Raw genomic sequence first — 72,089 nt, 5'->3', positions numbered from 1 at the left:
TTTCATTGTGGATGCTCCCTCACCTCCCCTCTCCTTGTAACTGCTCCTTGATCCCCTTACGTCCTAGCTTCTTATGGCCTCCTCATGGCTATACTCTCACCCCCCCACTATGGTAGCTCTCTCAACACCTCAACTCCTTGTGCAACTACTCCCTCAGCTCCCCAACATTTGCTTGAACTTGCCCCCCCCTCTCCTTGCAAGCTGGGCCCCCTCACCTTCACCCCACCTCATCATCACCTTTGCTCCACCTCTCCCCCGACTATCGTTTGCTACACAATTGCTCCCCTTATTCACCCCCTCTTCTTAAGTTTCCCTCTCTTCCCCCGTCACCTTTACTCCAACCCCCCCTTTTCTCCCTTCCTTGTGAATGCTCCCTCACCCCTCATCCCTCATCCCTCATCCCTCACACTTTTCTCACCACCCTTTCCTTGTGGCTGCTCTTTCAATGCTCTCACCTTTGTTGCAATTCCCTTATCTTTTCACCTTTTCTCACAATTCCCTCCTCCCAGAGCTACTCTCTCAACTCCCATCTCACCTCTTCTTGCGATTGCTCCTATGTTGGCTCACACATTTGCCACCCCTCCACATTTGTCCTCCCATCAAATCCTCCTTATAGATTCTATCTTAGATCCCATCACCCTTCCTCAACACTCCTTCTTGTGGCTACTCTCTCTACCCCCTTCAACTTTGCTCCACCTCCCCTCCCCTCTCCTCATGGATTCTGATCCCCCTCACTCCCCTCGTATCATGGCTACTGGATCACCCTCACTTCCCTATCCTTATCGATGATTTCTCCCCCATTCTTCCCACTCCAAACCTCTCCCTCCCACATGAAGACAATATCTTGTCTGTTTGTATCAAAGGAAGGATGTGGAGTCAACATAAAATGGCATGTGAGTGTGGTGGATTTTTTCAAGAAATGCTATACAAGGCACAAAGACGTTGCAAGGAGGGAGTGTCACGTGGGACTACCATTTGATTGCCACATGGCACATCAAAAATAAGTTAATATCAAAGGAAGGATGTGGTGTGGACACATGGTAGCAGTGTAGTGGATTTCTTTAGGGAGTTTCGGGCATGGTGCCAAGAATGTTGAGAGTTCACGCTCAACATCATGTGATCATGTGTGGATAGCACCATCACATGATCATATGTGCATAGCACTAACCTTATAGAGTGCTATAAAGGAAAGGGTTAGATCCCCTAACCCTAACCCTAAAAGGGTTTGTATATATTCTATTTTTTCAACTAAATCTAGTGTACAGTTAGTCATTTGTGGTGTGCTCTCTAGTTGTGCCCCCTCTCCTCATCTCCACTCTTCTCCTCTCCCCTCTTCATATTTTGTCATGGTATCAGAGCTGGCTTGCCTTCCGCTGAGGCATTGAGATTCTTGAGAGTGTGAGAGAGATTGTGAGATTGAGAGTTCTCTTGAGTGGTTGTGAGATTCTTCCATTCACTTCCGTTGAGAGAAAATTTCTGTTCATTTTGGAAGAAATTCTGTCCACTTACATTCATTGAGTGTCCATTCCTTTGAAAGATTTCAGTTCTAAGAGAGATCGAGAGTGTTTCTTCTTGAGAGAAAAATAGGGAGAGAGAGCCCAAAGCTCTATCTACAACCATTTCAGCTTTGTTGTGAGAGAAACAGAGCTTTGTTTTGAGAGCTTTGTCTTGATTTATCAGCATCTCAATTGCATACAAGCAAACAAGATCAAAAGAACTTTGCATCTGTCTCTACTCCCAACTAAGCATATCTACAAGTCTATAAGGCAAATAACTCGACTGCAACAGTGGCTTCAACAGCCCATAATGTCATCTACAAGCACCTCTTCAATGATTACATGCAATTGACACTACGGTGATCAACTTCGACATGCTCCTAAGCCTCTTCTATGATAGCGCGGCTAACTCCATCAACATTCCACACACAGCTTCCCAAGCGCAACACTCACGGGCTCACCGACTCCAAGTGCACCTCTGCATCGACTATTGGTATCAAACGGTTGACAGTAGCTCCAGCTGCAATATCCATAACCGAACTCAACTACGGCACCATCACAAGAGCCTCCAATTGACAACAGTGACTCCATCTGCAATCTGAGAAGGGCTCTACAATGCAACGACTACCTCTGCAGCGCACCAGCAACCTTATCCAAATGAGCTCCATCGACCTTGCCAGCGGCTCCATCTCCACCGAGCAGCATCACCGGCTCAACGTGCCACCAACGAGGTGACCTCTCCAACGCCGAAGTGCTCGCTCCTTCTGCAGCTGCTCCGTCAGTGGCTCCTATGCAATGTAGCTCTTGGCTTCTCAAAAGACTCCATCAATGAGCCCTAACCTCGCTTCAATCGCCTCACAAAGCCTCCTTATGCACAGCCCAAGCTCCTTGCAGCCTGCTCACTGACGAGACTATCGGCCAGCGACGCCTCACCCAGCTTAGGTCCAAAGCTCACTAGCCTCTCCAATGCATGGGCTAAAGCCAAACCCGCATCTAACAATGCCAAGGCTCCACATCAACATAGATCTCCTTCGTCGACCCTCTGCTCTAGCTCGACGGATGGAATCAGCATCTTGAGAGAATCTTCATCATTTGGGGCTTGACACATGGCCTTCGTCTAATCCCCGAAGTTACGCAACCTTATCTCCTCAAGGTTGATCAGCATACCCTAGTCAATCTAACCCGATCAGATAACCTCGATTGGGTCACCATAACGCAATGTGCTCTATTTGTTGACACATGGCAGATAACCTTAGCCACAACTACCATATCATCAGTTGTAAAGTGATACGTGGCCCATGTGCCATGTCATCTTATCTACCACGTGGTAGATAACCGCCTCATAATTCTCGACACATGGCATGATTGCCACATCAGCTCCTTAGGCCACGTCATCTCATCTACCATGTCACCCTGCTAGCTCAGCTGCCACATTAGCACAGACATGTCATCACCGATTGCCACATCATCACGACTACCACATCACCATTGCCACACCATCAGTGCCATGTCATCACTACCACATCACCTTTGCCACCTCAGTAGTGCCACCTCAGTACTCCAGTCAGCATTGACCCCTGCCAGGCACACACAGTGCTCCACAGGCACTTCATGTGACCACTCCTGTCACCTTAGCACAAAGCTTCACTGGCACACCTCTTGCTAAGCATAGTGCCACATCATCACTACATGTGACTCACAGTGACACATCATCATTGAGCACATTTGCACTCCTTTTGTGCCTCCACCTAGATCAAGTCATATCTCTTGATCCAGGAAGAATTTGAGGACGCTCCAAAAAGGAAAGTCGCTCGTTTTTTCATGCTCTACGCGCTTGTCACATCATCTACACATTTCAGGACAAGTTACACTCACATTTGAGCCTCGCTAGCAAAACCACTTCCTTCACGCACATTTGCCTCTACATCGATGCATCTGACCCAGCACTTAAAAAGAACAAAAGAAAAGGAATTATTTGTTGTTCTTTCATCGATCGACGGTTCATTTAGATCTAGATTAGAGTAGACTAGATCGCCATAGAGGGGATGCTTTGAATTCCCCAAGTTGCCAATCTAAGCCATGCCCAAAATTCTCGACTAGTACCTATCGGAGTCAGTCCATAAGCTCACATCTGATTTCACATCATTACATTATTGGAAACCTTACGTTCATCAGTTCAGTGAGCAGACTTCAGAGTTCAGAGGCATTGCAGATTGATTCAGTGGGCAGATAGCACTTGATTTCACACACACATGCCACCATTGTAAAGCCTATTCGGCTATCTCACGGCATCGTGCACATAATTTCAGCCTTGTAAAGCCTCTTGGCTATTTTTGGCATCATTGCCACAAGCCTTGTAATTCAGATCAAATTTTATATATTGCAGTTCTATCTTCATTGACAGTTCAGAGATTTCACTTGGCATATTCAGTGTATTTGCAGTTGATTCATACAGAGATCTTCACGACACTTTTTTTTTAGTACATTTCTTACACCATGTCGACTAGCAACCTCAATCTGGAGGAATCTGCTAAGTTAGACAACTCCAATTATGGTACATGGAAATATCGAATGGAGACCATTCTTGTGCTTCAAGACAAATGGGAGTATGTCGATGGGTCTACACCTAGACCATTGGACAATTTAGCCACCAGTAGCTCTACTCCATCTATTGTCACAGCACCAGCAATGGAATCTACAACGGGGTCTACATCTACACAAACAGTTTCTGCACCAGTAGCAGATCCTGCCAGTGCTTGAGCTCAAGCAGAATGGGATAAGAAAGACAAGTATGCCTATCACCTGATCAAGCAGAATGTGCAAGATGTCATGCTAAGATAACTCAACACAGTCAAGACATCAAAAGAAGCATGGGATATGTTCGCAGCTCTCTACGAGTCCAAGAACACATCTAGGATTCTCACCCTGAGAAACCAGATCAACCAGAGTTTTCGCAACAATAGTGAAACCGGTCATGCTTATGTACTTTGCATTAAAGACTACAACAATCAACTTGCAGCAGTAGGAGAGACTATGAACCCTGCAGAAATGGTTCAAGTCATTCAGAATGGACTAGGAGAGGGATACAAGAATCTAGTCCAGAGTATTGCCATCCAACGGCAAATTCCAACATTGTGCATAGCACTAACCTTATAGAGTGCTATAAAGGAAAGGGTTAGATCCCCTAACCCTAACCCTAAAAGGGTTTGTATATATTCTATTTTTTCAACTAAATCTAGTGTATAGTTAGTCATTTGTGGTGTGCTCTCTAGGTGTGCCCTCTCTCCTCATCTCCACTCTTCTCCTCTCCCCTCTTCATATTTTGTCAAGGAGGTTGCAAGAGGGGAGTGCAACATGGCATTAACCCTTTGAGTGCCATGTGGCACTGCACAAATAAGTAATATTTCATAGATTACCTCCTTAAACTTTACTTAGATAGTCTTACATTTAGGCATTCTCCTGAAAACAATAGATCAAAGGAAGATTTAATCTCATAAATAGGTTCATAGGGACATTCTAGTCCCCCCAACTCTAGATAGGTTCATAGGTTCATTGGGACATTCTAGTCCCTCCAATTCTAGATAGGTTCATAGGTTCATTGGGACATTCTAGTCCCTCCAACTCTACCCTCCATTATGGTCCTCCACACCCTCCTCCCACTCTCCCTACTACCCTAGTTTAGTTTTGTTTGACCATTTCTCTCTTCTAAACCCATTGCATATCTTTTTGTTAATCCTTACCTTTCCTTTACATTTGCAAGGTCTTCATTCTCCCCCTACCAATAAATAATGTTTTTTTTTCAATCGAGGGCCCCTATTACATCTCACAAAGTATATTTAAAATAGTGAAGTCTAGGTTAGAAGAAAACGCATGCCATTTGCACCTTCCACTGTGGGACACACATGTTGAGAGTTCACACTCAACATTATGTGATCATGTGTGCATAGCACCATCACGTGATCATATGTGCATAACACTAACCTTATAGAGTGCTATAAAGGAAAGGGTTAGATCCCCTAACCCTAACCCTAAAAGGGTTTGTATATATTCTATTTTTTCAACTAAATCTAGTGTACAGTTAGTCATTTATGGTGTGCTCTCTAGCTGTGCCCTCTCTCCTCATCTCCACTCTTCTCCTCTCCCCTCTTCATATTTTGTCATGGTATTAGGGCTCCCTTGCCTTCCGCTGAGGCATTGCAATCCTTGAGAGTGTGAGAGAGTGATTGAGAGTTCTTGAGTATTCTCTTCCACTGCGAGAACTTCTGTTTTCTTTGAGAGAAATTTCTGTTCATATGAGAATGCCGTCCATGAGAGATTGAGAGATTTTTGTTAATCTCCTTTGCTCATTCTGGGACAATTCTGTCCATTGGAGTTCTTCTTGTGAGAAAGAAGGAGAGAGAGAGAGAGAGAGACTCTAAGAGAGCCTCCTAAAGCTTCTTCTCAGCTTTGGGCCTGGCAAGTTTTTTCACAACTTTAGGCTTGACGGTCTTCTCAGCCTCCTTAGGCTTGATGGCTATCTACATCCTCTTCTTCTGCAACCCGTCATAGTTGTAGATCATCGACCTACATGAGCAGCAGCCGCTTGCAGCCCTCAACTCAACGGCCAAACAGTGGCTCTCCTTGTTCAATGCCCTGAATGCAAAGCCAAAGCAACAGCCTTCAACAACTCGAACACTTCAATCTCCAAAGACAACCTTCATCGCTTCTATGCCATAGAGCCTCCTCACAACGTCGACTGGTAGCCTCTCCAACCAAGCGTCAGCCACCACTTCGTCCAAGCAGCTGTAGTAGCTCCCGCGCCATTGAACAAGGCTCCAGCTGTCTTCAACAACTGCTCACAGCTCCAGCCAGCCGCGACCGCATGAGTCGACCGCATGAGCCGATAGCAACACCCAAGGCTCCATAAGCCAGTCGATGGACCTCCAAGGTTCCACGCCTCTAAACTCCATCGTCAACCATCTATGGCGACTATGCCACCCGCAACCACCGACATCTCCTTCGCCATCATAAACGGTGCCAACACAGCTAGCACCAACGATGCCCTAGCGACAGGCTCCCTCTTCAACAGAGCTCCAACCATGCTCTCTAATGGAAACGATGATGGAATCTTCAAGCGACATGTGGCAACCTTATCTTATCTCACTACATTAGTGCTTGGCAGCTTGTGAGCTTCTCCAAGTGACACGTGGCAACCTGATCTTGTCTCGCTACGTTAGTGTTCCGTGAGCTTCTCCAAGTGACACATGGCAACCTTATCTTATCTCGCTATGTCAATGCCTGGCAGCCCGCTTGCCACATCATCTCCTTTGTGGTTGTGCCACATCATCCAGCTGATAGCCATGTCATCTGCCACGATGGTAGCCACGTCATCAATGCCACATAGGTAGGCCACATCACCATCGATTGGCACGTCATCACTTATAGCCACGTCAACATATCCACATCACCACTACCACGTCATCATTGCCACATCATCTACCACATCACCATTGATACATCATCTAGGCCACATCATCAATGCCACCTCATCAGTGCCACATCAACAATGCCACCTCAGTAGTCTAATCAGCACTGACCTCTGCAGGCACAGTCCCTTATCAAGCACACTGTGCACACACTGCATGTGCACACAGTTGCCACCTCAGCACAGAGCTTCATTGGCACACCTCTTGCTAAGCACAGTGCCACCTCATCACTGCATGTGACTCACAATGACACATCATCATTGAGCACCATTTGCACTCCTTTTGCCCCTCCACCTAGATCAAGTCATATCTCTTGATCCAGGAAGAATTTGAGGGCACTCCAAAAAGGAAAGTCGCTCGTTTTTTCATGCTCTATGCGCAGGTTACATCATGTGCACATTTTGGTGCAAGTTACAATCACATTTGAGCCTCGCCGACAAAACCACTTCCTTCACACACATTTGCCTCTACATCAACGCATTTGACCCAGTACTTAAAAAGAACAAAAGAAAAGGAATTATTTGCTATTCTTTCATCGATCGACGGTTGTTTTAGATCTAGATCAGAGTAGACTAGATCACCATAGAGGGGACGCTTTGAATTTCCCCAAGTTGCCAATCTAAGCCATGCCCAAAATTCTCGACTAGCACCTACTCGAAGTTAGTCCATATGCTCACATACGGTTTCACATCATTACATTACCTGAAACCTTACGTTCATCAGTTCAGTGAGCAGACTTCAGAGTTCAGAGGCATTGCAGATTGATTCAGTGGGTAGATAGCATTTGATTTCACACACACATGCCACCATTGTAAAGCCTATTTGGCTATCTTAGGCATCGTGCACATCATTTTCAGCCTTGTAAAGCCTCTTGGCTATTCCCAGCATCATTGCCACAAGCCTTGTAACACAGATCAGATTTTATATACTGCAGTTCTATCTTCACTGACGATACAGAGATTTCACTTGGCATCTTTAGTATATTTGCAGTTGATTCATACTTTTTGAGTACATTTGTTGCACCATGTGGACTAGCAACCTCAATCTGGAGGCATCTGCTAAGTTAGACAACTCCAATTATGATACATGGAAATATTGAATGGAGACCATTCTCGTGCTTTAGGACAAATGGGAGTATGTCGATGCGTCTACACCTAGACCATTGGCCGATCCAGCCACCAGTAGCTCTACTCCATTTGTTTCTATAGAAATAGTTTCTGTACCAGTAGCAGATCCTGCCATTGCCCGAGCTCAAGCAGAATGGGATAAGAAAGACAAGTATGGCTATCACCTGATCAAGCAAAATGTGCAAGATGTCATGCTAGGACAACTCAACATAGTCAAGACATCAAAAGAAGCATGGGATATGTTTGCAGCTCTCTACGAGTCCAAGAACACATCCAGGATTCTCACCCTGAGAAATCAGATCAACCAGAGTTTTCACAACAGCAGTGAAACCGATCATGCTTATGTACTCCGCATCAAAGACTACAATAATCAACTTGTAGCAGCATGAGATACTATGAATCCCACAAAAATGGTTCAAGTAATCCTGAATGGACTAGGAGAAGGATACGAGAATCTAGTCCAAAGTATTGCCATCCAATAGCAAATTCCAACACTAGAAGAACTTCAGTTAGTTCTATTTAGTGAAGAACTCAGGACTCAGGCCATTCAAGCACGTAAAGATCATTCTAATGATTAGAATTTCACAGCTTCAGATAGAAGCAGAGGCAAAGGTAGAAACAGAGGTAGATCATACCAGAAAAGTGGTCATCATCAACAAAATCAAAGTCAGAATCAGCATCAGCAGCAGCAACATCCTCAGCAACATCAAAATCAGCAAAGAGGAAATCATTCCAATCGAGGAAGATTTCAAGGACGCGGAAATGCATCCACCAATGTGTCAAACATTCAGTGCAACTACTGTCACAAGTTTGGACACTATGAAAGAGATTGCCGTAAGAAGCAGTACAACCAAGGCGGTCAATCCAGTAGTAATCGAGGGAATTCACGAGGAAGAGGAAATCATCGTGGTGGACATTCTAGTCATAGTCATTTTGCAAATGAACATGGAAATATGTTTCTTGCAAGTGAGAAATTGCATCAGATTGATACAATGACCTAGACATTGATTTCAATCCCAAACAGGATTTTAGCTATCAAGTCGACCAAGTGGAACAAGATCCTTGGTACATCGACAGTAGTGCATCATCTCATATGACAAATCATCAAGAATGGTTCACAGAAATGAAGCCATTAGAAGGTCAAAAGAGTATCATCTACACAGCAGACAATACATCGAATCTAGTTCAAGGGATAGGTGTTATCCCTATGAACAATTTCATTGGTACAAAAGGATTAGTCAAAGATGTGCTCTATGTTCCGAAGCTCAGCAAGAACCTTTTGTCAGTAGGTCAAATGACGGAACACAACTACAAAGTCATCTTCGATGGTAATGAATGCATTATCAGAGACAAATCCAAAAGATGTCAGCTAGTAGCAAAAGGTGTCAAGGAAGGATGCTTATATAGAATGCTAGCTATAGTACCAGATAAGCATGCCATGTTAGCTCAAATGCAACAGATGCCACTATCTGCAAAATGGCACAAGAGATATGGTCATGTCAACTTCAAGTACTTGTTAGATCTCAGGAATCAGAATATGGCAATTGTGATTCTGAAGCTATAGTTTCTTGGAAAAGTTTGTGAAGCATGCTGCTTCGGCAAACAAAAGTGAACCAACTTTGTCAGAAGTACCTCTCGTGCACGAGGTATTCTTGATTTGATTCATATAGATGTATGGGGTTATGCTCAGACCCACAGCATCAATGGTTCAATTTACTACTTGACCTTCATCGACGACTACAATAGATATTGTTGGGTCTACTTTCTGAAAGAGAAATCTGAAGTGTTTTCCAGATTTCAAGAATTCAAAGCCATGGTAGAAAACTAGATAGGCAGAAAGATCAAGGTCATGAGATCAGACAGAGGAGGTGAATACATGTCTTCAGCATTCATGAACTTTTGCAAAAATCACAGCATACGAAGACAATTCACATGTGCAGATACTCCTCAGCAGAATGCAATAGCTGAAAGGAAGAATGGGACTTTAGCAGACAGTGCTAGAGCAATGCTTAGTGAAAAGCATCTTCCAAATCAGTATTGGGCAGAAGCAATAGCTACAGTTAACTATTTGCTTAATCGGCTTCCTACCGAACCGATACAAGGTATGACTCCTTATGAAGCATTCATTGGACACAAGCCACATATTGGGCATCACTGCATATTTGGTTGCATAACATATGCCCACATACATGATGATCATCGTAGGAAATTGGATGCGAAGTCACGCAAATGAATCATGGTTGGCTACAGTGAAGAAAGAAAAGCATACAAATTGTATGATCCCATCAACTGCAAAGTCATTATCTCTAGAGATGTAATCTTTGATGAGGAATTAGAATGGAAAACCTCACCTACACAGGAGATAGAAGCATCGACTTCACAGTCATCTACAAAACAGGTTGATGAAGAAGAGCAAGAATTGCCAGCAACACCCCAAGCAGAGCCACAATGGCTCAGACAGTCTACTTGGGAAAGCAGACCACCAGCCAGATTGACATATGCTTAGAAAGGCAAAGCGATTCAGGTGGAAACCACCAACTATGCTCTTATGACTACCATCATGGCTACAGAAGAGCCAGTGTACTTCGAAGATGCAGCAGACAAGCCAAAATGGCAAACTGCTATGAATGAAAAAATGGTTGCTTTGTATCAAAATAACACTTGGGAATTATGCAACCTTCCACTAGGAAAGAAGGCCATAGCAAACAAATGGGTATACAAAGTACAATCCAGATGGCAGTATTCAGAGATCTAAAGCCAGATTAGTTGCAAAAGGATTTGCACAACAATATGGTCAGGACTATGATGAGACTTATGCTCCAGTAGCAAAGATGGATTCCATATGGTTCTTGATATCACTAGTGACACTCAGCAAATGGAATGTGTATCAGCTCGATGTCAAGAATGCATTTCTCAATGGTTATCTAGACGAGGAAGTCTACATGCAACAACCAGTAGGTTATGTTGAACCAGGAAAGGAGAAAAAGGTTTGCCATCTCAAGGTAAGTCTCTACGGCTTAAAGCAAAAGCAAGCACCCAGAAGTTGGTACAGCAGAATTGACAAGTATTTTGCTAATCTGGGATACATGAAGTCCAATGCAAATCATACTCTCTACTACAAAGTTCAAGGGGAAGACATTACTATTGCACTTTTGTACGTAGATGATTTGATTGTGACAGGAAGCAAGGATAGCTTCATCGAAAAATTGAAACAAGACTTATATGCAGAGTTCAACATGAAAGATCTTGGACTTATGCACTATTGTCTTGGAATTGAGTTATGGAGAGATTCAAATAGCACATTCATGAGTCAGCTCAAGCATGTTGATAGTCTCCTGAAGAAGTTTCATATGGCAGATTGCAAGATTGCAGCCACTCCCATGGAACAGAGTTTGAAACTTACTAAAGATTTAGAAAAGCCTATAGTCAATGACTGATACTACAGGTAGCTCATTGGATCTCTTATATATATGACAATCACACGGCCAGATATTTGTTATGCAGTAAGCTCACTAGCACAGTTTATGGCAAATCCAAAACAGTCTCACTGGAATGCAACCAAAAAAGTCTTGAGATACATCAAAGGTAAAAGACAGTTTGGGATAGAATACAGAGGAAGTCATCCATGGTTGCATGGATACTGTGACAGTGACTATGCCGGAGATCATGAGACCAGGAGATCGACACAGGGATATGCATTTTTCCTTGGTCAAGGTGCTATATCATGGTTGTCAAACAAACAGCCAACTGTTTCTTTGTCTTCAACTGAAGCAGAATATAGAGCACTCATTACAGCTACATGTGAGGCTATATGGCTCAGAAGACTATTGTCAGAAACAGATTACTTTGATGAGTCAAAGCCAACAACAATATACTGTGATAATCAATCGGCTCAAGCATTGGCCAAAAATCCAGTATATCACTCCAGGACAAAGCACATTGATGTCAGAGAGCACTTCATCAGAGAAAGAGTGTTACTTGGTGACATCACTGTGCAGCATTTTGATAGCAAAGAAAATGTTGCAAACATCTTTACCAAACCACTTGGTAAAGAGCTATTCGAGAAACACTGACTAGCTCTTGGTTTGAGGTAGAGGAAGGACATTCCCATTAAAGGGGTGTGATGGAATGTAATGCTCAGTCCTTTTTCGATTCCCCAGAATCATCATCTTGAGGGAAGGCCTACTTCATGATGTTGATCTTGAGGGAAGGTGTTGAGAGTTCACGCTCAACATCATGTGATCATGTGTGCATAGCACCATCACGTGATCATATGTGCATAGCACTAACCTTATAGAGTGCTATAAAGGAAAGGGTTAGATCCCCTAACCCTAACCCTAAAAGGGTTTGTATATATTCTATTTTTTCAACTAAATCTAGTGTACAGTTAGTCATTTGTGGTGTGCTCTCTAGCTATGCCCTCTCTCCTCATCTACACTCTTCTCCTCTCCCCTCTTCATATTTTGTCAACACAACTTGCTCGGCAATTGCATTGTATATAGACACCTTTAGTAGTGGTGGTAGGACCAAAAAATTGGTCTAAGACAAAGCAAAAGTACATAGTAATTTGTAAATGTACAAGGTTTAAAATGAAGAAGCCTTGCAAGGGTCAAATCTTAAGTACAATAGTCCTACTATGATGGGTTGCTTGTGGGTATAAAATGAAATTCATCTATAAGGAATGGATGTGATGGTGTCACAATATTGGTTTAGTTGCTTTCTTATAGCCTAATGTAGCTACTGGGTTTCTTGAACATTGAGATATGTTTTGTGAGGTTAGGAAAGGATAATGAACTTTGTAAGTTTGGTAGTCACTGATCTTGTTGCAAGTGGTTCTTCTACATGAGAGAAAACATAAGAATGCTACTCTATGAGTGGTCACACTTTCAGGAGCAACACATTTGCTCTTGGTGTTTATGTTGGCTAGGACAAATTATATTTGTGGTTTTTATTGGTCCAAAAGAGCCATGGGGGCAATGAAACAAAGCATCGGAGTCCATGTAAAGTGTTGAATGAAGTGTTTTAAAAATGGTTGTGGCCTCTACCATGCTTGCCAAACCAATTATACATGGCCCTTAATTATGGCTTATGTCAATGTACCAAATGCATTGATGTTTTCACCCAAAAAAATCGTATCTCTATCAACATACCATGCTACTTCATCCCCATTATTATGGACTGCATGAGGAATAAATCAACCTCTCAAGTAAGTGCAGTTGCATTTGATCACATCTTTTATTGATAATCTCTAATATTACAAAAGAACCAATATTATCCACAAAATGTATGCATTTTTATCTCTCAAACATTTAATTATGTTAAGAATGCTAACAAAGTACCATAGGGTGAGCATTACCTTTTAAGGTTTCACAATTAAGTGAACTTAGAGCATGATTGTATATTAGTAGAACATTAGATCCATACCTTAGTGGCATAAAATGAATTGTGATTACAATCATTGTGCTATCCAAGGAATGTGCATGGAGCTACACAATCTACCCGAAGAGGGATAGAGAAATATATGATTTTGTGAGGCAAGCCAACATTAAATCCTAGCATGCTATGTGAGGATGTGGGGGTCATCCCATGAGCTCTAAAACTTGCATCAACATGAGGACATTTCGTTGCACAAAAAACATAGAGGGCTCAACATCCACATCACCATTGTAGAAGGGTTTTACATTCCATATATAGGAACTTCTCCTCCACATCTCCCCAACCACAAAAACTATTAGTATGAGAATCTATCCCCTTCTCTCTACCAACACCCATTTTCGAGGTCTACACTTTTCTTTGAAGTATTGTATATCAAACTTATTTGGTGTTGTCATGTTGTGTATATCTACATGTGTCTTATGTCTGTGTGTGTTATAGCACAACCAAGTATTAGATTCATGTTTTCACATTTGTGTTAATGGGTTATTAACATTCCTTAATTATGCTCTAAAGTAGCATAAATCAACATGATCACGTTGATTATCAGGAAACTGGGTAAGACTACCACCGGTGTTATTAACATACCCAATGGTAGTATTTACATTACCGATGGTGGCATAGACATTACCGGCAATTATTATTATTGTTGGTATTATAATCTGTGGTAATACAATATTATCGTTGGTTGTCACCTTTGTATCATCGGTAGTAGCTATGGTATTGGTGGTATTGTTAGTTACGTGCCATGCTATATATTGGTGGAAAGGACAATATAGGCTCTTCATGACAAAATATGAAGAGGGGAGAGGAGAAGAGTGGAGATGAGGAGAGAGGGCATAGCTAGAGTGCACACCACAAATGACTAACTGTACACTAGATTTAGTTGAAAAAATAGAATATATACAAACCCATTTAGGGTTAGGGTTAGGGGATCTAACCCTTTCTTTTATAGCACTCTATAAGGTTAGTGCTATGCACATATGATCACGTGATGGTGCTATGCACACATGATCACATGGTGTTGAGCGTGAACTCTCAACACCTTCCCTCAAGATCAACATCATGAAGTAGGCCTTCCCTCAAGATGATGATTCTTGGGAATCGAAGAAGGACTGAGCATTACATTCCATCACACCCCTTTAATGGGAATGTCCTTCCTCTGCATCAAACCAAGAGCTAGTCAGTGTTTCTTGAATAGCTCTTTATCGAGTGGTTTGGTAAAGATGTATGCAACATTCTCTTTGCTATCACAATGCTACAGAGTGATGTCACCAAGTAACACTCTTTCTCTGATGAAGTGCTCTCTGACATCAATGTGCTTTTTCTTGGAGTGATATACTGGATTTTTGGCCAATGATTGAGCCGATTGATTATCACAGTATATTATTGTTGGCTTTGACTCATCAAAGTAATCTGTTTCTGACAATAGTCTTTTGAGCCATATAGCCTCACATGCACATGTAGTGAGTGCTCTATATTCTGCTTCAGTCGAAGACAAAGAAACAATTGGCTATTTGTTTGACAACCATGATATAGCACCTTGACCAAGGAAAAATGCATATCCCTATGTCGATCTCCTGGTCTCATGATCTCTGGCATAGTCACTATCACAGTATCCATGCAACTGTGGATGACTTTCTCTGTATTCTATCACAAACTATCTACATCTGATGTATTGCAAGACTCTTTTGGCTGCATTCCAGTGAGACTGTTTTGGATTTGCCATAAACTGTGCTAGTGAGCTTACTGCATAACAAATATCTGGCCATGTGATTGTCAGATATATAAGAGATCCGATGAGTTGCCTGTAGTATTGGTCATTGACTGTAGGCTTTTTTGAATCTTTAGTAAGTTTCAAACTCCGTTCCATGGGAGTGGCTACAATCTTGCAATCTGCCATATGAAACTTCTTCAGGAGACTATCAACATACTTGAGCTGACTCATGAATGTGCTATCTAAATCTCTCCAGAACTCAATTCCAAGACAATAGTGCATAAGTCCATGATCTTTCATGTCGAACTCTATAGATAAGTCTTGTTTCAGTTTTTTGATGAAGCTATCCTTGCTTCCTATCACAATCAGATCATCTACATACAAAAGTGCAATAGTAATGTGTTCCCCTTGAACTTTGTAGTAGAGAGTATGATCTGCATTGGATTTCATGTATCCTAGATCAGCAAAATACTTGTCAATTCTGTTGTACCAACTTCTGGGTGCTTGTTTAAAGCCGTAGAGACTTTTCTTGAGATGGCAAACCTTTTTCTCCTTTCCTGGTTCAACATAACCTACTGGTTGTTGCACGTAGACTTCCTTGTCTAGATAACCAATGAGAAATGCATTCTTGACATCAAGCTGATACACATTCCATTTGCTGAGTGTTGCTAGTGATATCAAGAACCGTAGGGAATCCATCTTTGCTACTGGAGCATAAGTCTCATCATAGTCTTGACCATATTGTTGTGCAAATCCTTTTGCAACTAATCTGGCTTTATATCTCTGAATACTGTCATCTAGAGTGTACTTCACTTTGTATACCCATTTGTTGGCTATGGCCTTCTTTCCTGGTGGAAGGTCGCATAATTCCCAAGTGTTATTTTTATACAAAGCATCTATTTCTTCATTCATAGCAGTTTGCCATTCTGACTTCTCTACTGCAGCTTCGAAGTACACTAGCTCTTCTGTAGCCATGATGGTAGTCATAAGACCATACTTGGTAGTTTCCACCTAAATTGCTTTGCTTTTCTGAGCATATGTCAATCTGGCTGGAGGTCTGCTTTCCCTAGTAGACCATCTGAGCTACTCTGGCTCTGCTTGGGTTGTTGTTGGCAATTCTTGCTCTTCTTCATCAACCTGTTCTGTAGATGACTGTGAAGTTGATGCTTCTATCTCCTGTGTATGTGAGGTTTTCCATTCTGATTCCTCATCAAAGATTACATCTCTAGAGATAATGACTTTGCGTTTGATGGGATCATACAATCTGTATGCTTTGCTTTCTTCACTGTAGCCAACCATGATGCATTTGCATGACTTCGCATCCAATTTCCTGCGATGATCATCATGTATGTGGGCATATGCTATGCAACCAAATATGCAGTGATGCCCAATGCGTGGCTTGTGTCCAGTGAATGCTTCATAAGGAGTCATACCTTGTATCAATTCGGTAGGAAGCCGATTAAGCAAGTAGTTTGCTGTAGCTATTGCTTTTGCCCAATACTGATTTGAAAGATGCTTTTCACTAAGCATTGCTCTAGCCTCGCTCTAGCACTGTCTGCTAAAGTCCCATTCTTTCTTTCAGCTCTTGCATTTTGCTGAGGAGTATCTGCACATGTGAATTGTCTTCGTATGCCGTGATTTTTGCAAAAGTTCATAAATGCTGAAGACATGTATTCACCTCCTCTATCTGATCTCATGACCTTGATCTTTCTGCTTGTTTGGTTTTCTACCATGGCTTTGAATTCTTGAAATCTGGAAAACACTTCAGATTTCTCTTTCAGAAAGTAGACCCAACAATATCTATTGTAGTCGTCGATGAAGGTCAAGTAATAAAGTGAACCATTGATGCTGCAGGTCTGGGCATAACCCCATACATCTATATGTATCAAATCAAGAATACCTCATGCACGAGAGGTACTTCTAACAAAGTTGGTTCACTTTTGTTTGCCGAAGCAGCATGCTTCACAAACTTTTCCAAGAAACTGTAGCTTCAGAATCCGAATTGCCATATTCTGATTCTTGAGATCTAACAAGTACTTGAAGTTGACATGACCATATCTCTTATGCCATGTTGCAGATAGTGGCATCTATTGCATTTGTGCTGACATGGCATGCTTATCTGGTACTGTAGCTAGCATTCAATATAAGTATCCTTCCTTGACACCTTTTGCTACTAGCTGACATCTTTTGGATTTGTCTTTGATAGTGCATTCATCACCATCGAAGATGACTTTGTAATTGTGTTTTGTTAGAACTAACTGAAGTTCTTCCAGTGTTGGAATTTGCTGTTGGATGGCAATACTCTGGACTAGATTATCATATCCCTCTCCTAGTCCATTCAGGATTACTTGAACCATTTCTACAGGGTTCATAGTCTCTCATGTTGCTGCAAGTTGATTGTTGTAGACTTTTATGCGGAGTACATAAGCATGACCAGTTTCACTGCTGTTGCGAAAACTCTGGTTGATTTGGTTTCTCAAGGTGAGAATCTTGGATGTGTTCTTGGACTCGTACAGATTTGCAAACATATCCCATGCTTCTTTTGATGTCTTGACTGTGTTGAGTGTCCTAGCATGACATCTTGCACATTTTGCTTGATCAGGTGATAGGCATACTTGTCTTTCTTATCCCATTTTGCTTGAGCTCAGGCAATGGCAGGATCAGCTACTGGTGCGAAAACTGTTTGTGTAGCTATAGATCCCGATGTAGATCCTGTTGCTTATGTTGTGACAACAGATGGAGTAGAGCTACTAGTAGCTAGATCATCCAATGGTCTAGGTGTAGACCCTTCGACATACTCCCATTTTTCCTGAAGCATAATAATGGTCTCCATTCGGTATTTCCATGTACTGTAATTGGAGTTGTCTAACTTAGCAAATGCCTCCAGATTGAGGTTGCTAGTCGACATGGTGCAAGAAATGTACTCAAAAGTGTCATGAAGATCTCTGTATGAATCAACTGCAAATACACTGAATATGCCAAGTGAAATCTTTGAACCGTCGGTGAAGATAGAACTGCAGTATATAAAATTTGATCTATATTACAAGGCTATGGCAATGATGCCGGGAATAGCCAAGAGGCTTTACAAGGCTGAAATGATGTGCACGATACCGTGAGATAGCCGAATAGGCTTTACAATCGTGGCATGTGTGTGTGAAATCAAATGCTATCTGCCCACTCAATCAATTTGCAATGCCTCTGTACTCTCTGAAGTCTACTCATTAAACTGATGAACGTAAGGTTTTAGGTAATTAAATGATGTGAAACCGTATGTGAGCGTATGGACTGACTCCAAGTAGGTACTAGTCGAGAATTTTGGGCATGGCTTAGATTGGCAACTTGGGGAAATTCAAAGCGTCCCCTCTATGGCGATCTAGCCTAGTCTAATCTAGATCTAAACCAATCGTCGATTGATGAAAGAATAGCAAATAATTCCTTTTCTTTTGTTCTTTTTAAGTGCTGGGTCAGATGCGTGCAATGTAGAGGCAAATGTGTGTGAAGGAAGTGTTTTTGTCGGTGAGGCTCAAATGTGAGTGTAACTTGTGCCAAAATGTGTGCATGATGTGATGAGCACGTAGAGCATGAAAAAAGGAGCGACTTTCCTTTTTGGACCACCGTCAAATTCTTCCTGGATCAAGAGATATGACTTGATCTAGGTGGAGGGGCAAAAGGAGTGCAAATGGTGTTCAATGATGATGTGTCACTGTGAGTCACATGCATTGATGATGTGGCATTGTGCCTAGCAAGAGGTGTGCTAGTGGAGCCCTATGCTGAGGTGGCAGCTGTGTGCACATGCAGTGTGTGCACAATGTGCCTGACAAGGGACTGTGCCTACAAAGGGTCAGTGTTGAGGTGGCACAGATGATGTCAGCAAGGTGACATGGCAATGCTGACATGGCACTGATGATGTGGTTGATGACATGGCATAGGTGACATGGTTGATGACATGGCAGTCGGTGATGACATGGCAATCAGTGATGACGTATCAGTCGGTGATGATGTGTTAGTCGATGATGATGTGTCTGTGCTGATGTGGCTAATGACATGGCCAAATGATGTGGCAAAATGACATGTTTGCTGACATGGCACAAGTGACATGGTAGATCACATAAGTTGATGATGTGGCAGCCTCATTAGGCTACTAACGTGGCAGTGGGAGATAAGGTGATGATGTGGCACACGGGACACGTGTCACTTGGCTGACCACATCTCAATGTGTGGTGAGGTTGAGGATAAAGGATATCCTCCCTCTCTGCCATGTGGCACTAGGAGAGCAACTGAAATCTTTGGAGATTCCAATGAAATCTAAAAAGATTCCATCCGTGTGCGGATTTTCATCAATGTTGGCTGTGTGGCATCGAAGCTTGTTTTTCTAGATCGCCTTGAGCATGGAGGTTGTCATGTGCAGTGTTGTGTGACGTGGAGAGGCCTGTGAGGCTTGGAGATGCGTTAATGGCTAGACGCAGCTACTAGAGCTTGATGATGTAGCCGCGGCTTGGCTACTCATCCATGGCGCTGTCGGAGAGCCTCCCGTGAGGCTGAATAGTTAGGTATGTTATGGGTGCAGCATTGGAGAGGCAGTCGTTGAAGTATGCTGGAGGTTGAAGGCGTAGCTGGCTAGCCGTAGGAGTTGCCTCACTGGAGCACTGTTGTAGAGGTCGTCGAGGATGCATGCAATGTTAGAGCAGCCGATCGTTTGAGTCACGGGCGTTAGAGAGCCGATCATGAGCTTTGAGCTCGTTGGAGGCTGCTGGCAGGGCTCGTTGTCGGCCGTCTTGAGAAGGAGGCTAGAGCTTGCTCGTTGGCGCTATTGATTAGGAGGTAGTGGTTGCCTGTCTCAAGGCCTGGAGATTGTTGCTATGGGAGTGCTGATGGAGCCGTGTTAGGAGACACGCTTGGAGTCATTGGCCTTAGAGAGGCATTGGCCTTAGAGCTGCTACTGCTACTACTGGCCTTTATGAGCTGCTTGAACTTGGGAGCTAGCAAGAGATTTCAGAGGAGTCGCTCGCATTGCAGCTATGGCACTATTGACGATGCTACGACTTGCAAGTCCTGTAGTTGGTGACCCATCCCCATCTGAGGAGGTGCTTGGGCACTATTAGAGTTGTAGATGTGCTTGTAGGAGTCCTAGAAGAGCCGTAGATAGAGTAGTCTTTGATTAAGAGCTAGCCATAGATGCTCGACGACCTTCGAAGTTGTAGAAGGTCGAAGTTGGTAGGCTATGGCAGTTGACAAGTCGATTTGCCTCAATCGAAGGCTTGGACCACTATCTTGAAGTTCATGTTGTCACGGTTGTAGGAAGCTTTCAGGAGCTTTAGTCAAGTAGTTTCAAAAGACCTCTTTCTCCCTTGTAAGCTCACAAGTACCTCTGTTTCTCTCTCACACAAGCTCTTGTAAGAGCTGAGATCTTTTCTCTCACAAGAAGCAATGAGCCAAATGAATAAATGGAGCTCTCTTCAAGAAACTCTCACAAATCTCTCGAAGGAGATGAATGGAAATCTCTCTCGAAATGGATGAAAATTTCTCTCAATGGATGGCAATTTCTCTCAACGGAAGTGAAGGGAAGGATCTCACAATCACTCAAGAGAACTCTCAATCTCACAATCTCTCTCGCACTCTTAGGAATCACAATGCCTCAGCGGAAGGCAAGGGAGCTCTGATATCATGACAAAATATGAAGAGGGGAGAGGAGAAGAGTGGAGATGAGGAGAGAGGGCACAGCTAGAGAGCACACCACAAATGACTAATTGTACACTAGATTTAGTTGAAAAAATAGAATATATACAAACCCATTTAGGGTTAGGGTTATGGGATCTAACCCTTTCCTTCATAGCACTCTATAAGGTTAGTGCTATGCACATATGATCACGTGATGATGCTATGCACACATGATCACATGATGTTGAGCGTGAACTCTCAACACTTCATTCAATCCAATTGTGGTTCATATCTCGATAAACCATTTGGTAAGTTGGGAGAGAAAGGTGAACCACGATCTAGATCGTATTGGTAAGGGTGAGTGGGAGAGGGTGACTTAGCATTCATTATACTTGTGGGTGTGGTTTTCTACACCAATTCCTTGTGTTTTGGGGAAATTGCAAACCACGAATGTGAGTGGGGGAGGGTGAGTTAGAATTCATATACTTGTGGATGTGATTTGCTACACCGATTCCTTGTGTTTTGGGAAAATCGCAAACCATGAACGCAAGTACTAGTGAATGCAGTATGCTCCTTTTTTTGGATGGATCTTGTGCTTGTTTCTCAAAAATGTGAATATATGAGAAGGAATGTGTGGTTGTCATGCACGGATAACTATGCCTGGAGGAGAGTCGAGGAGAGCTGAGAGGCCTATTCTTTCTGTCTCTAGAGAATGGTGCATGCCATTTGTGGGAGTTGGGCCATCGCATTGAATATTTGTAGCTCCATTTGATCCGCACGGGAGAGCTGCTCAGTCGTCATTTTGTTGTACCCACTCATTGCTTGATACTATGGTGCACTGTAGAATTGTAGGGCTTCGGTGAGCCTTGCCCATGGAGATGAGGGGGAGCCGATAATGAAGGAGGCGGTCTCCAATGGGTGGGCCATGGCTGAAGTCGAGACCTGGGGCATAGAGGGGTTTCCTGCACACCTTGAGCTCATGGGTGGAGGCCAATGGTGACCGTCTCATGACATCACCACATGGACCTCCTCGTGCCAAGGGAAAGACTATACAAAAGGAGCCCATTGCGGTCTCGACGCATAAGAACACTTACACCTGGCGATCCTCATGTTAGGTGAGCAGCTGAGTGCGGGTCAGTGGCTGAGCAGGGCGACTGGCTAGAGTGGCATCAGGCTCTATTCTTACTCGCTTCAGGGCAACCTCTGTCTCCTCTTGGTCAGCTACTGGTATTGGTCTGGTGTGGCAGCTTTATCAGCCAACACGTAGCTGATTGGTGATCACTACTACAACATCTGATACAGAATGGGCATGTACAGCTTGGGATTGCCAATGACCTTACCATGTGTCTTGAGGTCTTCCCTATCTAATTACAAAAATAATATACCCAGTGAGTGACCTGGGAGAATGCTAGTCTCGACAAGATGTTGGGCATGATTGATTGGTGGTGAGCCATGTGTTTGACTTGGGTCAACCACTATAGAGCGTGTGCTGATGTTTCCAACCTTGGCTTGATTATTTCTAAAAAATGAATGTGTTCCTTGATCTTCTTTTGATCATATTGATAGATTTCATTGAGGGCCTTGAGCATCTTACTCTTTTGAGAGTATTTGTTGGCAATGACTAGGAGGCCGCCGAAGGCAGCTCGCACCATGTCCACGTTGAGGTGGTAGACTTGTGGAGTGCTTGTCACATTGCACAGGATGCTATCATTTGTATTGGAGTTGTAGGCTTAGAGAAACTCTCCCAGCAACTTCATATCTAGGTGACAGGGAAGGCGGTCTGACACCATAGTCCTAGACCTAGCATTGTGAGTGATTCTTGAACTGCCGGCTCCTTGAGCACTTGATATGCCATTGCGTTGTGGTAATGGAGGGTGTAGTCATGGCCCTTGTATGCATAGCGAGAATGGATGGCACATCTTTCGAGCTACTAGAGCCATGCCTCTCCAAGCGGTGAGTGCATTTGAGATCGCACAATTTTGTATTCCCCTTGTGTGGGGGCCGAGGTGCACTTTCTTGATGTTCTTGAGGGAGGAGTGCTTGTTGCTATAGATGCCTTTTGGGTGGCTTGTTGGGTCAAAATTTCTTCCTCCATATGTAAGTCTTCAGATGGGAAGTTAGTGGGCATACAGATTGTGCCAGAAGGCGTGCTCTATCTTTTGGAGGGGCCCAATGGCTTGCGGAATGGGGGGGTGGAGACCAACCTCCATTTCAAACTCAAAGAACTTGTTTTCAGGATCCATCGGGAAAAAGGATGGCAACTGAGTAACAAGTGAATCGATAGAAGAGGAGAAGGCTAATGACATGAACGGAGGGCTAAAGTGATGTTTAGAAGAGGGCAAGGGGATTCCTAGTAGTATTTTGACTATTTTTGCTATAGCAACGACCCGGCGGGATAATAGGGGGACTTTTTATAGATTTTGCCATCCCTATGGCCGGGGGGATGGCATAAGGCGACGGGGTGTGGGTATAGAAGATATGGCAACGGTCGACAGGTTTTTGGTAAGGCGACAGTCGGCGGTGGGATGGGAGCTGTAGCAACGGTCAGTGGAATAGAAACTAGGGCAATGAGCCATGGGGTTGAGTGGAAGGCAACGTCCGGCGAGATAGCAGTATGGCAATGGTCGGTGGGATAGCAGTATTCCAATGGCTGGTGGGATAGCACTATTGCAACGGCCGGTGAGATAGCAGTAAGTAGACTTTGAGAGAGGAGAAAAGGGAAGAAAAGGAAGAAGAGGGAGGGTAAAGGATAGGGGGTGTGGGAAGGGAAGAAATAGGAGAGGAGAGAGAGAGAGAGAGAGAGAGAGAGAGAGAGAGAGAGAGGGGGGGGGGGGGATGTACAGATTAGGTGTAGAGTGGATTGTGAGTTCAGCATGCGAGAATACAAAAAATGTGTAAGGGATGTACTGACTGTAATCACCTATTGCTAACCATGAATGCGTATAGCTGCATGGGCATGGGGTGACTTGTGAGCTATGGGTGCATCCTGTGGATATGCCTACTGTACAAACTCTGGACTTGATGATCATGTGGAATGTGGTGGAGATTAATGTCACATTACCGCGTAGCACATTATTAGCCATGTAGAGCATGTGTCTAACTTGTGTCTCATTTTGGTTGCTAGAGGTACATTGGCGTGGTGATGATCCTTTGCGGGGAGATCTTTTGTTGCACGATGAGCGGGTTCTTGTGTGACTGCAACCGGCACGGAACCTTGCTCTTGTGGTTTCGTATCCCCTGATCAAAACTTGCTTCACCATCACTATACTAGTGTGGCAAATTTTTTCACTATCATTGCCATTAGATACAAGCATCCAAGTCCATGGCAAGAGCTATGTGAAGCCACATTTGGGTCCTAACTTGCTATCCGAAATGCCAATGGATGATTCTATTGTGCTTTGACAATTCCATAGTTGTTTCTATTGAAGGCCCATCAAGACAATCGTAGCAAAGGGAGTGAGCAAATTGAATACTTTCCAAGATTGGATTTTGACTCATAAGATGAGAAGACCAACCATTCAAATCCCAATGTCCCATTGTAGACTATAATCTATAGTAGTTTCCAGATTGACTAATATCTAAAACCTAAGCCCATGCATCAATTGGAATTTAAAACAATATGCAATACCATAAATCCATCACATTAAGTCCTAAATATTAGGGTTCCCTAAACCCTAAATATTAAAAATTGAATTTAAAGCCTAAATATTTAAAATTGAAATTAAATTCTAAATATCGAAATGAAATGTGTTAGCATTGTGAAGGACCGACTTCCTTGTCACCATTGCATATGCTGCATGTGAGTCCATAAAGGTCCCATGGAGGGCCATCATCTTCCATTTTCTATCAGCACCTTCATTAAGCTAAACCCTAGTGCATGATGAGACAACACCATGCTACACCCATCACCATCATGGTGATGTTTGCTCATCGTGCATGTGTGTTGTGCTTGAGATGGAAGATGATGATGGTGCTCCACAACTTGTGAATCACAATGCAAAATTCTCATCCCACATTAAACTTGCAAACCTAAATAAAAAACATCAAGATATTTAGAATGCAATGAGACATTCAAAACCCACTATCATCATCATTGCCCTTTCTCCTTTTCCTCCCACCCCCCCTTTTTTACCCTCCCCCCCTTTTAACCTGCCCCCCCCCACCTCCCCTTCCCTCCCTCACCTCTCCTCACTTTCCTTGCCAATGCAACCGTACTGCCTCTATTCCCCTCTCCTCCATGCGGTTGTGCATGACACTTAGTGAAAAATAGGGTTTGTGGTGAGTTTGACCATCCAAAGCATATCTGATGGGGCACGATGATTTGGACAAGACTCATTGACATGAGTGCAATATCTTTACATCTTTTAGTGTCTTAAAATTATAGTCTATTAGAAGATTTATGAAATTATGTACAAACAACACAAGGCATGCTTCAAAATTCAAGAAGAATTGTGGAAAGTGTTTCAAGTACTATAAGAAAAGGAGATCGAGCAAGAAAGGTATGAATATGTGAATTATTTTTATTTAAAATATGCAAAGTATCATGCCCATCAAGTGTGCGTACATTTGAATAACACACCCAAAGTGTGTTTTTTGGTGGTTGTGGATGACACTTAGTGAAAAATAGGTTTTGTGGTGAGTTTGACCATCCAAAGCATATCGGATGATGATACTTTACATAGGAATCAATAAAAGTTAAATTGACATGAGTGCAAGGTATCATGCCCATCCGGTATGTGCGCAATTAAATAACATGCCTCAAATACAATTTTTTGGTGGTTGTGCATAATACTCGATGAAAAACTGGGTTTGTGCCGACTTTGACCATCCAAAGTATATCTAATGGGCACAATACTTTGCACGCACCTCAACATACTTTGTATTAACGTGTGTGCAAAGTATTGTGCCCATTGGGTATGAGTGCATTTGAATAACACACCTCAGATACTATTCTTTAGTAGTTGTGTATAACACTTAGTAAAATATGGGGTTTGTGGTGCATTTTACCATCCAAAGCATATCTGATGGACACGCCTACAACTTTGAAGATTGTTAACAATATGTTTGACTAGTGCAGCATTTAATTTTTTGCCAAATCCTAGTTCTTATTTCAAAAGATATGGATAATTAAATTGACATTTTATTTCTTTTTATGTTTTTTCCTTTGAGTTCATGGTAAATGTTTTTCAAAAAATTTGGGGATTTTATAATTAATTTTAATTTTTAGTGTTTTGATATATATAAAGGGGTAAAAGCCATTTTTACATTACATTCCCACGTTCACTTTTAGAGAGCCGTTGAAACTCCCACCCTTAAAAGTTACTCACCCATCAGTCATCGCTATTTGCCATGGAGCTACGTTCCATGATTTCATCTCGTGAACTGCATTTGTAGGTGGTGGAGGAAGAGCTATTTTTTGTGTTTGATAGGGCTTTAGATGTCCTAGGCACATATATGTGAGCCAAGGATGACTTCACAAATCTCATCCACTACATACAAGAGAATTTCACAAATTTTGCATATACACTTGACGACTCTTCAAAGAGATGGGTCCCGATAGATTACATCAAGTATCTGTTCCTAGACGAACCCAAGTTTGTGAAGCGTTTGGCCCGCTTTTGTGATAATCTTATAGAGAAAGGGTTTAGGACGGTAGAAGTAAAAGACATCCTAGAAGCAAGGATCATGGGAAATATAGGCCCTAAATTCCTTTCATGAGAGATGAAATTCATATTTCTTATCCAAGAAGGAAATTTAGAGGAAGAAGCCTCATCGTCCAGGACCCCCTTTAGTAGAACTGCTGATATCCTCGCGCTAGACTAGACTATGACATGTTCACGGAAGAGAGTCTTGACCATGCAAGAGAGGAGATGGAAGCAGCTCAAGCATGGAGCCTACTTCAAGAGCCTCGAGTAAGAGTAGAGCAAGAATCTACATCGGAGATCGCTGACCCAAAAGCAGACTTATGGTACTTGTCCCCCTCTCATCATTAATGGTGGAGAAGAGAATGTGTTCCTCCATGACATAGAGGTCCTGTTTGGACTACGAGAGGATGAGGCACTCAAAGTACTATGTGGGCTTGATGTTGACACAAGTGTAAAAAATCTTGAGGTTTTAGATTCAAAAGACTAGACAATGGAAGAGTTTCTCTTAACGATGCGGGTTTCATTGAGGGATGCAGACATGTCCATATATGATGAACATCCCTCTCATGTAGAAGCTTCCACCTCCAAGATTGGTCAGGAGAAAATTCCACCTCCCACATGGAACATCACACAGCACCTGGTTCCATCCACATTGCAAATGAGGAAGGTATAGAAGCCGACGACGCTGTAGTGGTAAGTTCGAACAATATTTTGTATTTTGATGTTCTTTCGGTATAATTTGTTTTATGGGTCTTCTAATGTTTGTTGAATTGTTGCAGAAGGCGTTCGAGGTTAATGAATTCTCATCTTGATGGGGTAATGTTTGTAGTGCATTTGGGAGAGATCATTCTTTGTCCCATTACCTCGGGGAAGTCACAGAGCACCTCGTGGTCTTCCACAGCAAGTTCTCCTCGAGGTCCTACAGAGCTGCTGAAATGCAAGGCACTGTGGCACACTATTGGATGCTCCAAAATTACTCAGAATGTCGACAAGGTGATTTTGGTACACTGCCTTGCTGCTATCAATGCTTTGGAATCGAACATTCATGGTGGCAGGGCATTGACGACAATAACTATGTCTTTGGCAGTAGGAAAGGATGATCTTAGTGCTATTGTGGTGGCTAGGTTTATATCTAGGAGTCCACTAGGGGATTCAAAGACCCCTGTTCTCAATTTAATCGAGCTAGCTAAGAAGAAAGATAGCCTGTGAGATCTCTTGTAAATATAAACATTTATTTCAATGGATACATGACTTTAATGACTACATGTATTTCTTATTTTTTTAAAAGTCATCATTGCTCTTCATAAATTCATAATATTTATTCCATTGTAATTTTCAAAGTCATTGATGATATATTTCTCCATCCTTTTAATTATATTAATTTAACGTATTTCTAGCTAATTTAGTATGATTTTCACCAATTCTAGGTATCCAAAGTTCATTTATGTCAAATCCTGGAGGAATTTGACCATGGTGCAGAAGGAAAAAGTGTCTAGGACATCATGAGGAGATCAAAATCACTAAACCCACCATGCCACGAATTTGGGCATTCAAGTCCAAATGCCCAAATTTGCTCCATGGCAGCTTTAGGGCATTCTGTGCTCCTCGCGACATCCCAAACACTTTTGCCAACTATGTGTCGTGGGTCTCTGTGGTGACTCACATGTCATGGGGTAGTTGAAGATATGCCAATGGAGCTTCCACTCCCGGTTACTCCTTGTGGGAGCAATGCATAGCATGAGCCATTTGCAAGTGCCACTCAAGCGGCCTCCAGATTGTTGCAATGTGGTTTCACATGAGGAAGAGTGAAGAGGAAGAGGGGAGGGAAGAGGAAGAGGGGAGGGAAGAGGGAGAAGGAGGGGGAAGGGAGGAGGAGGAAGGGACGAAGGAGAAGGGGGATAGAGTGACAACCACAAAGGCACTACAATGGAAACAAGAGAACACCCAAAACACTCTCTTGGAAGAGAAGAGGGAGCTTGTATTCAAACTTGTGCAAACAATAATGAAGATCAAAGTCAAACTTTTGGCCTTTTATACAAGTCAACTTTTCAAGGGAGGGCCCACCCTTTTCCTTTTTAGCACTCTCCCTCACTTTACAACCATGGGCTCTTGGGAATGTAGGGTGCCAAGGCATATTGCTATTCTTACCGACTCTCCCTACTAGCGGAAATAGTGCTTGTGTTAACTCTATTAAAGTGCTTGGGACAAACCTGGTATTAGGAGGTGGTCCTAATTGGTTCCCAAATAGCGCTTGTGTTAGCCTCACCACTCTTAGGCTCGGGTGATTTGGGGCGATAGACTACCTTATAGAGCATGCACTGCAAACCACAAAGCTTCGAAAGAATCACAAAAGTAAGATAATTTGTACAGGGTAGGGCAACAGACATAAGGAAATGATTCAGTCGATGGAAAGTAGACGCATACTTGACCATGCCGCCTGAAAAGGTCACCATGCAAGAATTTCAAATGTCCCTACTAAGCACTTTGCAGACCCACTGGTTGACAAATGAAAAGAGGACAAAGCTGGAGTATTATCAAGACAACATAAACCCTTCATGTTGGTCTATATACATGTCCATGGATGTCATGACAAGAGAAATCACTAATCTGTGATTAGTAGACATTAAAACATTATTATTATGTTATACGCCAATGGTGTAACATGTATTTGTCTTTATGATGGACACCGACCGATTTGTTATGGCGGTGGATCATCTGAGTAGATAGGACTAGTCGAGCTGAAGCCACTGCTTCAGACGGCATTGAATTTGGACATGTGATACTTATTCTATTAATAAAAATGTGCACACACGTGTCTAGGTCCTCGAGACAATAGGAAGGGAAGGGTGCATTAAGGTGCATTAAATGGTAGATGCATGGGTCATAGGCTAAGGGTAGGTGTAAATGGGAAGATGGAACTTGAGTGATCTCAAGGGACATTAATGAAAGGGTATCACCCTTTCATTGTGAATCTCACATTGCATTCTCTCTACCACATTGCATTCATCCGTCATCTCTTCCACCTTGCATGTAGGTCAAAAAAAGAAACAAGTACTCTCACGAGGGCGCTCTTCCGCATTGAAGAGCCAATCAGCATTCAAATTCTGCATGCATTGCACACATTTGCATTCTCGAAAAGTGTGGATTTTTCACATTAGGTATCAGAGCGGTGACGATCCACGAACGGGACGAAAAGAGGGCGACAGTTGCGGACGACGGAAGTCGCAAGAGAAGTTGCAGAAGAGGATCACGACCAACCGATCTCCGAGGTTCTGAGACAAGGGATTTTTCTGAAAATTTTTGGTCTTGAATGGTTCACGGAGTGTCCGCACGAGGTGAACTACCCCCCCCATGTGCATGTACCCTTAACATCCTTACGCCGTCCGTGCCCGCACCAAGTGAATTCCGCCCCCATGTGCATGTACCCTTAACATCCTTACGCTGTGAGGAAACAGGATCCCCCGTTCTCCCCAACGGAAAGTTGGATCGGAATAAAATTTCTTGGGGGTGATCCACCCATCAAGTACCCCCTATAACGGTATATAGAGCTCCAATCCGCTCAAAACAAGTAGCCCAAACGAGAAGAAAAGCTTGAAAGAGAAGGGAAAGGAGGTCATTTTAAGTGTCTTCTCAACACAAACAAAGCGAGAGTCAGATAAGTACTACCAACGCTACAACACTTGACTTTTGCTGTAAAATAAACCTCTTTTTTTTGAAATTACAGCAAGACATTTTCTCTCTTGTATTACTAAAAGGAAAGAATGGAAGGGGAAGGGACATATAACGATGAACTTATTCCTTTTCCTCCATTACCCCAAGGAGAGAGAGAAAGAACACCTTCACCCCCTCTTGAAGAGGATGGATTAGGTGAGAGTTATACACATCTTGAGTATGCTAACCCACAAATAGATTTACAGCAGTCTCTCCTTCAAGAACCTCTTGATAGGGAGTTCTCCTTTCGTAATGAAAGAAGAAATGAGACCATCCAAGAACAAGGTGATGAGTTCACGCCTTCAACTCAAAGCCCAGTACACATGGATTATAATCCAAGTGCAAGAGGAAGAGAGGAGACTCTTGTTGATAAGCTAATTTTCCAGCTTAGCAATATGATTGAGCAGTCCATTATGACAAGATTAGGGACTAAGAGGACTTTAAACTTCGGGGATGAAGAGTTGAGTACCCCTTCTAAGAGGTCCAAATTCCAACCGCGAGAGAGAATTGAGTTCCCCAAATATGATGGGGCAAGGGAGGCTGACAAAATCCTCAATTGGATTCCTCATTTTGAGCTATACTTTGCCCATCAAGACAAGACCGACCAAGAGAAGCTTGCTCTTGCTACATTGCATCTGCAGAAGGATGCTCTAATGTGGTGGTCCTTGTCACAAACAAGAAAAGAGCCTATTCATGAATGGGCTAAGTTCGTGGAGCAACTGAAAGCCACTTTCATGCCACCGAGGCATGAAGAGAACCTAACCTTTCGTTGGGAGAGGTTTAGGCCGTTCAATAATGAGAGTAATGCAGATTTTACATCCAGATTTTGGAAACTCTCTCTAGAGTTACCCGAAAAGAGTGAGAAAGATAGGAGAAAGAAGTATTTAGCAGCCTTAAGCCCAAAAGTAAGGTACGAGGTTGAAATGTTTAACCCGACCAAGCTTAAGGACCTCACTAAGCTGGCTGAAAGGGTAGATGGCTCTTCCCTATTATTTATTTATTTATTTATAAAGAAAAAACTACCAGCTTTAATACTAGTTTGGTAGAACGACATACAAATTTCCTAGGATACTTTTATGTCCTATTAGCTTAGCCACTTCTAGAATTATTCAAAAGCATACATAAGCTATTTTGGGGTTTTTATTATCTGCCACAATAGCTTATATGCTGAAAAAAACTTGAAATTATTATGGATTGGAACTTGCACATATTACTTTGAGTTTTATTGAAAGTTTTAAGGTCAACCTAACACCAAAATCTCAAGCTATTTTCTCAAGTTTTAGATAAAATGGCCATACTTCTTCATTTAGAATGAGTTTTTCTAGATTCTGTAAGTTTTAGAGTCTAAGGATAACTATAACACATATGTTTAGATTGCTTTGGAGCTACATAATCATGCTTATTATGATTTATGGCCTCAACCGTAATTTTAGGGAATGCTGACAACAAGGCAAAATTTAATCTTTTGCAAATACTTTCACACGTATAACAAGTTCTAAACTCAGCCATACTTTATATATGTCTTGAATAGGAAATTATGGAGTAGCGTGAGTTTTAAGGGGACCTAATATCATGTAAAACACCAAATTCAAACCGTATTTTGATTGTTCATTATGCTGTAATTCATGCTAAATTCAAGATACAAGGGTTAAAGGGGATCACAGGAACGTTCAAGATTTTAAATTATACTTATAGGGTTCCTCTAATCATGAATGAGTGATACCAATTTTAAGAAGTTATATGCATAACACTTATATGCGAGATAATTCAAAATATAAAAAGTGAGGTTTAACATTGCAGTTTTAGCCTTTACTATGATGTGGTGACTTTCCTTGTGATATAATATTGTTATAGTTAAGGTATGACACATTGTGGCTATTATGTGTAGTATATAACAATGGTTCTTTATGAAATGTGACTTACAATGCAACCCGCTAGGCTAACCACTCTTGCTAATTGCTAAATCAATCTTGCCAAAATGACTTTTTAATAAATTTTTGTCACTCTTATGTGTTTATATACTTATAAACACTTTGTAAAAAATGATAGCTCATTGAAATCATTTTTATTTTCAGCATGCTAGGCACAGAAATTTACAGTTGTGGGGATGAAGAATGAAGGTATCCTTGAAAGAGCTTTGGGAAATGAATATTACTATCACCTAGGGAATAGCTGATTGGAGAAGCTATTTGGAGCAAAGATGAAGATTTCAAAAGTAATGTTGAACCAGGGATTGTTTGAGATGAGGATGACTGAAGGAAGCAATCTGCCAATGCACTTGAATGCATACTTGTTCAAAAATATAAGAGACAATCCTATTGTCTAGCCTATCAGTAGAATATGTCTAGCCTCTTGCTTTTTCATGGGAAGAACTTTTCAAATCAAGGATCTCAACCGGCTCGACTCGTGACCCTCAAAGAGGAATCAAAACAACTCCTACACACAACAAGATTCAAAAAATACACAATATAATTTAAACAAAGGATTCTCCCTAAAACATTATCACAATATGCGCCAATGAGTAGATAGGGCCCGTCAAAATGGAGCTACTGCTCTAGATTCTAGATGGCACCAAATTTGGATATGTAATACTTATTTTATTGATGAAATAAAGAGAGTCATGCATTAGGCACCTAGTGTCACATGTGCCCCTGCACTAGGGTGCATTGTGACACATTCAGACCTAAGATATTTTGTCGTATGCTGTTGCCCCATTCTTAGTTCAGGGACGAGTTCCAGATTTTGGAAGCTCCTCTCAATCCCAGACTACGTGTGCTTGCACATTCAGACTCCAACTCTAAGTGAAACTAGTACTTGTTGGAGACATCCTCGAATGGTGCCATGAGTAAAGGAGTGTAGAGAAGTAGAAGGTGTGGAGAAGCAGTCTTGAAGGAGCAGCACTCAAGAAGGGGGAGGGGGAGGAGGAGGAGGGATGGGGGAGGGAGGACCAGTAGTTGAAGAGGAGGGATGGAGGGGGAGGACCAACAGGCATGGAGGAGGGAAGGGGGGAGGACCAACAAGTGTGGAGGGTGAGGAGGAGTAGGCATGGAGGAGGGAGGGAGGAGGGAGGAGCAGGATGGAGGGGGGAGGAGGAGCAGGTGTGGAGGAGGAGGGAGGGGGAGGGGAGGAGGAGCAAGCATGGAGGAGGGACAGAGGGGGAGGAGGGACTGAGGAGGGGGAGGGGGAGGGAGGGAGGGAGGAGAGAGAAAGAGGTGGGGAATTCAAAATTTAAAATGTGTAAGAGGTGGGATCACTTGTGGGATCAACCCACCTAGGTGAGGGGGGGTTGGGACTTTTTGGGACCTACCTTGGCCCTTTCATTGGGAATAATACATTTCTTAATCCATTTCTTATGAGGCCCTTTTGAGACCCCATTTCTCCCCTAATGCCAGACTCTCTTTTCTGCATCCCTCTGACCTTCAAACCCTTGCAGCCCGCCCAATTTTTTTCAACTTCCAAGCATGGTGTCGGGTCATCATCGAGTCCACGAATTATCCTCAGGATGATGACGTGATGCAGGTAGCCAAGCCCAAGGAACTCAACCCCTGGGTCTACACTCCAAAAAGCCTTCAAGCAAATATCAATTGGATATAGGCCTATGGCCAACAAGCCTCCGTAGTTCAAACGTAAGGGCATCTCGTGGTATATTGCTACACCACCTACCATCCCCTCGGCATAATTATACTATACAACCAGGTGCTACAAGATCTCCAAGACTCACTTGAGTCCTTGGTCAGCAATTTTGATACAATTCATGTAGCATGTACCCTAAAGAAGTCACCAAGGAGGAGGGATAGGAAGCTATAGCCATCTTTAACTCTTTCGCCCCACCTACCGAGCTCCCATAGCTGCCTCCAATTGATCCCACCCAACCTACCGAGCAAGCCCCCCAACTCGTCCCACTCCCCCTTCCTTGCACAAATCTCCCTGAATACTCCTCCAATGCCTCCAACATTAGCACTACACAGCACAAGACTTCCCAGTCCATTTCCTCCAGTGCCTTAGTTGACCTTCTAGAAGAAGCCCTCAATACGCTACTCAAGTCGGCACATTTTGTACATATGCCCATTGACAAGGCGCCCACAAGGATTGCTGAAGAGGAGGCAATGCCTATGGAAGACGATGATGTTCCTCCAGCTCCCCCCGCCTCCCCACCGAAAGATGTTCAATGGAGACCTGATCTGCAATCCTTCCAAGAATTTCTTGACAATGCACTCACACACCACTAAAAGAAGTAGCTCTAAGGCTCCCACCTCCACCTATACAAAATCATGGAGGTCCACCCCCTTACACAGTTCATTACCCAGTCCTTCAACGACTGGTGGCAGACACATCCAAGGCACACACACAAAGGCTACCACCTCTCCCTCAATGCTCCAGTCCCCATCATTGCTCGAACACTGACCTTCTAATCAATTTAGTGGAATGTGGGAGATAAATAGATTGTGTGGGATAGTTTTTCAATAATGTGCTTAAGAAGGCAACTTGACCTATTGGAAAACTCCCAACCCTCCAAATCGCCTCTTTTAGCACACTTTTACATATGTTTCTTGATGCATGTTTTGTCTTTCTCTTCTTCCTCTACAGGGCCAATAGGGACTACTCCTGTAATTAAGCTCTTGATTGTAGGTTGGAAGCCTATCATGGCAAGGACAAAGCATATAGCCAGGGTGGTTGGTAGGGGGCCTCCCATTGCTCAAGCTGCCACTGCCCCTATTGCTACTGCCAGTGTCAGAGGTTCTCATAAGAGGAAAGGGAAGTCAGTGCATATCCTCAAACAGGAAAAGAAGACGAGGTTTTCTGAAAAGGTGTCAGTGCTTAGGGAGATAAGGAAGGAACAAAAGGCCATGGGATATGCAATACCAAAGGCTTCCTTTTCAAAGTCTTGTGAGGGACATCTGTGATGAAAATCAGCTAGGATATAGATGGCATAGGTTTGCAATGTTTACCCTCCAAGAGTTAGGTGAAGATTGGATGATAGAATTCTTCCAAGATAGCATAACTATTGCTACTCATACTCATAGAGTTAGGCTTGATGGTGAAGTATTTTGAGACACTCAAGAGAGTTCGTTATAGATATGACAAACTCCATCCTTGTGATCGGGTGGACTTGAAAATGAGGGATATTCTATTTGTGCCACCAGTAAGGAAACCAAATGATGAAGAGATAGAGGAGGTAACACACAGCAAGGACACAAGGGGCAAGGTTGTTTATAGAAGGATGCTTCCAACAGAAAACTCATCCAAGAGACTGCCCTAAGGGACCTTAGAAATAATCAAAAGATAACTAATATGGGGTTAAAAGAGCAACATCAAATTGAGGTTCATGTACTTGATCCCTACATATCCCCCTTACTAAGAAATAGAAATGTTCCTATAAATGATCTTGTCAAGTGGTTTAAACACTATGACTTCACCGTGATCACTGTCATCCTCTCAGTGTTATCACTCTGACTAATTGAATAAGACATTTTACTTCATATCTTCTATCATTTGTTATTGTAATGTTGGTTTATGTATCTTTCCTTTCTTTGCAGCAACCATTGGAGCCTGGTGTGTATTGATCTTCAGCAAAAACAACCCTTTCACATGAACGCTTTATATGGAACACAAAGGAGGTTGATCTGTATGTTTCCTTTCTTTACTATAGCCCTATATAAATAAATCTTTGAGTTGTTACATCACCATTAATAACTGTAGAATTTTATCTTGCAGAGGCATGAAAAGGTTATTGGATATCTTGGATCATTGTCCTCCAAATGTGGACCTACTAGATACTATTTAGATTGTTGACTTAAGGGTAAGGACATTTCTGGATGTTCAATGATATTTTTGTCCTCCTGAATTATAAACCATATCTTAAGGTTGTTAACTTTGTATAGGTGCCACAACAGGATGATGCCCATTCATGTGGATGGAGGACAATGATCAATGCCAAGTATTTGTTAGATACTTACTTTGCAGATCCACAACCAAACATGTAAGTATATAAATCTATATATTCATAATGGCTCTTGTACAAATGACATTGTGAAACAAAATATAATCTAATCTTCCTTATTCTTGTTCTTGATTGCAGGTTACAGAGGATAGCTTTGCATCAGTGTATATGGATGGATATAGATCCATGGTCATAGAAAAGCTCCTAATTTATGCTCATAAATTATTTCGAGGGAGACGTAGAGAGAGATCCAGAGGTAGTTCTTCCAGAACCAAGGAGCCCACTGTCATGGAGGTTGCTAATTTCATGGAGTGTATTGCTGAAGGGAAGGAGCCTACCACCACAAGTGGTATGAAGGAGTAAGGGGGTGAGAAAACCATTATAGCTAAGGACAGTCCCAAAGTGGAGGAGAAGCTTTCTAGTGAGGGCCATCATCCACATATGGAGGATGCACAACACCCTGATGAGTAGCCTTCACAATAGCCTTCGACTTTATTTGCATATAGGAGTAGATATTGTCATCATAGCTGGACTTTACATTTTGATTATGTCACTCATTGTATTGAAACAATACCTATAATTTATCTCAAAAATCCCATATGACATGTCCCTACTTATGTATCACTGAATTTTGTATTGATACAATAGACATGTAATATGGGTTTTGATTTCTCTCAACCATTAATCCCATTTGGGATGTCTTTACATAAAAGTATTCTTTCTCTAATTTACAGTACGTATAACATGTAGCGTTAGTCAATGTTAGAAACATTGAATCCAAATTGAGACTCAAGGTTACCTTCTTACAAGGCTGTAAAGGTAGCGTATGGGAAATCAATAAAATTAGCAAAGGTCGAGACCTTATTACTTGTTAAAGCCATAAATTTCCATTATGAGTAATTCATGTACAAAAGTTTCATATAGGATTAAAAAATTTCAGTCTACATTACTGTTTGTTACCGTCTGAAGAAGGATTGTTACAATTCAAAGTATGTATACAACTTTAGAGCTAGACTAGTAGAGCATAGCTTCTCCAATATGTTTCCCCAATAGTTGAGAGTACAGAGCTAGACTAGTAGTAGAGATTCTTTGATATTCTTCTGCAATAGTTCAGAGTACAGAAGCAGAAATCTCAAGAAAAGATGATGATGAGTTGGAGCAGGCGTTAGAGGATCAAACGGTATACAAGGAGCTAGTGTACGAGGAGAAGATGGGGGATCGCATAGGTGCATCATATGCTCTAGGTGCATCAGGGTCCTCCTAAGGAGCATCCAGGTACAATGGAAGTTAAAAGTCTCCACCGCAGCCAGCAATAGAAATTGCATTTAGAACAGGATCCATAAAAGCAACAGCTTGTGAATGAGGATCAACCTCTTCTATGAGTTAGACCATAGTAAATATCTACACATGTACACAAGTACTAAGATCAGTGTGGCTGTTGGTCACTAAGTCATTGAGACGTTGTCTAGATCTACAAAAATCATGAGAAATCCTATATAGTGTATTGAGGAGTAATATTGTCCATTGCTAGCAATCTTTTAATAAATGTACCTCTTATTTCAATTTAAAGGCCCTTTATATATAAACCTCTTCTATTTGTGGAAAACTATAAAGTCAACCTAATTAAAATATCCCTTCATTTGAACACACGTGGTACATTATAGGTTCCACAAGATACACCCCCCAAGTATAAGACTCTACAATAAACTTATTTAGCCTTACATTGTACAACAAATTTAATTTTGCATCTTGTGATATTAAAGCTATGAGAATTGTGATGGAACAATTTCCTAAAGTTCATGACCAAGTTACCTAAACTTTAGCCCTAACTAATCATTCAAGAGAAGAAAATTTCCAATGCGGTCTTCATTTGAGAAAATGTAAAGAGCGTGACCACAAAATATAGCTATTTAAAAGAATACATGCTTTTAGAAAAGAAGTTTAGTGAGACAATCAATGGACATCACAAGAAAAAGACTAGTTTATAATAACAATGTGTGTGTGTGTGTGTGATAGAGAGAGAGAGAGAGAGAGAGAGAGAGAGAGAGAGAGAGTCGATGAACAAGATAATGATGATAGTCTCGTTAATGCCTGGTCCAATATCACTATGGGCTCCACAAAGAGAGAGAGAGAGAGAATGATGAAGAAGATGACATCTTATGACAATCAAGCTAGGTTGGATACATACATGCACACGCACATGTCCATGCACACGCATCTGCTTCCACGCAGACACCTTTTTGTTTCTTTCTAAAAAAATGTAGACACACCTTAACAAGGAAGGAAGTTGGGATCCTGTACGAGTCTCTGCATGGCTGCTCGGGTGAGTGGCATGCACACGTCGATACCAGACGGGCGACCGGGGAAGAGCACCATCTCGCCGTCGCCATTTACTTTGGCCGGACGGACAGCGAGGGGCTTGCCCCAACCGAAATCCACACCATACACGTTGAACTTGGGAGAGCTGGACACGTTCATGCAGGAGCCATCCCATTGAAGTCTATTACCAAACTTATTATCATGGAGTTCGAGCCAGTGCGCTTTAGCCCACATGTTGCCCTCGTTGCAAGCCTCTGTAGCTCCCTGGATCTTGGCAGCCAAGCTCCTCAGCCCTTCTCGTTGCAGCTCACCGGCTGTTGAATTTGCGAACGCGAACATTATCGCGTTGCCGAAGTATTCCGGTGGCAATGGTGGCTTCACCCTCGTCCTCATGTCCGCCAACACTGCCAGCCTCACCACCCCCCCCTCCTCCACTTCCCTCGCCTTCATCACGCTCCTCCACCAGTGCGCACACATCACCACATACGTCGTTAGCCGAAGCTTTTGGAGCTGCTTATCTCCTGCTGCATCATCTTCATACAGTCAGCTTTTAGATCGCCACTTGAGTGCGTTGGTCTGCACACTGATATGTCAGCTACATGGAAACAATAGTTTTCGAAGCAGCAGACACAAGATCAGACAACCCAGACAATTCTTAGAGGGTTGGCTACATGCAAACAACAATTTTCAAAGCAGCAAACATAACATCAGAGAATTTTCCATTGCATTACGGCCAATTCATACAACGCATCAGAACCAGACCATTCGGATGTAAGAGACGAATCTGATCGGATGTAAGAGACAAAGGATCTGGTCGAAACTATCGAAGGCAAAAATATGGAAATTCGAAGCTTCGGATTCCTCGGTCCTCTAGTAAAGAGAGCCTGACAATGCGACGAGAATTTAACTTGTTTGCAATGAGCTAGTGAACAGAGTATTCCGATGCACCAAAACAGCTGAAGAAGTTCACAAATCTGAATGGATAATGGAGAGAGGCAGGACCTTGATGAGAGTCCGCAGCTGCTTCCTGCTTCAGCTTGTTGATCATCTCGGGGCTCACATTGAAAAGCCTTTCCACCAGCGGCTCGCTGGGCTTCACGGCACCCACAACGTCGCCCGCGTCCTCCCTTTGTGGAGGTAGATTCAGTTGTGCTGCTATCTCCTCCGAAGGATTCTCCACCCTCAACGGTGTCCGATCATGCAAGGGTAACATCGCGATGGGCTCGCCCCTCGCACACTCTGCCCAAGAATTCATCAAGTGCCACATGGAATGCCCATCCACGATAACATGGCTATGCGAGTATGCTACCGCAATACCACCGCATGCGAATTTCGTGACCTGCATCCAACGCTATCGGGTTAATAGCAGCGCGTCGAGGTCCTGCCCAAAATTTTCCGTGGCGCTTTAGCTCTCGGAAGGCTTTCGCAAAAACAAACTTCTCACCTGAATGGATAAGAGAGGCATCTCGTTGATTTTAGCGACATCATGGTCAGCCCATCGGGCCAACGTGCTAAAGAACGGACATGGCTGAAAATCGGAACTCTCCAACTCCTCTAGAGTGGCCTCGATGCTAGCATCGACAAATTCCACACCTTGGTCGCTACAATCGATGGCCGTCCTTCCGTCTGGTCCAGCGGCTAGCCGCCCTGCCGCGGGATAAAAATGCACCAGAACTTGGGATAGGCTATTTTTCAGCTTGGCCAGAAACAAAGGCTGCTCTTGGAGGCTCAATTTGTAGAAGAGTAGCCTGCGATTATACCAGAATTCTCTCCAAAACAAGTCCAAACTCGACAGGTACAGCAGCTGGCTCTTCGTTGGGGACTCAGGCTTGATAAAGGAAATTTCGTGCACTGTTACAGCGACGCCATCGTAAGCCGAAGGCGCAGGGACGATAAGATCCTCTACAAGAGCCGCCATCTCCACCGGAGGCGCACGTCTTGCCACAGCTGGGACTCCAAAACACACGAAATTCTTATTCACTTCAGTAACGTAAGCTCAGATGTAGGTGGTGCTATGGCTGTGCTACATGGAACAAAGGAGGGCCTCAGGCAATGAAAGGCTTCGAGAAGATGCCCCAGAGTCCAGATTGCAGCAGGCAAGGAATACGTTTCGCTTCTTAATTTATGATTCTTTATGAAGATGCAAAGTACGGTGAGCTTTTTCAGCGTGCAAGTTAAATCAAGTTTCCCATTTTTGTTTTCAAGTGCTCGACATTGTCTACCACGAAGATCGAACCGGCGTAAAATTATAAAAGTCCATAAAAATTTACAGTGTTACCGGGATTTATAACTAAAATATGTAAATGTTGGTCCTTAAAATTAAAGGCAGCCGCCAACTCCAATCGGGATTTTTCAATTTGAACCGGGAATTTTATATGCTCAACCGGGTTTGGTGAGCAATGGTCCAGACTCCAGGCTTCAACAATTCAATTCAGAGACGCTGGTGTGCACACTAGTGTTGAAGCCAAAAGTGCGTGAATTTCCGAGGACAACACGCCGGGACAGCTACCAAGTAAATGAGACTCCAGTCACCAGTGCGCAAAATGGCAGAGCGCAGCCCACCTTTGGAGGGTGCAGTTTTGCTAGTCCCAATCTCGTCTGCAAGCATGAAAACCTGAGAAGGCTACCCATGAGCCAATCTAAATATGCTAGTTCACACTCCTTGGCTTTGCACCAATGAAATTCGAGAGTCCCTTTGCAAGCCTTTCACACACACGTTCGTTGACCATGGGCGACGGCCATTCCTACATGGAAGCAAGAAAATGATTTTTGACGGGCGGCCTCCCAATGCCGCCCGTGAGCTTGTCCACCTTCAAAGGCGGCCGCCATTCCTACATGGAAACAAGAAAATGAATTTTTGGCAAGCACCCTCCCAATGCCGCCCGTGAGCTTGTCTGCCTTTAAAACTGGAAGGTGATTGGTTTCTATCAAGACTTGAACCCACAACTTCAATGCACTATCACAATCCGTGCCACCAACCACAACGGACAATCGCTCAGACCGCCGTGGACATGTGCATAATTCTTTCATTTTGTCTGTGGATGTGTGTGAATCGAGCCTAAGACTTGATGTCAAGTCTTGTTTGTAAATAAGACCTGCTAAATGCTCGCATTCAAGGGAGTGCATCGAGGTGAGTGAGTTCTCACGTGAGGTGGTTGTTTGAACATCCCGTTCAAAAACTAGATCCACTAAGAATTTGTGGACTCGTTCCGCCATTCAGTGCTGGCACAGCACCTGCCTGCGTGGAAACAGGTCCTCAGCTCTGGAGTATAGAGTACTGCGTACTACTATATACATATAATAGATTTGAATTAGGCTCAAGCCTTAAGGACCTCGAAAGAAGAGAGAGCGCGAGTTTGGTTTGCGGCCTGTTTGTGCATGGTTGACATGCATTCGTGTTCATTGGATGGCAATTTGCAAAGAGTGGGGCTCCGTGAACTAGGGCTCTGATGGCCGAGGAGGAAGTCCTGAATCCGAGGAACGAGACGAAACGCCCGAGGAGGGGATGAGTGCAGCAGCAACCGAGTCCCCATCACACTTCAAGATACTCACCAAGAGACTCCAAAGTGGCTTCTCTCCTCTACTAGAGCACGAGGTCAAGCGGATCCTGTAAGAAGAAATGGTCAAACATGCACTCGACATGCTAAAGAAGTAGAGCGGAAGTCTTGGCATGAGCCCAGGGAGGGCACCTGGCATGGTTTATACCTTGGATATCGAGGACGTTTGCCGAGAGTTGGAGAAGCTAGTAAGAAGCGGCATTTATATCTACTTCACCGATCATTTTATTCAATGAGATTCTTAGGTAAGGGGTTCTTTTTAGTGCAATGCGTCTCCAAGGCTATTTGGAACGAGCTGGTTGGTAGGGGTTTTTAGTTTCGGGTACCCCCGTGTTGGCCTTGCCCTGGTCTCTGGAGCTGTGTGAGTAAATTGGATATTTGTTGGCTTCTCTGGGAGGGAGGCGGATCTTCTCTAAACGGCCCTTGACAGAATCCCTCAAGGGTGGCCAACTAACAACGTGTAGGCAACAGATGGTCTTGAGTGTCATTGGATCATAGGTAGAATCTCCATGTGCAGTCTCTCAGCCAGAGCGATCCACAAGCGGCTTTGTGGTTCTCAAGGGGTCTCTGCTAGACTTAACAAAATCTAGGGATTGCGACACGGGGATGCGTGGTGGTAAAAGAGGCTCATGGAAATTTGGAAGGGCTGTGCAGTGGGAAAAACCAAGTTCATACTTTGGAAAGTCTTGAACCAATGGCTCCTGGTGAGAGCCAAACCGACAAAGAGGTTGCAAATTAATCCCGGGTACCTTCTGTGTGGGAATGGTGTGGAGTATCTCAAGCATCTATGTTGGAAGTGCCCGATAGCCCTCCGATAGCCAGGGAGCTGTAGAAGAAGCTAGAAGCAACAATTAGACTTTCAGGCTTGATGGCATGCTTCGCTACAATTGGGTCCTAATAGAGAATCCCCACATTAGGGGACATCTCCAAACTCCCATCAACCTTGGCAGCTAGCTAGCCATACCTTAGGGTGACCGTTCTTCTAGAGGTATGGGAATTCAGAAACAAGGCTATGCTTGTTAATCTCACAGGATCCAATTGGGGTTTAGGGCCTCGGCAATCCTTGTTGTCGTGAAGATCTACCTATGTGACTTGGGCTACCTCGTGGAAAGGCTAGACCCATTAGTGAGCCATGCCATTGTCATAGAGGCAAACTTCCTCGTGGGTTAGTTTTAGGGTTTTAGCTGCTTGGAGTGTAGGCCTTTGGTTTGTAGCGCAAGATTAGCTAGGTCTTTTTTTGTGGGGTTGACCACCCCTTTAACTAAGCCGGCATGTTAATCTTTCTATTAAAAAAAAGATTTGAATCACTCTAGGTAAATAAGCACGTGAACAAGAAGCTGGCTTATATGAACGGGCTTGCTCTAGTGTTCCCCAAAAATATTTTTTGTAGCACAATGAGAAAGCAACAAAATTTCTCCACAAAATTATAGAGGTGTACCAACTTGTCCTCAAAAGGCAACACCCTTATGCAGGAGCTCCAACTTATGCTCAAAGGCAAAGATCTAATCTAAGACCGATAGGAGAACAATAGTCCAGACCTCCTAAAATAACATTGTAAGATTTTGAAGGAAAAAAGCATACCTGGCACCCGAGCAAAACTCTAAATGATACTCCATGATCACGAAGGACCACAACCGAGCAGACGTTGTTGTTCAAACAAAGTCAATAGAGTAAACAAAACACCTTCAATGAATTAAACATAAGAAAAGTGACAAGCCTACAAGCATTCATCACAATGTGCAGATATACTTGACATGAGTTAGAACTAGCCTCCCCACACTACAAAACAATCAAGCATGGAGCCAGTGGAGTGGAAGATGATCACATTTAGCATTTAGAGGAAAGAGTGACTGACGAGGACTGAGCCTGGAAGGAAGGTTTGCTTAGGAAAGAGAGTGTGGTGGGATTTGGCAAATGGATTGTAGTCTACCCTCTCACATTCAACACAATGACCATTCATATCACCTTGGGCCTTCTGTGATGGAGGCATGCACAGAAGTTGTGTCCAACCTCAAGGAGGCATAATCTGATGCAGAGTTTACCTTGAACGACATTTTAACAGCACATTGATGCAGAGTTTTGCCTCGAGCGACCTCTTAACAACACCTCATGCCACGATGGTTCATCATTGCTTGGAAGAGATCCTTTCATCGTACATGATCAGACAAAAGGCATAAACATCACTGTTTGGAAGAGATCCCACTACAACTCTAGAGGATATGCGCCACTTCTTATTATAAGAAGATCCAATCATAGCTCTAGAGGAGATGCACCTTGCTGCTACATAGTAATGTATAACAACAAGTTGAATGAAACTTTGTAGCCATAAAATCCATAGACTTAGAGGAGATGTGCATGAACGAGGCCATGACCCATCAAACTTACAGAAGATGTGCATGAACAAAAGTAAGAGCATCGATCAACTAGGATAGACTAACATGTCCTACACACGATGAAAGTGTCCAGGCACACAAGAGGCAAGTAGGAAATTGGAAAGAGCAAGACCTTCTCATGGAAGACGATGAGAACTACTTGGAGAGTTAACTAGTGGGAATGGCGCACACCACCAAAAGATCTCGCAGTTTCCTAATGAAACAATGTATGTCCTACACACGATGAAAGTGTCCAGGCACAAAAGAGGCAAGCGGGCAATTGGAAAGAGCAAGACCTTGTCATGGAAGACGATGAGAACTACTTGGACAGTTAACACATGTGAATGGCACACACCACCAAAAGATCTCACAGTTCACTAATGAAACAATGTTTTGGGTTTAGAGGTGGCTTAGCCAAATGTGGCAAAGCCTTATAGGCTACAAAGGAGATGCAGTTTTCTTCATCCTCCTCCACAAATGATGATCTTCCATCGCTCTCTCTCTAAAACGTACACTCAAGGAATATGCTAGCTATGCGCACTTAAAAAACCTTACTTAAAAACCCGATTTATAATGTAGTGCACTAAAGTGACATGCATAAAATGTCCAATTTCAATGTTGCAAGTCAAATCCCTAGGAAAAACTTACAAGAACAATTTCCATAAACTTGCAAATAAAAAACTACCAAGTGAATTTTGCAAGTTCCATTGGAAAGCCAAGTGAAACCTTAAATTTTGTAGTTCGATTGTAAGGCTTTGCACTATGGAGGTTTTTTGTGAACACTGGTTTGCTCACCATTAGCGTGGGACGTTGGAACAGACCCCACGCTCCTTCACTTTATGATAATGACTCGTGAGCTTCGTCACGCTCCTCCACCAGCACGCACCACATACGTCGTTAGCCATATAATAGCTTTTGATGCTACTCACTCCTCCATCGCAATTTCGCCACTTGGGTGCGTTGATAATGCACACAGTCTACAGATATGTCAGCAACATGCATGATGAGACGAATAGTTTTCGAAGACGCAAAAATTATATCAAAGAATTCAATTGCGTTTCGGTCACCAGTTCATTCAGACACATATGGTCAACCCACAGCTGTCAATCTTGTAGACAATGTAGCGTTGCCTCGGCGCTAGCATCGATAGCTGCTCTTCTTGAAACAGTTCCAGACTCCAAACTGGACATGCACGAGATTTCCTATGACAAAACACACCAGCGTAGAAATCACCCTGCGTGTCAAAGATGAATCCCCACCGAGGAGCCAGATGCTGTACCGGAAGAGCCCGCGATAAGAAGCGCGATCTCCACCGCGGATGTAAAAGTATTCCAAGCTGATAGAGCCATCTGCTGGTGCGGGCCGGGGCTACAATAATCAGTTCAGTAAAGTAAACTCAGATGTAGACACGATGCCATGGTTGCACAATCTAGTTCTGGCGTCTTGCTGATGATGATTGATGATTCACTAAAGAGTTGCGAAAGGACCTTCGAGCATCCGACAAGCAATACTACTAACTAGCACTCAAACTACGCCTGTAAGATTTTTGTGCGGAGTATGTGTCTATAATTCCGGGAAGTTTGGTTTCCCAAGTTAATGTATTTAAAAGTTAGTCTCGCACTGGCTGTCCCAATGTATCTGTAATTCGCAGAAGTTTCCCAACTTAACGTTTTTGCACCCTACAGTCCCTACTTAACAAAGAACTATCAAGCAGTGAATCACTGATTGATGAACGCAACAAGAAGCAGGGCCGGTAACTGGTTGTTCTCTGGCATTATCGCATCTGCTCAAATGCACCATCATGAAGTTTCCAATTTCTCGTTACTGAACAAACAAACCCGCCCCCGATCCACCGTCATTCGTTCTGAACTTGATTTACAATTTTACATCACTCTATTTTCGAATTTGAGATGATCGATGCAGTAATAACAAGCGAGCTTCGAACTGTGATGTTATGCTATAAATACAATGACTGTTTATTACAGAATCCAGATTGCTTACCGACTGCTTAAGATTGACAAAAAATCATGCTCAGAGATCACTGGAATCATCTAAAAACAACATGGTTAAAGCTGCGCAACAGCCGAAGTTTCGCCCGAAGTTGGTAGGTCCGAAGTGCTCAGCCGTCTTGTCTGATCCCTATCGCACAAAGAGCCAGCCGCGGCGCCGCCACGTCGAGACCCCTCCCAAGAATCGTGAGCCCCCGCAAGCCCACCTCCCATGCAGCGCAAAAGGCGTAGTTGATTGGTTCAAGTTTGCTCAGTTTCGAGTCTTTCGACTACTAATCTACTGTTTTAACACAACGGTCATTTCTGGGGGTCCTAGCACCTAGGTTTAAGGGCTTTTTCCCGAGCAGGCCAGGTGCGGTGGAGCTGCCAGTACCTCTCCAGTTCACACGTGGGGTGCTCCGGTTGGAATGTGGATCCCTGGAGGCTTTTGATTGGATGCCCGAATTTGCACCACACCACACCACACCTGCACAAGCTCTCAAAGGCCTAGAGCCTTTACAGCATGGCCACATGTACTACTAAACACCCTCCAAGCCTCTCGCTGCACCTCCGTTTTCAGATGTCAAGAAAATTTGAGCTCCCGGCCATATGGATCAGGAAACAGCTATGGGTAACCTGCAAGGCACACTTGTCGATGTTACAGCTTTGGAGGGAATGGATCTTTGGAGGTCTCACAGCAGGGGTTTTTGCCACCTCTATTCACCTTCCATACTGCTTTTCTCTAGCTAGGTGGATTTCAAGGTAAATTTATTGCACTTTGCACCTTGATCCACCTCCATTTTGCTCTATTCTTGGCAGAGGATAGTTCGTACATGTGACTAGACTCCTCATTAGGAAAAAAGGAAGCTTATTTTGGGACCATTTAGGGTTTGGGAAAAAGGTCTCTCAACCAATGAGAAAAATGCCAATGTAACGTAGAAATTCGATTAAAAAAGAAAAAAAGTATGAAAAAAAAAGTACTTTATGTCGCTACAAGCATGTGGCATTAATGAGAAGATTAGTTTTTTATTCTTTTACGGTTTTTTGTCCCTATCAATTCCAACCCCTCCTCCCCAACCTATAGTGTGTTTAATAGGTTGGGGGGAGGGGGGATTACAATAGGTTTCCGGGGGGGGGTAATCCCCCTCCCCACCTCTGATTCCACCTCCTTCTCTAGCTTCTCACCTTTGCCTCCACCATCGGCTCCATGCGAGTGCCGATGCGAGAGAGAGAGAGAGAGAGAGAGAGAGAGAGAATTGACTTCCTTGGAAATCAAAATATAAAATAAAAAGCTTAATTGTTTGGAAGTTGTTGCATACTCAATAGGTTGGAAAGCAATTTACATAACATTGCAGCAGTTTGAAAATTTTGCCAATTTGTGCAACAGGTATGTCAGCACCTTATCCACGGCCATGTCATCGATCACGTAGGCATGCCATATCAATAGCCTTGTCAACATTTCCAACATCCTTGCCACATCATACCTCATCTAACTTACCACATCATCACTAGTGGCCCATATACCATATCATCAACACATCAACAAGTGCCATGTTATTGGCCATGTGTCAAGTGCGTACCATGCCATGTCATCATTATAGTACCAAGTCAGCATGTCATGTGATCATAGTGCCACCTAAGCATTGAGTGCCACATAGGCATAACTTTTGTAACCAGCATATGAACACATTATGCCACATCATTACATGCCCCCTCATCATTTTGATCACCCTCTAGGGATCAAAATTTGGCCATTCTTCTAGGAGCCATATCTTTTGATACAGATGGAATTTTTAGGTTATCCGAAAAGAAAAAATGATTGGCAGATGATGCTCTACGCGGTGAGAACCTCATATATGTAGTCTGACTTATGCACATGTCAACATCATCCAATACTCTTCATAAGAATCACCTCTTGGTCCATTGCAACGTACCCAAAACATAAAATGAATGAACTAAAATTCATTTTGATGCATTTTACGCTCAACGTGTCATCTAGCTATAGACTAGCACAACCATAAAGGAGATTAAACTACACCAAGTGAAGTAAGCCATTGCCACATTACCCGATTAGTTCCCATTGGTGTTAATCTCCTAGGATCTATCATTTGTATACACATTCACACATCTGACAGCAGCTCAGTCTCTTGGCATTTGGTAGCTCTATGCATTAGGAACACTTGGTAGAGTTGTCTTCCTCAGATTCAAGATTGTTGCATACCATCTTACACACACATATGCCACCCATGTACATTCATACTTATTGACTAATTTTGGCATTGGTTCGTGCACATACACATCTGCCTTTTATAGCCTCCTGGCTACTCCTAGCCCATAGTTGTCATGTTTATTTTATGGGCTTGATCATTGGCATACACATGTTTTCACGTGACTTGGTTTTTATTGTATAGCATAAGCCCCCAATGGTGGTGGTAGCTTGATCATAAGACCCCAGTGGTAGCTCTCACATAGTGTTCTCATGGGTAGACATTGTCGCCGATACACGGGTAAGCCTCTTGTATAGAGCACCAGACCACATCCAGCATGGAGTTATTCACAACACACAATTGATGATATACCAGTCATGACTCCGGATGAGATCTATGAGTGGAAAGAGAACCTAGTTTGACCATTTGTTTTGCTCAGGATATGTACCGATTTATGATGCCAACTCAGCCATTGGTCTTGAGAGATCAGATGCGGATGTACCACACATTAGCATGGATCAGCCCACCCATTCTAGTCATGCAGATTTCTCGGTAAGCCCTCAGCATGAGTCACATTTGACAGTAAGCCCTTAGCATGAGGCATATTTGATGAAAAGCCTTCAGCTCGAGCTAGTCCCATCTACATCAGCACTGTTTGATTCCAATGATGTAAAGCCATCACATTCATGCATGGATTTGACTCCATCTACTATTACATCAGATGAAAATACATAGCAGGATTTCAGTTATGATCATGCAGTTATTTAGCAGCACATAAGCCTACATGTCAGAGCACATTCAGGTCTTTAGGTGGTTCCATTCCAGCATCCATCACTTATCCTTTTACGTCTGACATGGAGCATGTACCTTGGCCATTAGTAGTAAAATCAACAGATCAGTGTACATGACATCAGGCATGCCTTTTCTTTGAGTGTCTTGGTCTGAGTACATATTTCTGAGCATGGCCTATATTGTGATTTCGTAGACAATTTTATCATAACATCACACACCATTTAGTCATAAAACTACCCCAAGAAGATACTATATACATTTCTACCCCACAAAGATGCCACTAACATCACACACCCTTTAGTCATAAAACTACCCCACAAAGATGCTATATACATTTAATTACATTTCTTTCCAATAGTATTTAGGGCTTATAAGATCCCTTTATTCACAAAACTACTTTTCATGTCTACTTCATTTCAACACCCTCCACCTACATCATCCATCATTCATACTATCATGATAGATAGTGATTTATCGATAAAATGATTGCAAGTCACATGGTGAAGAATTTAGGGTGCAAATTTGCATGCATCTATGCCGAAACATTTATTAGTTGCATCAAGGAGATATTTTAAGATTCAATTCACCATGATGATCATTTGTACACAACTCATAGTTTTGACACGCAAACCTTAACTAAGATATGACATGATTGTCACATCTCTAGCAAATAGAAAAAGTTTTATGAAGCCAACATGCTTGAATATGTGATATTGAGATTAATATTCATGGGTACTCACATGATGTACTAAATAGTTCTTCAATATGATTACTACATCTCTAGCAAATGAAATAGGTGCAAGACACCACAAAAGTTATGCATGTTCAGTACTAGGGCATCACAAGCAAAATGAATTGCTTGAAGGGAAAAACTCATGACAAATCACTAGACTCAATCTTCTTTACTGATGTCATCCACATAGATATTGCAATGATGCCTCCTCTCTCTGATGGGGGCATTGAATGCAATGTCATTACACATCATCTCAGCCATAGCACCTGCATAAGAATGCAAAAAGCTAAAATAGATCAATTAATATCAATGCCTCATTGATAATAATATTCTCCAACAAATAGGTTTAAAAAGATAAAACAAGAGAGTAGCATACTTACTAGTCATCTGGAAGATTAACAACCATTTCCACATCTTCAGAATCATTTAGAGTCCCATAGTTTCTTAACACATTTCCCTTTCCTTTCTATCCATCCAAAAATGGTTGCAATATAGAATTGCAAATGTCAGGATCATTCTCAATTGATAAGCATGCTCTCCCAGAATGCATGCATGCTTTTTGCATAGAACCAGTCCCAGCACCTAAGTCCACCATATGTCTAGAAATTGGACACAACAACTCCAAGAAGTACAACATCATGCATGGAGCCTTCTCCAATGCACCTCTCCATGGAATACTCTCTCCATGCTTTATAGTCTACTCACTTGTTGGTAAATAATGATGAAGCAAACTACTTTCAAAAGCAATGCCCAATTTCATACCAACCACTGAAGCATTTCTAGGATTACAAACACAAGACATACCAACCCGATGAAGAAGGCATAAAACCACAACATCCACCTGAAGACAAGAAAAGAATAAAACTTATGCTTAGTACATGACATTTCATTATACAAGAGCATAAATTCTTTCAACAGGTCATTGTAAGACAATTGTCTCACCTTATGATCAATACCACCAACTTTGATTGTGCAATATGCATCCAAGCATTGCATGTACATTCGACATGCAAACTCCAATCTACTGATCCTACCGTAATGCTCAACCAAATGAAGAACATGAGGAGCACACATAACTAGGATTCAGCCAGAATCTGAAACAACTATGGCCACTACTAGCAAGGAGTAGCGTACATGGTCCTCTATTAATAAATTCCAAGAAGGATATGTGGAATTCTCTAGTCCAAGAGCTTCTCCAGACATCCATTGCCATCCGTGAAAAATTTCTTGATTTTGAAGAGTTGTTTGCTCTTCTAATTTCTGAAGAGCAGAGAAATGGGGGTGCATCTTCTTCAGGAGGAACTTCAAAAGAAACTGTCTTCTACTCAAATGCTGGAAGAGGTAGAGGCAGAGGTAGAGGAGGCCGATCTGCAAGCCGTGGTAGAAATCAGAATATGCAGCAAACTCAAGAAAACCAGTCCTATGCAGGAGGACGTGGTAACTCTAGAGGCAGGGGGAGCCAAAGAGGCCAAAATGCAAACAGCAATGTTGAATGCTACTACTATGGTAAAATGGGTCATATGGCTAAGGACTGCTACAAAAAGCAGAATGACATTATGAATGGAAAATTGCAGCAAGGCAATTATGCATCTTCTAGTAGACAGGGTGATGACAGAAATGAGCATCTATTTATGGTGCAGCATATGACCAATTCTGTGACAAGTGCAGAAGAATGAAATGATGTGTGGTATGTTGACTCAGGTGCATCAAACCACATGACAGGTCATGCAGAATGGATGCAGGATGCAAGGAAAATGGAAAAACCAGGATTTGTGGAGACTGGTGATGATACTGCACATCCTATTGTGCAGATTGGTAAAATTCCTTTGTCTATGCAGGATGGGAAAAAGAAATACCTATCTGATGTATTTCATGTCCCGAACATCACCAAGAACCTGGTTTTTGTTGGTCAAATGGTTGAGTAGGGCTTGCAGGTCAGATTTAATCCTCATGGATGCTTTGTTGAGGATATGAAAAGTAACGGTCGCTTGATAGCAAAAGGAAAGAAGAAGGGCAAGATGTTTACGTTGGATGCGGACATGCCTGAATTGAGTGCAGCAATGTTTGCACATGGGACCGATGTAGTTGCAGATATTGATATCTGACATAAACGCATTGATCATGTTAATATACAGCGACTTAAATCAATGCAAGCCCAAAATATTGTTGCAGGATTGCCTAAATTCAAGGTTGCGGAAATGCATAAGGTTTGTGAAGCCTGTCAATTTGGAAAACAGGCAAGGAAACCATTTCCTAGGCATGTTCAAGAGAGTAAAAAGCCATTGGAATTAATCCACTCTAATGTGTGGACTACTAAAGCTGCATCTATTGGAGGCTGTCACTATTTTGTCACTTTTATTAATGACTTCAGCAGAAAAGTTTGGGTGTATTTTATGAAAAAGAAAAGTGAAGTGTTTGGGCACTTCAAAGCTTTTAAAGCTATGGTTGAAAAAGAAACAAGCCTGCAAATAAAATGGCTAAGGTCAGATGGAGGGGGAGAGTACCTCTCAAATGAGTTTGCAAGGTTCCTGCAGGAGCATGGCATAAAGCAGCAATATTCATGCATTCATACCCCACAGCAAAATGGACTTGCAGAAAGGAAAAACAGGCATATTGGAGAGGTATCTTGGGCCATGCTAAATGAAAAAGATCTACCAGATTATTATTGGGCTGAAGCAGTTGCTACAACAGTTTACATAATGAACAGGACTCCCACCACAGCAATACATGGCATGACGCCAGAGGAGATGTATACTGGTAGGAAACCAGACATTTCTCATTTGAAAATTTTTGGTTGCATTGCTTATGTTTATGTGCCAGATGAGTTGAGGTCCAAGTTGGATCCAAAAGCTGAGAAGTGCATCTTTATTGGTTATTCTCTGCAGCAGAAAGGGTATAGATGCTACAACCCTTCTACTCATAAGTTTACAGTGAGCAGAGATGTTGTTTTTGATGAGATGAGCAGCTGGTATAAACCAGTAAATGTGATGATTGATGTAGATGCACAAAATGGTAATGCTGCACAGAATTCACAGCAGCAATCACAAAATATCAGTGGACCTGCAGTGTCCTCTAGCAATGGTTCACATATGTCGCCATGGATAGGCAGATTGAGATCAGGAGAATCTCCTCAAAGCAATGCAGATAGTGGTACATAGGTATCACGAAAAGGAAAAGAGAAGGTAGATCAGCCCATGTTTGATGTGAATGCAGGTCACTCTTATGTGGATGGTGAATCCAGTGGCTCAGAACAGAGCATTGATGATGAGTTGGGTATTCCTTCTGTTGTTACACCTAGAGTGAGGAAGACCAGGGATGTTTTGAGAGCACCTGGAAGTGAGCCTATTTTGCACAGGTCTACCAGGGTTAGGTATCCTATGGATAGGCTGAAATATGATGGATTTATAGCCATTCACTATGCCTATATAGTCAAAGTGATACAGGAACCAGAACCCACTTCTTTTGAGCAAGCCATGGGAAATGAAAAATGGGAGAAAGCCATGGATGAAGAAATGGATGCCTTGGAAGCAAATGCTACATGGGAATTGGTGCCTTTGCCTAAACACAAGAATGCAATTGGCTGTAAGTGGGTTTATAAGATCAAGCATAATGCAGATGGTTCTGTGAACAGATACAAGGCAAGATTAGTTGTCAAGGGGTATGCACAGACATATGGCATTGATTATGAAGAAACATTCAGTCCGGTTGCAAGGATGGCATTTGTAAGAGCAGTCATTGCTATGGCTGCATCAAAGGGATGGTCTTTACATCAAATGGATGTAAAGAATGCCTTCTTGCATGGTGATTCGCAAGAAGAGGTCTTTATGGAGCAGCCAGCAGGTTATGTTCATGCTATTCATCCTGAGTTTGTTTGCAGGTTGAAGAAAGCCTTGTATGGCTTGAAGCAAGCACCTAGAGCATGGTTTGACAAGATAGGACAATATCTTGTCACTATTGGTTTTCAGATTTCCAAGGCAGATTTCTCACTCTATGTGAGAAAAACAGAGAAAGGGATTATGTTGCTTGTCATTTATGTTGATGATTTGATCATCACAGGTGATAGTGATGAAGATATCCTTCATGTGAAAATGCTATTGAAGCAGAAGTTTGAGATGAAGGATTTGGGAGAGCTGCGTTATTTGTTGGGCATTGAGGTGATTAGATCACCAAGTGGGATACAGCTCTTGCAGAGACAATATGGATTGGACATGCTGTCCAAATATGGGATGATAGGCTGTAAGCCTATTTCAGTTCCTTTGGAGTAGAATGTGAAGCTCAGCACAGATGCAGGTGAGCTTCTGGAAGACCCTACTATGTATAGATGCATAGTAGGAAGTTTGATTTATATGACTATTACCAGGCCAAATTTAAGCTATGCTGTTGGATTGGTAAGTCAGTTTATGCAGGCTCCAAGGAAACCGCATTTGGATGCGGCTAGATGCATACTCAGGTATGTGAAGTCCACATTGTAGTATGGACTATTTTATGAGGCTGGGGTTCAGATACAGTTGCATGGATACACTGATGCTGATTGGGCTGGTAGTATTTCTGATAGACGATCTACCAATGGATATGTGTTCTCTTTTAGGAGTGCTGTAGTGACTTGGAGCAGCAAGAAACAGCCTACAGTTGCCTTGTCAAGCACAAAGGCTGAGTACAGGGGTGCAGAAATGGCTGCATGTGGGGAGCTTGGTTGCATAAGCTACTCTATGATATGCATCAGTCTACAGATGGGCCAGTTGTCATTTATTGTGACAACATGAGCAGTATACACTTGGCAAATAACCCAGTCTATCATGCTAGAACAAAGCACATTGAGGTGCATTATCACTATGTGCAGGAGAAGGTTTTACTAGGTCTTATTGATCTAGTTTATGTCAACACAGAGGATCAGGTAGCTGACATACTCACGAAGGCATTGGGCGCAGAGAAGCTGCACAAGTTCAGAGACTTGCTTGGTGTGCAAGAATTGGGATTGAGCTCGAGGGGGAGTGTTAAGATATTGAGCTCCACTCGTGATATGCCAGGGTGACTGTTGTGAATTTACGTCACCGACTTGTTACCGACTTGTTAGCTGCAGATGCAGTTGGTACATCGCCCGCGAATAATAGCTGGATGACAGCTATCCTTATCTACTCTAGTTCGTGGCTCAGTTAGTATGCCACCTTAGTTAGTTGAGTTTGGTTTGAGACCCACATATAGGGTTCTTCTATTTCTTTGTACTAGAGTTCTTTTGGCTTTCACAACTAAGAAGAGGAAAACTGTTTTCAGCCTCCACCTTTGTGTGTACTCCCCCATTGTGCATGTGAAAAAGCTGCAAGTGAGACTCCTTCCCTCTCTCCCACAATTTCACATCCCCGTCCTCTCAGAAGTTTTTAGTTTTACCATCCTACCAATGTGACAAAAATGCATTTAAAAAAATCAAGGGAAAAGAAGTACTCGCATGGCATAGAATAGACTTACAAGGTTAATTAAGTCCTGGCATTATTTCAATAGCATACAAAGAAAGCCCAAGAGTCTTCAAAATAGAAAATCATGATGCTGCTAATTGAAGCTGCACTTGACGAGATGATGGGGCTTGAGGAGACTAGTTGGACAACAAAAGAATACAAGGAAAAGTTATTAAGCATGCAATAACAAGTTATTAACCACAAAAGCGTACAATATCTCAGATATAGTGTGTTGTGTAAGAGAAAGAAGGCAAGGAGGGGGAGGCAAGGGGACGAGGAGGCCTTAGGGAAAATGTGAAAATTAAAGGCCAATAGACCCCTTTTGTCGATGAAAGGGGTCTATTGGCCTTTAATTTTCTTAAGGGCTCTCATGAAAATTAAAGGCAAGGCATACCAGACTCATTTCGAGCATAACATATGGTTGCAATAAACAAGCTGCACAGTAAACGGATAGAAAACTGAAAATCGGGCTACAATAGCGAATCTACATCTCCCTCATCGAACATCTAGAAACCACGCATGTAGTACCCTAGAAATGTAGATCAGGCAGAAAGCATGTCATTTTCGACCATTTGATGACTCATAAACGTTAGAATGAGATATCCATGAACATACTCGACCTTATTTACAAGCCTTTTGATTCCTCTAAGCCAATAACCAAGGGGTGTTCAATCAAGCGAGAACTCATGCCATATCCCCCACTTTTTCCATAAAGCAAGGTGGGCGAGGTGAGGGAGGGAGCGAGGCAGATGGAGACAAGGAGGGTACACAGAGGGGTGAGGAGGCAGAGGGACAGAGAGGGAGGGGTGAAGCGGAGAGGTGTGAAGCAAAGGGAGAGAGAGATTCAGAATGATGGGGGAGGTATCGTCTAGCAGCTTCTGGCAGTTAGGCGACAAATGGCGGATTGGGGGCTCCATCAGCAACCTTGTCGGAAGCAATGAAGTTTCTCACCATGAGAGTGACAATCTGAAACAAGGCACAAGCCCAAAAGCACCCCAAGAATGATTTTGCCATGAAAGCACTGATGAGGGAGGATAGGAACATGGAGCCCAACCAGTTGTTGGTATCATTGGCGGCAGCAGCACTGCCCTCGCTCAAAACATTTTGGAAGAAGAGCACCATGTTGAAGTAAACTCCAAAGTAGGTAGTGTATCAGAGGCAGATGTCCCCTTGAAAGTTTTCTGTGTAGCCAAGAAATAGTTAGCTCAAAATTTGTAGGTTCAGAGAAAGAAACACCAAGCAGAGATTTCCATTGACAGATTTTGCAAAAGCAGATCCCAAAAACAACGAGAATGAAACACCAAGCAGAGATTTCCGTTAACACATTTTTGCAAATCCCATAGCAAAAGCAGTTCCAAAAAACGAGAATGAAACATCAAGTAGAGATTTCCATTTCCGCATTTTACAAATCCCATAGCAAAACTAGAACAAAACATCAAGCAGAGATTTCCATTGACGCATTTTTGTCCCACAGCCAAAGCAGATCCCAAAAACAACACGCATTCCTTCTATACACATGCAGATTTCCATTCTAAAAATGCTCAATTCAACACAAAAGAATGACAGTCTGGTGGGGATGCGGGAGCTACAAGAAGCTGGTGAGGAAGAGATGGGGACTGTGATGTGCGTGCTCTTTTTGCTTTTAGAAGCTGGTGTGCCAGAGATGAAGAAGCTATGCCTTTTTTTGTTGCTTGCGGTGCACAGCTACTATTGCTGCTTCAAGAGAGAGCTTCTCATGTGCAAGCACCGAGCTACTGCTGAAGGCAGAGACGGAAGGGCTCATGGTGCATTGCATGGAGAACACTTACGAAGAAGCTGACAGACGAAGAATAGGAGAACGCCAACAAAAAAAAAGTGCTTCCTATTAAAAGCATTCAAGTCGGTTTTTAAATGTGAAAATTAAAGGCCAATAGACCCCTTTCACGAAAGGGGTCATTGGCCTTTAATTTTCATGAGAGTCCTTAAGAAAATTAATGACCAATAGAACCCTTTCGTCAATTTAATTTTCACATTTGCAAAGCTCAAATAGTAGGATTGATATTTATATACATTGGCATCCCCCTTCCATGATAAAGAACACCTTTGCTAGCAAGGGACTACCATGTGTCCTCGACTGACCCAAGTACTTAACCTTGCCCCTTTATTAGATAACACTCCTTACCACACAAAAATTCATTTATTTTGTCGTCTTTATTATTTCAAATCATTACAATCAATGCATTTATTTTATTCATCATGATGGGATGACATACTGGCTATGGAAATGCTACCAAACCATGATGTTAATAGGAACCATGACTTATAATTATTATCATACAAATTTGATTGCTAATGAGAATGCAGCAATGATGAGTGATCATTTAATTAAACATCATTACTTTAACTGTGTGAGGTTTATAAATTTTCATAATTGTTTTTGAAAATTATAAAAAATAGAGCCCAATAGACCCCTTTTATCGATAGTACAATGAAATATCTTTTTGCTTGATATTTAATTAATGATAGAGGCCAATAGACCCCTTTTGGAGAAAATAATTTTTATTAATTGTTAATGGAAGATAGAGGCCAATAGATCCCTTTCATGAACCATTAATTATCTCTATATTTAATTAATGGTTCATGAAAGATAGAGGCCAATAGACCCCTTTCGTCGAAAGGGGTCTATTGGCTTCTACCTTTCATTAATAATTGATGAAAGATAGAGTCCAATAGAGCCCTTTCATCGACGAAACAGTATTTTGGCATATTTTTAACATAATAATTTATATTCAAAAGGTTGAGAAAAGGTTAGAGATGTGCTGACCAACCATTTCTTGTTCATCATAATTATAATTCATATCTATCTATCAACTTAAAAATACTTAAATCAATTCATGTAGTTTAAGAATCCTTATATCAAATTGTCAGAATGAATATGTAGCAATCATGAAATGTCATTGCTAATTGAGAATGGCTTGCAATAACTCCCATACGTGTCAAAGAAAGGTTGGGGATTAAAAGTTCTAAGAGTCCATGGTATTATAGTGTTGTTGTAAACAAATGATGGATAAAATTTACATCATGGTTCAGTACCATTGTCACACTTGTGCCAACTTTCACAAGACCTATCTTACAAAGTTGTGAGTATAAACAATGGGTAGTGTGTGCAAAGCATTTGTGAGCCACTTTTCTTGAGGTAGACTCTTGTTTCAAATGAGTTCTTGAAATGAACACCCTAATCTTGATCTCACCCTTTGGACTTCATCTCATTGAGTTGCAGAGCTCAACCATTCCATTCTAATGGAATCTGTCACAATTCAAAATGAGGATAGATCTTTGCATTTGTTTGTTTGCACTTCCATAGGTAGAGGAGTGTTGTCAGAGATGGTGCTTGCTAGCCATTTTCAATTCACACTTGGGTCCATATCTATCCATCAGCACTTCGGTGATAATGGGTCTGATTTGACAATGGAGCTGCAATACAAGGTCCATGACGATGGATACAAAATGTTTCACCTTGATGCGTAGTTTAGTGATATTTTCACTGTGAAGGGAGAAAGATTCAAGATTGATGATAATGAACTTCAGAAAACTCTAGTGCACGAAAACAAAAAATATTTTTACTCTGTTTGCAACAAAAATGATGAGGCAAGGAAACATGATTCAGCTACTAGCAACATTGAGAATGACAAACAACATAGTGTCATTGACATTATTATGCAACTACCTATAAAGAACATATTGCGTGAGGCCTATGAGAAGGTTGAAATGCACGTCACTGTGGATGAGTTGCTTTTTACGTATGATGGTGATGTTTTCTTTGAGTTACCAGCTACTTCAGTGAAACATCGCATAAAAGGTACGGAGTCAAAATTTGACGGTCATGTTTGGAGTTATCCTATTACAACAAATATAGTATTTCCTAGTGTGGTTCATAGAAAGAAATGTGGAGGTCACCTCCGTTGTATAAATGCAACTTGTCATTATAAAAAAAGAATTGGGATAGAGAATGAGACACAATGGGATGGGAGATTGATTAGAGTGGCCCCAGCAAATGTGTCAATTGAATCATATGGCTCCTTATCATGTATACATTGTGGTCGTCCTCCAGTTTGCTTGGAGAGATGTTACTGTGAAATGTTACTCTGCATGCCAGAATGTAGAGATGGTGTGAATCTTACTCGTGTAATCATACACCATGGCCATCATAATCATCCCGTTGGAGATAGTTTGACTAGGAGAACAAAGGATGCTATTAAAACCAAAGTTTTCTGAAATGGTGAGGGTTGGTGGTGCTGTATGCCCTAAAGGGATACAAAATATAATTATCCAAGACATTATTAAGGAAACTTTATTGTCTAAAAAGTGCAAGATGGGATTAAGATGTCGAATGTTGAGCTATAAGATTTGCTAAAACAATGTGAACCTTTGCTCGACAAAAGAAGGTAATTACCATAATATTTGTTATTGCATTGGTTTATTAAATTATGTTATTCACAATGAATATTGACCAACTTTATGTCTGTGTATAGATTATCAAGATGGATTGAGGAGGGTCGACGTGACTCTCGACTTGTGTCAGATGAGCTAGATGGAATTTTTCCTTGAAAAGACATTGTAGATATAATTATTTCCATACTGTAGTGTTTCTTGGACAATTGCAACATAGTTTATTCAACAGGTGTCATGTATTTAAAATGTCTACCCAAGGTTCTGGTTCAGGGGTTGACTTGGTAAATAAAATGAGACCTGGAGGAGAGCTGGGTCATTGTTGGGTGTTGTTTGATTTTGTGAAGCTAATGAAAGATTGGACTACCATGGCTTGCCATGTGTATAATCCTTTTATCCAAGAGTTGCAAACAATTGCAACTTGTGACTTCAAGGTGGAAGATACTGATGCACAAATTCTATTTTAGGATACTCTCAACAAAGCAATGGTTTCACAAGGGTTTGATCATGCTGAATTCAAAGGGTTCATGGCAGATGGGCCCAAGCCAATTAGAGAGCTATACGTGTCGCTTTTAATGGTGGACCTGACAATATAATGGAAGGGAAAATGCAGTCTTGCATTTTCCATTAGGAGCAAAGTCTTCGTTCCCATGCAAAGGCATGTATAAAAGTTGGCAACCAAGAGGAATTTTAAAATTTTGATGTAGACACTGGAAGGATGCCTCTATAGAGCAAGCTGCAGAAGTCGAAATGAGAAGCCTAAGGGCATGGTGGAATGCAGGCCATGCAAGTGATTTAGACTTGTCACAACTTGAAACTTGGTTTGCATGGTGGCATGCTAGGATTTCCCATTGGGGCCACTATATTATAGAGCTTGGTTTTGTTTTTTTAAATCATGTTAATAATGTAATTTTGCCATTACAATATCTCTACAATGCTTGGTTTGCAGAGTATGTTAGATAATGAGAAGTACTTGGATACCATGAATAAATCTAGCAGAGTCTATTCGTGGTAGTTGGAGGGCTGGATTGAACCATGTCAAATATGTTGGTCTCTACAACGCCTCTATTAGTGACCTCTTAAATGCAATTCTACAAAGCTCTAGATACACATCTTTTTTGAAGGGCCAGTTCATCGGAAGTGGGCCGAGTTTAGAGACCGTAACAAAAAGATCTTCAAAATCTCGGATTGACATTAGTGCCAAAACAGTTGTTGATCTAACAAGTAATGTTGCAAAGGAAATGGGTGTTGTATATGAAGTATGTTTTAATGATGGAGATGACAAGACTGTGCAAAGGAAAAGGCCAAAGTCAATGCCTCAAATATATGTGAGGATGATAGTCACTGCCTTGAGTAAAATTATGCAAATAAGAAAAGATACTCCATGTCTCCCAAATCTAGTACTAAATTTGCAACAGAGAGTTTTGAGGATGATGATTCCAAGAGTGTACAAGAATAGGAAGTGCATGATGAAAATTGGTCATTACAAAGAGTTCTTGTAACAAGCCAAGTCCGTTGCCAGGCTTGGCTTGGACAAGGAGGAAAATGTAACAAGCTTGTCAATATAAAGGATTGTGAAAATCGACGTGGAGTTGTTGCACCATCATTCTTTGGGAGGATTCAAACACCAATTGGAGTGCGCTCCCAAATGATTTGGTTTTGTGGAAATGATGTAACCACACGTGGAAGCCATCAACTAGCATTACATATATTCCAGGACCATCACCAGGAAGGTGGAAGGTCAATCAGGAACATCCGTGACAAGTGCAGAGATTGCCAGGTTGACAAGCTCAGGGTTTGTCATATTAGGAGTATCAACTCCAATGGTGGGTGCAAGTTGTGCTTCACCAATTCAAGCTCGTGATAAAACAATAGTATTGCATGAAGATCGACCTCAACATCGAGATGGCAAAGCAATCAGATGGCGAAACAAAATTTTCAAAGAAATGGAAAATAAAATTCAGAGGTCATTGGCCATGAAATGCATTGTTAAGGACGCAACAGTCATGAAGGCCATGGAGCATGTTGAGTTCATTGTTTCTATAGAAGGATCAATGCAAAAAGGTATTGAATACAAGGTTGACATTTCTCCATTCCCTTCTTGCAATTGTGAAGACTTCATTGGATGATCATGCAAATTGGATGCCTATATTCCATGCAAACATATTTATTACATATTTATATTCCTTGGATTGGATAGCATAAATAATATGTTTGTTCACCAAGCCACCTTGAGTAAAAAAGAGATATTCCAAGCATTGTCCCGCATGCCTTGAGGTTTAGTCTTTGAAGACTGCACTTTCATGATGGTCAACAAAAAATGGAAGGGCTATTATAAGAATACTTTTTCCATGAGGATTTTGAACCACAAAAATAGTATTTTTTTGAAGACTGAACCTTCATGATCTTGAATACAAAATGAAAAGATATTTATAATAATCCTTTTTTCCATGAAGATTTTGAACCACAAGAATAATGTTTTTGGAGCCTTTTGCATTTCTCCTTGTGTAAATTTTTGATTTGTTTCTCTACTTGTTGATAATTGTGGCAAGACACTTTGTAGGATGATTCTACGATCACAAAACTTTCAATATTTCTTTTATGTGATAAATCATGTATTCATTTATAGTGATGTAGGTTGGAAACTTATTTGAAATAACATGAACTCAACACAACTAGTAGCAAAATACTAAACTATGAGTGTAAAATATTGACTTAAAATTTGGCTATATTTGTTACATTTCATTTTATACCTTCGATTGGATATAAGAAATCCTTTTTGCCATAAGTAATTTGAACCACAAGGATAGTGTGCTAATTATTCTCCACTTGATAATTGTGGTAGGACATTTTGAAGGATGATTTTACATCACAAAAGTTTGAACATGTCTTCTATGTGATAATTCATGTCTTCATTTTCATTTGCATAGGTTGAAAACTTATTTGAAATAATATGAACATGTATTGGAATATACAACAAATAACAAAATAGAAAATATTGTGAGTGTATTTGACTTAAAATTGGGCTATATTATTTACATGTTACTTCTATGGATAGAAAAGATAATATTTTTGGTCACCAAGCTAACTTGAATACAAAAGAGATCTTCACAGCATTATCTTGCATGCCTCAAGGCCTGGTTTTTATAGATTGCACACCTTCATGATGTTGAACAAAATTTGAAAGGACTATTATAATAATACTTTTTACCATGGAGATTTTAAACCACCAAAATAGTGTTTTGGAGTCTTTTTCATTACTCCTTATGGAAACTTTGGCTATTTCTATACTTGATACTTGATAATTGTATTGGGACACCTTGTAGGATGATTTTACAATCACAAAACTTTGAACGTGTCTTTTACGTGATAAATCATATCTTCATTTGTAGTGATGTAGGTTGGAAACATATTAAAATTATCAATATAGAATAACTAGAAAACTATGAGTGGAAAATATTTTGACTTAAAATTAAGCTAGTTTAACAAAGATGCAGAATACTGGATTTTGCTAAGGTCCAACATAATCTTTTTTTTTTTGGTGGACTATACATCCCTTTTAATCAAAAAAGGGGTCTAGCAACTTGATTTGTCTTTGGCTATTGGTTGTTGTGGTACATTAGTTTACAAGGATAACCACTTCTTTTATTGAGCAATATGGACCCTTCATTTACAAAACGCGGGTTTCATAATCATGGCCTCATTTTATGAACTTCAAGAGTTAGAAAACTTGTTCAGTCAGAAATGAGGATATCCATTTCTTTTCTTAAGCAATATGACCCCTTTATTCACAAAAGGGGTCCGTACACTTGGATTGTTTTCATAAACTTTGACACAAAAAAACTACATTATGATCCCATTTGCTCAAATGCTCAGATGGTTTTGCTCAAAAATTAGAAATCCCCCATGACATCTTAGCATTAGCTCATTCATGCCACATTGCATCATGCTTGGATCCATATCTCTTGCTAAAAGTAGATAATTCCTCAGCATGAGGATATTTATGCATCACTGGAGACCGGGCCATAGCGCAGTGGATATAATTAGGTTTAACCATAGCACAACCTGGGAAACCTCAGTGTTTCAGCATGCACTTATGGCCGTAGTGTATAGTCCATACTTGACGCAGATGAGTGGTTAGATCTAGGACTTTATATCAATCCCTAGGTTAGCATTTGGCCCCACATATGGCTCACGGACATCTTATGCATTCTTAGTTTTATTTCAGGCTTCTAGGTCTTTTAAGTGTTAGATCCACCTTGAGCCTATGATAGATGCTACATCCCATGCCAATGGATGTTTAGCCATGCACACATCAGATCACCTTTAAATCATTATAGTTGAGCATACAGGTTTGATGGGTTGTCTTATCTTGTTGGATTTATGGGCCTCTTTTTCAGTAGATTAGAGTATCATACTTGCATCTTCGGCCCTAGATATTTAGCCCCTAGATCACACTGTCCACAACAACTGTGCAGTCTTCTTCGACCCCACATCATTTGATCATTAGGGGAGAATTGGGGTCTCAAAAGAGCCTCATAGGGAATGGATTAGGAAATGATTAGACCTAATGCAAGTCCTATAGTGGTGTCCAAGGGAGTCCTATCTCCCCCACCTAGGTGGGTTAAGCCCATAATTGAGCCCACCTCTTACACCTAGGAGGGGGCCACCTCTTACACCACTTACATCCTCCTTACACCCAAGACGGGGGCACTTATCTCAAAATCAAAATTTTGAATTTGAATTCGAATTCCCTCTCATTCCCTCGCTCCTCCCTCCCTCCCTCTCCTCTTGCACACATCTCATTCCTCCTCCTCCTCCTCCTCTTCCTTCTCCTCCTCCTCCTCCTCCTCCTTCTCTTCCCTCCTCCCTCCTCCAACACAACTCCTCATCTTCCTCCTCCCTCCTCCTCCCTCCTCCCACATGCCCCCTCCTACATGGTCCTCCACTCTCCTCCCTCCTGCTGTTGCTATTACCTGCTCATCCTCCTTCCTCCTCCCACATGCCTTCTCCTCCTCCTCCTCCTCCTTGTACATGCTCCTCTTTCTCCTCCCTTTTGTTGTTGCTATTACCTGCTCGTCCTCATGCCTCCTCCCTCATGGTCATACATTCTCCTTTGCACTCATGCTCATGTCTTCTCATCCTTTTGCTTCTCCTCCCTCCTACTCATACATGCTCCTCTTCCCTCTTGTTCATGCCTACTCCTCCTCTTGCCCTCCTACCTCCCGCTCATGCTTGCTCCTCTACCCTCATGCTCACCCTTTCTTCTCCTCCCTCCAACTCATGCAAGCTCCTCAAACTTCATCATCTCTGAGTCACCTTCTATCATGGCCTCCCACACTCTCTCTATGGTTCTGCTGCAGAGAATAACCAATAAAGATGCACTTCTCAGCTTTTGGATCCAACTTGGACCTCAATTCATCTGGCACATGAACATAGGCAATGCAACCAAAAATTTTCAAATGGGAAATATCTGGTTTCCTACCAGTATACATCTCCTCTGGCGTCATGCCATGTATTGCTGCAATGGGAGTCCTGTTCATTATGTAAACTGCTGTAGCAACTGCTTCAGCCCAATAAAAATCTGGCAAGTCTTTTTCATTAAGCATTGCACGAGATACCTCTCCAATATGCCTGTTTTTCCTTTCTGCAAGTCCATTTTGCTGTGGAGTATGACTGCATGAATATTGTTGCTTTATGCCATGCTCCTGCAGGAACCTTGCAAATTCATTTGAGAGGTACTCTCCCCCTCCATCTGACCTTAGGCATTTTATTTGCAAGCCTGTTTCTTTTTCAACCATAGCTTTAAAAACTTTGAAGTGCCCAAACACTTCACTTTTCTTTTTCATAAAATACACCCAAACTTTTCTGCTGTAGTCATCAATAAAGGTGACAAAGTAATGACAGCCTCCAATAGATGCAGCTTTAGTAGTCCACACATCAGAGTGGATTAGTTCCAATGGCTTCTTACTCTCTTAAACATGCTTAGGAAATGGTTTCCTTGCCTGTTTTCCAAATTGACAGGCTTCACACACCTTATGCATTTCTGCAACCTTGAATTTAGGCAATCCTGCAACAATATTTTGGGCCTGCATTGATTTAAGTCGCTGTACATTAACATGACCAATGCGTTTATGCCAGATATCAATATCTGCAACTACATCGGTCCCATGTGCAAACATTGCTGCACTCAATTCAGGCATGTCCGCATCCAGCGTAAACATCCTGCCCTTCTTCTTTCCTTTTGCTATCAAGCGACCATTATTTTTCATATCCTCAACAAAGCATCCATGAGGATTGAATCTGACCTGCAAGCCCTGCTCAACCATTTGACCAGCATAAACTAGGTTCTTGGTGATGTTCGAGACATGAAATACATCAGACAAGTATTTCTTTTTCCCATCCTGCATAGACAAAGGAATTTTGCCAATCTGCACAATAGGATGTGCAGTATCATCACCAGTCTCCACAAATCCTAGTTTTTCCATTTTCCTTGCATCCTGCATCCATTCAGCATGACCTGTCATGTGGTTTGATGCACCTGAGTCAACATACCACACATCATTGCTTTCTTCTGCACTTGTCAAAGAATTTATCATATGCTGTACCATAAACAAATGCTCATTTCTGTCATCACCCTGTCTACTAGAGGATGCATAATTGCCTTGCAACACCATATTAGAGAATTTGGGAAATTCCTGATAATTTGGGAACTTTTGAGGGGTTGTAATTATGTAACATTCAATGTTTTTCATTGATTTTTCCCATAGATTTGGGAGTCCATCCAAATCTTGCAAATGTGCATGGTTTGCATCAACATAAATAAAATGTCAAATGTTGAGGTTTCGACCAATGCATGGTATTTTTTGAGGGGTTACAATTACAATGCATTGAGTGGACTCCATTGACTTTCTCCCTGGATTTGGCCGTGTATATGAAATTCACAATTTGGAGTGTGCCTGTTTTGCATTAGCCGAGAAAAAAACATCATATGTTTGAGTTTAATGAAGCATTTTTTGCCTCTTCTCAAAAAAAGGTGGTGTTCAAAAACACCATTTTAGTTTAGTTGGAGAAAAAGTAAGAATGCAACACTAGTCCTTGATCTTTTGTCAAGTGTGCAAAACTTGCAACCACAAAGCAATGGTCTGCAAAAAAAAAGATAAAGAAAAAAGATCAATGTCATACCTTCCAAATATTTGTCAGTATTCAAATATATTATTCTTGTGCAAGGAAAAAAAAGTCATGCTTTTCAAGTACCTTCACTCCATTGTGGAGTCAGCATCAGAGTCAGAATCTGTTCTATGAGCCAAATTGGATAAAGCTCGCTTGCGTGCAATGGTTGGTATCTTCACCTTGATGGGGAGGTTGCTGCTCTTCGAGGAAACCTTCTTTGAGAGGTTACATTTTGGAACCCATGACCATACAATAGCATCAACAGATTCCCAACGTGGAGGATCACCTTTATTGCACATCCAAATCTTGTTCCAACAATCTGCATACACCTCCTCAATTTCTGCATTGTGTCTTTTGCATATAGGTGCCCAATATTGTATGAAAACCTTCTTGAAATTTTTAGATTTATTATCCTTTTGTACATCAGTTTGAGCAATGCCTAGCCAAATTGGGTAAATTTTTTCTGCTGGTCGGACCAAAAGAAAGTGTCCTTTTTGTACATCAACCATTGGATCAAATGATTGTTTTGGCTTTTTCCTTTGAGGTCCACAGTAATGATCATTCAACTCTTCAATTCCTTGAAACTCATCGTTTTCATTATCAAATACTTGCACACAATCAATATGTTGCGTCTTTGGCCAAAATCTCTCGTACATGCCCTCTACACTATTGTTTGGTTTATCAAGCTCATCAATCATGTTCTTCCAGTACTTCACTACTGGCTTGTAAAACTTTGTGAAAGATGCATCTGGACCTTGCAGGTGTGCCCATTTTTCCCAAAAGCGTACATACTCCTTGATACCAACTATCACATCTAAGTGATCCTTCACATACTTGAACATGGTTACATAAGGCGGCTCTCCACTTGGTAGCATTGGATGACCATCCGGATGTCTCTTCCACAACTCAATGCCACCTTCACTTGGTTGCCAATCTAATGATCGTGGATGCACTTTATATTGCATGATAGGAACTTCATTTCGCATAAAGAACCGAAATTGGAGAGGCTTTGAGTGTCCCACTAAAGAATCTTTCCCATCGCATAGGCATCCATCAACATAGCTCTTGAAATCAGGGACTTCCGTTACCAAAAATGGCGTTGGAGAAGACTCCTCACATTGTCTAAAAGTATCCATGAGATGTGCAAATGTCAATGTTTGGCTAGTTCTTAACCTCTCTGAAAACCTGCTAAACATTGCATCAATATCCTCATGTGTATGCCCAACCATCAAGAATCCCAATTGAATTGACTTGAAAATCCCTCGAGCAACAAGTAATGATAGGTATGCAAACAAGTACCTATTCTTGTTTTCAGAACCACAATTATCCAACTGCAACAATAGGTGTTCGGGTAGTTTCTTATAAGGATTTTCTTGATGGGAACTTCCAAGTCCAAGGTCTTTGAATGTTCCACCCACTGCTCCAAGATGAAGTTGTTGCTTGCCATTAGAAACATAGTGAGAATCCAATGCTTCTCTTGAGGTTAGTGCATTTAGCAGAGCGTTGTCAGACCTGGGCATCCCATCATGTACTAAATCTCCAAGTGCATGGTTATCAAATCTTTCAAGATTTCTCAAACACAAAGCCAATGAACCAATCGTGAAGTTAGGATCCGACGGCCACAAGGATAAAGAAAAGTGACCATAACGTCCTTGACCATGTCCATGTGTTATCATGCCAGTCAAAGCCACTGGGAGCTGAAAGGACTTGTCTGTGTCCTTTGAACGATTGCGTAATCTAGGGATGGCTGTCTTCTTTTGGTCCATCTTATCATGGATAATGCACAAGTATGTCTGAGGATACATTTCAGAAAATCTGCGCCAAGTGTAGTACACATTTCTACAACTTTTTTGTTGTAACATGTGTTTTCTTCTATCTTCCATCAACTTATTACGTTCATTTTGGCATTTTGTCGCTGCAAGCTGAGCCTTGATTGCACTACATAAACCACACTTAGAGAATTCACTTGTTTTTGACAAAGTTACATGCTTGAATTCAGAGTTCCATATGCGGTTGAATGTGGAAGTTGACATCTCTTTACAACCCAAACTATGCTTTAATTGCATGTTAACTTCATAGAGAATATCAACCTGCTTGTATACATCCGGTATCACCAACTGTGTTTCCCTTGATCCATCCTGAAGTGTTCTACTTTTGTGTGGCATACGCTCAGAATTGTTATCCACAAAATCTTGGATTATGGCTCTACCCAGTTCTGTGTGGTCCCAACCTCTCCGCACGATTCCTTTATTACCATGTATGCACCTTCGTATACCAATTTCAAATTGCTCCCTGTATCGATAAAATGTTGTTTTTGGAATACCATGCATTTCATACCATGCTCTACAACAAACTTGAATACCATTCAATGAAAAGACATATTTGAACTGCCCATTGTCATCTTTTCGACAAGCAACCCCAAGAGTGTCATATACATAATTGGTGCGAGCCTCCAAACTTTGGCCCCAATACTCTATGCGTAATTTGGATATCATTTGACGATCGGCAAATTGACAACAATTTTGTTTACAACAATCAATCATCGATACTTTTATGACTGCATCCCTTGTGAGTCTAGATGATGCTAATGGCATGCCATGTTTTTTAGCTTTTCTCTTTATCATGCAATAACACCTCTTTTTTGTGGATTTTTCCATTGGGTCCTCATCTTCCATGTGCTTTTTCCCAAAACCACTTGAAGAATTCATGGTGTCATCGATTCTTAATGAAGTTCCATCTAAAAAGGTTATTTGTGCAATGGGCCATTTTATTAAGTGGATGGTATCGATGCTTGATACATCACTATGATACTTTTCAATTCCCACACCTAGATTACCTTCACCAAGCATCTCAAAATTTATAGGTTCAAATGGGTAGACATACAAAACAACACCCTCTGCAATGCTCTTGGTTTTCTGCTCATCCCATATTAAGACTTTCTTGTCCTTCCATGATTCTCGAATGGAAAACTCATCATATTCACATAGAGGTTCAACGTCAATGGTATCTGATGTTATATCATTCATTGGTACAATAGCTCCATTGACATTGTCCACACAACTCATTGATCGTGCTTTCCAACGAACAACACTACCCAAAGCCTCATAGACTAAGAATGCATCCATTGTAGGAAATGGAAGAAGTGCACTTTCATCCATACAAATATCGATCGCCACTGATACATTGTTTTCCCCCAAGGGCACACCTTGGCACATGTCATCATGTGATGTAGAGAATATTGTCCCAATGGCAACAATCTTTCCACTGACAAGCAAGTTGACTTTAACCCCCACTTTCAATGTGGCACCTGCATAGTACATAGCATTTGTTATAGTTCAATATTGATATCTGATGGTGTGACTTAGGATGAAAATGCTTTACAAGATTTCATTGCAAGACCAAATCTTCCTAAACCTTGGTGCTTTGAATTTTAGGCAGCAAAATTTGGCTACATGGCCAAATCTTCACAAACCATGGTGCTTTGAAATGGAGATAGCAAGATTTGTCCACACAAACAAATCTCCTGAGACGCTGGTGCTTTCAAGAAGCCATCAAGATTTATCCACACATCCAAATCTACTTAGACCTTGGTGCTTTGAAAGAAGCCCACAAGATTTGGCCACATGGTCAAATCTCCCCAGACCCTGGTGCTTTGAAAGGAGCCAAAAAGATTTGGCCACATGGCCAAATCTCCTAAGACAGTAGTGCTTTGAAAGAAGCAATAAGATTTGGCCACGCGGCCATATCTGCTTAGACCTTGGTGCTTTCAAAGAAGCTAGCAAGATTTGGATGCACGGCCAAATCCTTCGAGACCTTGGTGACTTCTTTCAAAGCACTAAGAAGATTTGTTTGTGGCGTTCTTTCAAACTTGGGGAGATTTGGTCATGTAGCCAAATCTTGTAGGCTTCTTTCAAAGCACTAGGGTATGGAGAGTTTTGGCCGTGCAACCTCCTCTTGCATGCTTCTTTCAAATCACCAGGTTCTGGGGGATTTGGCCATGTGGCCAAATCTTTCAAAGCATTAGGGTTTGGGAAGATTTTGCCGTGCTGCCAAATGTTGCTAGCTTCTTTGAAATCACTAGGAAGATTTGGCCACATGGCCAAATCTTCTTTCAAATCACTAGGAAGATTTGGCCACATGGACAAATCTTCAAACGTTAAATTTAAAAATTGAAAATCCAGATTTTAAAATTTAAAATTTAAAGTTCGAAATTCAAAATTCAAATTTCAAGTTTCAAGTTTCAAATTTTGAAATTCAAATCTAGAGATCCTACTTTCAAAAAAATCGTACATGCTTTTCATGATTCACACTATTACACTTTAAAATCATACTATTACTTTAAAAGCAAACTAGAAAATCTAAAACTATTAAAAAACCAAAACTTTAAAAGGCAAAGCTAAACAAACCTTTTAAACCAAGCATAAAAAGTAAACCTATGAGAAGGAATTGAATTCGTCTTCATGGGGGATCAAGTGCTAGGCTCACCTTGTTCTCTCCCTTCCTAGATCTCCAATGTGTACGTAGGGTGGTTTGAGAGCTTTAGGACAACGTCTTAGATGGGGTAGTTCTTGAAAAACACTCCTCCACCCTTGCTTAGCTAATTGCAAGTAAAAAAGTTCAAAACTATGTCAAAATGAGAGGTCCCGGGAGGCTCCCCATCCCAGTTTTGTCCTAACAATGTGTACTTAACTATGTAAGTTTTAAACTTCCATTACCAATTCAACTCTCCATAGATTCCACACACAATAGTTGGATTAGAAAGAGGTCTTTTTTTTTTTTTTTTTTTTTTTGCTCTACAAGCTTTTGGGTGGATTGCTCCTTCCCCCCAAAACATGCTTTTTTGGGGGGATTGCTCCTTCTCTTCCCGCCCTCCTATT

General features: G+C 41.8%; 1 protein-coding gene across 2 annotated transcripts; it reads right to left on the bottom strand.

Annotated features, from left to right (window-relative positions):
• Positions 1–38,191: 38,191 nt before the first annotated feature.
• On the bottom strand, positions 38,192–40,629 carry LOC147879522 (hydroxycinnamoyltransferase-like). Of its 2 annotated transcripts, none has more exons than XM_087372075.1 (3): positions 39,957–40,629; positions 39,515–39,851; positions 38,192–39,036 (listed from the first exon to the last, which is right to left on the bottom strand). In XM_087372075.1, the coding sequence occupies exons 1-3, from the start codon at positions 40,428–40,430 to the stop codon at positions 38,465–38,467; spliced, it is 1,383 nt and encodes a 460-aa protein (XP_087228201.1). In that variant the 5' UTR covers positions 40,431–40,629; the 3' UTR covers positions 38,192–38,464. The 2 variants fall into 2 exon arrangements, with proteins under 2 accessions (XP_087228201.1, XP_087228202.1); XM_087372076.1 differs by having other exon boundaries at positions 38,193–39,033.
• Between the last annotated feature and the right edge of the window lie 31,460 nt (positions 40,630–72,089).

The sequence above is a fragment of the Dipteris shenzhenensis genome, chromosome 33 (assembly GCF_047967505.1).
Source record: "Dipteris shenzhenensis isolate YYH24624 ecotype China chromosome 33, Dip_SZ_1.0, whole genome shotgun sequence".
In the NCBI taxonomy this organism is placed as follows: domain Eukaryota; kingdom Viridiplantae; phylum Streptophyta; class Polypodiopsida; order Gleicheniales; family Dipteridaceae; genus Dipteris; species Dipteris shenzhenensis.
This window is presented reverse-complemented; position numbering and strand designations above follow the sequence as displayed.

What these genes read in the sequence shown, in the direction of transcription:
- LOC147879522 (XM_087372075.1), bottom strand. Translation starts at nt 40,430, where the DNA reads ATGGCGGCTCTTGTAGAGGATCTTATCGTCCCTGCGCCTTCGGCTTAC. An exon ending in TGCCTCTCTTATCCATTCAG is followed by an intron (nt 39,852 to 39,956) that starts GTGAGAAGTTTG and finishes CGTTGGATGCAG; the next exon opens with GTCACGAAATTCGCATGCGG. An exon ending in AGCTGCGGACTCTCATCAAG is followed by an intron (nt 39,037 to 39,514) that starts GTCCTGCCTCTC and finishes AAGATGATGCAG; the next exon opens with CAGGAGATAAGCAGCTCCAA.